General features: G+C 45.6%; 2 protein-coding genes across 2 annotated transcripts; one reads left to right on the top strand and one right to left on the bottom strand.

Moving 5' to 3' along the window:
* The first annotated feature begins 32459 nt into the window (after positions 1-32459).
* LOC125118758 (A-kinase anchor protein 17B-like) lies at positions 32460-56972 on the top strand. Its single transcript, XM_047765573.1, has 5 exons — positions 32460-32557; positions 45687-46655; positions 48614-48744; positions 50820-51048; positions 52652-56972. Exons 2-5 carry the CDS (start codon positions 45813-45815, stop codon positions 54281-54283), a joined length of 2835 nt encoding a protein of 944 aa, XP_047621529.1. The 5' UTR covers positions 32460-32557; positions 45687-45812; the 3' UTR covers positions 54284-56972.
* A 2731-nt stretch (positions 56973-59703) lies between these two features.
* On the bottom strand, positions 59704-67730 carry PGRMC1 (progesterone receptor membrane component 1). The gene is made up of 3 exons (XM_047764854.1): positions 67313-67730; positions 63784-63939; positions 59704-61028 (listed from the first exon to the last, which is right to left on the bottom strand). Exons 1-3 carry the CDS (start codon positions 67635-67637, stop codon positions 60925-60927), a joined length of 585 nt encoding a protein of 194 aa, XP_047620810.1. The 5' UTR covers positions 67638-67730; the 3' UTR covers positions 59704-60924.
* Between the last annotated feature and the right edge of the window lie 3466 nt (positions 67731-71196).

Genomic DNA, 71196 nt, shown 5'->3' with positions numbered 1-71196 from the left:
CCCTCTTCAGGTGTGAAAGGAGGTCCGGGGTAACCTGGACCCTCGCCACCACCTGGCAGTAGCTGGCAGCATCTCCTTTTCCCTGGAAAGAACAGTGTCACAGGAAGCCAGCTAAGACAGAAGGTTTATTTTATTTTACTTTTCACAATATATTTTATTGAAGTATAGTTGATTTACAATGTTGTGTTAACTTCTGCTGTACGGCAAAGTGACTCTGTTCATTATACATATGTGTGTGTACATATATATATACACACATACTTTTTCGTATTCTTTTCCATTATGGTTTACCATAGGATATTGCACATGATTCCCTGTGCTATACAGTAAGACTTGTTGTTTATCCATTCTATATATAATAGTTTGCATCTGCTACCCCCAAACTCCTAATCCTTCCCTCCCCCACCCCACTCCACCTTGGCCATCACAAGTCTGTTCTCTATGTCTGTGAGTCTGTTTCTGTTTTGTAGATACGTTCATTTGTGTCATAGATTAGATTCCATATATAAGTCATATCATATAATATTTATCATTTTCTGTTTGGCTTAACTTCACTCAGTATGATAATCTCTAGGTCCATCCATGTTGCTACAGATGGCATTATATCATTTTTTTGATGGCCGAGTAGTATTCCATTGTATGTATGTACCACATCTTCTTTATCCATTTATCTGTTGATGGATATTTAGGTCGTTTCCATGTCTTGACTATTGTGAATAGTGTTACTATGAACATAGGGCTTCGTGTATCTTTTTGAATGAAAGTTTTCTTCAGATGTATGCCCAGGAATGGGATTGCAGGACCATATGGTAACCCACTCTATATCTATCTATCTATCTATCTATCTATCTATCTATCTATCTATCTATCTATCTATCTATCACTTTTTTAGGGCCACACCTATAGCATATGAAAGTTCCCAGCCTAGGGTCGAATTGGACCTGCAGCTGCTGGCTGACACCACAGCCGAAGCAATGCAGAATCTAAGCTGTGTCTGTGACCTACACCACAGCTCATGGCAACACTGGATCCTTAACCCACTGGTGCAAGGCCAGGCATTGAATGTGAATCCTTATGGATACTAGTCAGGTTTGTTAACTCCGGCTAACTCTACTTTTAGTTTTTCGAGGAGCCTCCAGACTGCTTTCCATAGTAGCTGCCCTAATTTACATTCCCACTTATTGGAGAACCATGAAGATCTCAGATTCATGAATTGAAAAAAGAGAATCAATAGATGCTGTATTACTTTCCCAGGGCGGCCACAGTACTACAAACTGAGTGGCTTAAAAACAACAGACATTTCTTTTCTTACAGTTTTGAAATGTAGAAATCCAAAATCAAGCTGTTGGCAGGGCCATGCTCCCTCTCAAACCCACAGGATTATTTGAATAACCGTGTAACTATTAAAGAAATCGAATTTATCCTTTAAAAACACCTCAGAAAGAAATCTCCAGGCCCAGATAGCTGCACTGGAGAACTACACAAAGCACGCAGAGAAGGAGCTATACTAGTTCTACCAATAACTTCCAGAAAATAAGGGGGCATACTTTCCAATTTGTTTTATGAAGCTGGTATTAACCTGATATTAAAACCAGAGAAAGGTATCACACAATAAACAAAAAACTATACACCAATAACCCTCACAAATGTAGATGCAAAAATCCTTAGCAAGCTATTATTAAATAGATTTCAGCAACGTATAGAAAGAATCATACACCATGACCCAATGGGGTTTATTCCATGGATACAAGATTAATTCCATATTCAACAATTAATGAATGGAATTCACCATATTCACAGAAGAAAATTTGCATGACCATCTCCACTGATGCAGAAAAAACCTTTTGACAAAATGCAACACTCATTCAGAATAAAAACTCTCGGTTCACTAGGAATAGAGGAGAACTTCCTCAACTCAGGAGAGAGCATCTATGAGAATCTCTGGAACCTTTTATCTTATATGGCAAAAGAGACTTTGTAGATGCCATTATGTCAAGGATCCTGAGATGGGAAGATTATCCCGGATTATCCAACATAATCACTGAGGTCCTTATAAGCGGGAGATGAGGAATTCCCATTATGGTTCAGCCAGTTACGAACCTGACTAGTATCCATGAGGATGCAGGTTTGATCCCTGGCCTCGCTCAGTGGGTTAAGGATCCGGCGTTGCCGTGACCTGTGGCGTAGGTCGCAAACACAGCTTGGATCTGGCGTTGCTGTGGCTCTGCTGGAGGCCGGGCAGCTGCAGCTCCCATTCGACCCCGAGCCTGGGAACCTCCATAGGCCGCGGGTGTGGCCTTAAAAAAAAGCAAAAGACAAAAACAAACCAAAAAACCAAATACAACAACAACAACGAAAAAGAGGGAGATGAGAGGGTCACTCAGAAGAGATGTGATGATGGAAGCAGAGGTTGCAGTGATGTCCTCTGAAAACAGAGTAAGGGGTCGTAAGCCAAGAAGCCAAGAATGGCTTCTGGAAGATTGAAAAGGCAAAGAATTAGATTCTCCCCTAGAGGATCCAGAAGGAATGCTGCCCTGCTGGTGTTCTGATTGTAGGACTTCTGATCTCCAGAACTGTAAGATAATACATCTATGTTGCTTGAAGCCATGAAAGTTGCGGTAATTTGTCAGAGGAGCCGTAGGAAATGCGGGCAGAAGTGATGACGATGGTAGGGAGGTTTGAAAGGCTCTCTGGAGCCCTTGGCTTCCTGCTTCCGTCCTTGCCTCCCTTCAATTTATTTCCAACACAGCTGGCACAGTGACTCGTGTGAGCCTGGGCTGCTGATTCCCGGAAGACAGGAGTGATGCAGATCTGAATTCCTAAGGTATTTTTCTATCTTGTTCTCGTGGCTCTTAGCATGTGTTTCTCTGGGTAACGTTAATTATACTCCTATTAGATGTATGCTGCTGGGAGGCAAGTTGAGTCAGCACATCGCATAAGACCTTGTCTGCTTAACAGGCAGGCGGTGCTAACGCTCTGTGATCTACAATATGTTGGAATCTCTAACAGGTTTTCGAGTATGACTCAAGCATCACCATAAATTGAAAATCTGAGAGCCTGAATCATAGGAAGTCTCCAGAGGAGGCTGGAAAGGTGACACTGAGGAAAGAAGAGAAAATCCTCCCCAATTCGGGAAGGGCCGACTCTCAGGGAAAGGAAATGAGCTCTCCTTCCCTTGGAAAAATTGAAGGCTCACAGCTTTTATTATTATTATTACTATTACTGTTATTATATTATTATTATTTGCTTTTTAGGGCTGCACCTGTGGCACATGGAGGTTCCCAGGCTAGGAGTCGAATCGGAGCTGTTGCTGCCAATCTACGCCACAGCCACAGCAATACCAGATCCAGGCTGCATCTGCAACCTACACCACAGCTCATGGCAACGCCGGATCCTTAACCCACTGAGCAAGGCCAGGGATCAAAACTGCATCCTCATGGATACTAGTTGGATTGGTTTCTGCTGAGCCAGGACGGGAACGCCAAGGCTCACGGCCTTTAAGTTTTATCTTGAAAGCAAGCCACTGAGGCTTAAGATTTGGATATTTTGGGGGAGGGCATTATTCCGCCTACCATGACTTCCCATCTCTCTCCTCTGAAGAGGCCATTTCTCCCCATCATCCCCAGACACCTTTCCCTACGGCATCTCCCATAATGCCTGGCGCCGGGCTGTTTATATTCACTGTACAGATATATAAGAACCTTCTGGCTTTTGCGTTTGTTACTTTTGGGTCTGGCTTTTAGTCAGCTGCCCCTCGGGATGAAAAGGACGCCCACATTCCTTACGGGCAGGGAATCCCTGAGTGTAAACCAGCAGACCCTGGGAGGGCTTCTTTCAGTCCTGAGGGAGCTGGGGCTCGTTCACAACAGAGTTTAAGGACTGAAGCCGGTGTCCCTCTGAGCTCACACGAGTCAATGAGGCCCTTGGTCTGTACCACCCTCGGCCTGCCCCTCCCAAAGCAGCCCCCCATCTCAGTAAATAGCAAGTCCAGTTTTCCAGCTTCTCATGCAAGCACTTTCCTCGCACAGCCGACATCTCCATCATCAGCAAATCCCGCTGACTCGACCTGCCACACATATGCAGACTCTAACCTCTGCTTATACTTCTCCCGCTCACACCCTGGCCTAAGCCGCCATCCCCTTTCTCCTTCACCCTTGCGTTAGCCTTCTGCGTGGTCTTCCTGCTTCCGTCCTTGCCTCCCTTCAATTTATTTCCAACACAGCTGGCACAGTGACCCTCTCAAATGTTAGTCAGATCACGTCACTCCTTCTTATAACTCCAGTGGTTCCCCATCTTGTTCCAAGGATAAGGTAAAGTCGTGGCCCGCAAGCCTCTGTACAGTTGGGCTTCCGGGTCCCTCCCTGCCCGTGGCATCTATCCCAGGGCCTCCTTGCTGCTGCTTGAACTTAATAGATAGATGCTTATTGCAGGTCCTTTGCATTTACTGTTCCTTCTGCTAGAACGCTTTTCCCTCAGGTGTCTGCATGGCTCTTCTCTTACATCCTTCAGAACTTTGCTTACATATTTCCTTTTCAATGAGTCCTTCTCGGGCCACCATTTCTAAAATCACAATGCCCCTTCAACACCCCTATCCCCTTACTGCCCCCCCCCATTTTCCTTCATAGCTGTGTTCATCATCTCATGTATTATCTCTATTAATCTATCTGTAGTTCTGTTATATAATTATATATTAAGTATATTTTGTTACAGGAAGTATAATTTGGTTTAAAAAATTTTTCTGGGGAGTTGCCGTCGTGGCGCAGTGGTTAACGAATCCGACTAGGAACCATGAGGTTGCAGGTTAGATCCCCGACCTTGCTCAGTGGGTTAAGGATCCGGTGTTGCCGTGTGTTGTGGTGTAGGTTGCAGACTCAGCTTGGATCCCGTGTTGCTGTGGCTGTGGTGTAGGCCGGCGGCTACAGCTCCGATTCGACCCCTAGCCTGGAAACCTCCATATGCTGTGGGAGTGGCCCTAGAAAAGGCAAAAAGACAAAAAAAAATTTATGAAATTAAATTTTGTTTTTTTCTTTATAAGACCACACATGTGGCATATGGAAGTTCCCAGATTAGGGGTCAAATTGGAGCCGCATCTGCAACCTACGCCACAGTCACAGCAACACCGGATTCCTAACCCACTGAGTGAGGCCAAGGGTCGAACCCACATCTTCGTGGATACTAGTCAGGTTCTTAACCTGCTGAGCCACAATGGGAACTCCTAGAAAGTATAATTCGTTGATAGTCTGCCTCATCCCCACTGAATGTAAATTCTCAAGGGCAGAGGCTTTTTTCTGTTTTGTTCATTGACACATACTCCAGTGCTTTAAACGCTGCCTGTCACATAGTAAAAGCTACTAAACACTTGTGGCATGGATAAATAAATGAATTTTTCATGTTCTCCCCACAATCCAGCCCTCCACTTACTGGTCTCTTATCCAATTCCAACATCACAAATTTCTACCCTCGTCACCGAGACAGGAGCTCACTTTGCTTCTCAATAACCGCCCCCCATGTCCCAAAAGATTAGCTCCACCCCCACTGAGGGAGTTTCAGGTATTCTAACCAGAAAATTATCGTTTTTGACAAGAAATCTTGGTTTGAGAGTCTCAGGCTAAGTGAAGTCGGAAAGAGAAAGGCAAATACATATGATATCACTCACATGTGGAATCTAAACTATGGCACAAACGAGCCTATCTACAAAACAGAAACAGACTCAACAAGACATGGAGAGCAGACTTATGGTTGCCCAGGGTGATGGGGGAGGGAATGGGATGGACTGGAAGTTCAGGGTCAGTCGATGCCAACGAATACATTTGGAATGAATACGAAATGAGGGCCCGCTGTATAGCACAGGGGACTAAATCCAATCTCTGGGGATAGACCGTGGTGGCGGATAATATGAGAAAATGAATGTATATATATATGTATGATTGAGTCACTGCTGTACAGCAGAAATTGGCACGTGGTGAATCAACTATACTTTGATAAAAAAGAATACAGAAAAGTAAATGAATGGTGCCGGATTACTTTCCAAAAACAGTTGTTAGCAATTCATACTCCTGCCAGCTGTGTGTGCGAATGCCTTTGCCCCACACCTCTGCTAATACCAGACGTTATGGATCTTTTCCATTTTTGCCCATCTCACTGGGGGGAAATGGTGTCGCAAGTTATTTCCATTTCCTTTATCACTTGCAAAGCTGAACTTCTTTTCATGTGTGTATTATTCATGTGTGTCCTCTGTTGTGACTGCCTTTCCTTTGTCCAGGGTCTTTTGAGTTATTTGTATTTTTCTTATCAATTTATAAGTCGAGGATATGAAGAGTGACTGCTAATAGGTACAAGTTTCTCTTTGGGGTGATGAAAATCTTCTAAAATTAGATTACAGTGATAGTTCCACAGCTCTGTAACTACACTGAAAAGCTTCGAATTTACATTTTAAACCAGTGAGGTTCCCCCCCCCCCCCCCCCCGCTTTTTACGGCTGCACCTGCTCTGAGCTGCGTCTGCAACCTACACCACAGCTCACGGCAACGCCAGATCCCTGACCCACTAAGCGAGGCCAGGGATGGAAGCTGCATCCTCATAGGTAATAGTTGGATTCATTTCTGCTGTACCACAATGGGACCTCCCTAAGCCAGTAAGTTTTATGGTATATAAATTATATCTCGGTAAAGCTGTTAAAAATGAAAAAAGTATTTGAAAGAGTAATCTTAATGACTGCCTAAAGTTCTTTTTAATGGAATTATATTTTATTTAATTACTTCTAATTATTTCCAAGATTTCAGTCATAAAAAATTGTGATGAGGACTTCCCTTGCGGTGCAGCAGGTTGAGGATCTGGTGGTGTCACTGCAGCGGCTTGGGTTGCTACCATGGCTCCAGTTCGATCCCTAGCCCCGGAAGTTCCACATGCCACAGGCATGGCCCCCCCAAAAAAAAAAATTGTGATGCGTATTTTTGTACATAAATATCTGCTTTTTCTTAGGATCCATCCTTAGATGGAAATTATCAGGGGAAAAGATCTGATTTCTGATTTAAAAAAATAGGAAAATAGTTGACAGAGATTCCATGTCAGTCTGAATACTTTAGAGTTTTCTTCTTAAGTTCAGAGTGCCATATTCAACCCTTCCAAAGTGTTGCTGACCTGGTCCTTCCTACTATGGTGACCCCAAGTGCTACTGTAATTGATGCTAGAGAACAATTTCCGTTTTGGTCACATGAAAATATAAAGCATAGTTCTTGGTTTATCTCCAGTTGTTTAATTGTTACAAACTGATTGCTAGAAAAACAAGAGGAGAAGCGAAATTGCTTTCCCTGGCTCAAATCTGTGGGGAATAGAAGCTAATTTTAGCGTAATTTTTGGCAAAAGCAGGAAGCAGTGCCTGTGTGGTTTCATTTGCTACTGTTTCAGTCCACCTTCTTGTCTTGCTAACATATGCTGGAGAAAATGCAGTAATAATAATAATAATAATAATAATAATAATAATAATAATAATAATAGATACTATTGACTGGTAACCTAAAGTCCTTCCCTGGGCAGAAAGAACCTGTCTTCTTGGTTAATTGTGCTAAACACTAGGAAAGCAATCCACCCAGAAGGATGGAGTTGAGTTGAAGGATGAAGGAAAGAGCTTATATTTCCTACTTGTTCTCTAGACCCCACCCTCAACCCAAGCCATTCCTCCATCATCAAATCTTTAGATTTAGCTGGACAAATTGATTGATGGTGGTTGATGTATTGATTTCCAGGACATAAGCAATACTTAAGAGGTTCTGTGTTGTAATGGGAAGTTTACTGGGCAAGGAACAAGAGTCCTGGTTTTTAGTCCTAACTGCCACTTGCCTGTGATATGCTTCAGACAAATCACATGCTCTATGTGGATCTTAGTTTCCCATCTCTAGTGTACTTATAAGGGCCCTTCCATCTTTGCCATGCTGTGGTTTTAAGGAACAATAGAATTAAATATCTTCCATTAAGGAGTAGAGCAGGAAACAAATTTGGGAGGTGAAGTCAGAAGAAAGAAATTGAGTCATGTCGGAAACCTAATAAAATCTTGGATATTTTAAATTAGGTTCGTAAGATCATCATTAAAAACACATAAAAAAATACATCATTAAGGATTTCTCTTGTGGTGCAGTAGGTTATGGATCCGGCACTGTCACTGCAGCAGCTGTGGCGTGGGTTTGATCCCTGGCCCGGGAACTTCCACATGCCACAGGAGCAACCAAAAAAAAAAAAAAAAGTCGTTAAAAAATACAACTCTGTACATTTACTAAAGATCACAGAACCAGAAGCATATAATGCTGGTTTTGTAATATGTAAACTATCCCTCGATAAAGCCTTAAAAATATACATTTGATTGCAATTTTCTCTTGAAATAATCATGGATAGGGTGTATAAAATCCTGTGAATTTCGAATCTGCTCGTTTACTTGCATGCATGAAAATGAGTGAGAGCAAAGGAACATGCTAATAATCTTGGGAGTTTCGTTGGCTCAGAGAAGCTACTGGGCTCCGGGGAGATTGATGAAGCTAAAATGTCATCGTCGCAAGGGAGGCAACTATTGATTTCACTGACAAACTCTGTAATTATGGAACACAATGCCTAGTTACATTAATTAGAAAGGAGTGAGCGAGTGGAGCTGGAGGCTTTGCTGGCAGGAGCAAGAAGGCGGAGATGAGTCTTCTCTAAGGTGTGGCTGGGACGTGCAGGGAGCAGAGAGCGGGGAAACGGGCAATAGGTTGAAGCAGAAGCCAGTTTGAAGGTCTCTGTGAGAAAGGTGTAAGATTTACTACCTTAATTGGATGTATATTAAATAAAGTCATATATTGAAAAATATAAAGCGCCATGTAATAACTAAACATACTTTTAACAGGTAATACAGCACATGGTAAAAATTCAGGCAGTATAAAGAAATGGTATAAAGAGATAGTGAAAAATCTCCATCCTACCCTTGTCACCCATTTGTCCTTCCCAGGACCATCTGCTACTTCAAATTTTTTGTGTATCCGTCTGGAGAGATTCTATTATTTTATACACACACACGTACGTGCGCACGCACACACACACCTCACAAATGATAGGACACTATTCACATTGTTTTTTTGTCTATATTTGTCTTCGCTTAACAATATAGCTCAGAAATCACTCCTTATATTGATTTACCTTCTTCTATTTTTTTTAACATCTATATAATATCTCCTTGGACTGCAATTCATTTAACCAGAACCTTTTGAAGGACATTTAATTTGTTTCAATGGCATCTGGTTTCTTTTCTTTTCTTTTCTTTTCTTTCCTTCCTTCCTTCCTCCCTCCCTCCCTCTCTTTCTTTCTTTCTTTCTTTCTTCCTTTCTTCCTTTTTCTCTCTTTCTCTCCCTCTCTTTCTGTTTTCTTAAAGTTCACTGCTGGACAACAAAACCAGTCCCGAGCATAATGTTACTGATGGACATTTTTTTTTTTTTTGCTTAATATACCACTTTTTATTTGTATTTTTTCCAGTAAGTAGTAATCTTAGTATCCCCAGGACATTTTTTAAAAACTGTATTTTAATGATGCAATAAAGAGCTGCAGTTAAGTCCCAAGACAAATCACTTCTAAAGAACTGATTTAGCCTGGCCAAATTGAGTCTGCCAGGTTGGGCAGAGGTTCCTAGAGATTCAGGCTCCAGTTTGGAAGGGGCGTTCAGGCCTTCAAGCCCACGTCTTTGAAAGAGAAGAATCCAGAGAGGCAGGACAGTGGAGTGGAACAATCTCAGAGTCTGGAGACAGAAGATGAATTCTGGTCCCAGATTTTGCCGCTAACTAGCTGTGTGATCTTGGGCAAGTCATACCCTGAGAGGTTCAGTTTTTCCCTATGTGTTAAATAGGGGCAGAAATATCAAACTCATAATACTGTTGTAAGGATGGGATGAAATAACAGCCTCTCATAAGGTGCTTTATAAATATTAATTATTTGCATTACCTTAAAGGATAGTGATATAAAACCAGAATAGTTAGAGCTCCAGGTAGAGAAAATAAACATATGTGCAGAAATTGCCGCTTGAAAACTAAAAGATGGGCTAAGAAAGAAATAGCCCCTTCTTGCCTCAATATGTATTACTTCAGAACTTAACAAAGGGCAAAGTGACCACTTATGAAAATGTTCCTGTAGTCCTACAATTTTTTTAAAATTTTAATTTAATTTAATTTTTGCATTTTAGAGCTGCACCTGCAGCATATGGAAGGTCCCAGGCTAGGGGTCGAATCGGAGCTGCAGCTGCTGGCCTACACCAGAGCCACAGCAATACCAGATCCAAGTCACGTCTGTGACCTACACCAGAGCTCACTGCAATGCTGGGTCCTTAACCCACTGACCGAGGCCAGGTATCAAACCCGCATCCTCATGGATCCTCATTGGGCTCTTTAGCTGCTGAGCCACAAAGGGAACTCCTGCAGGCCTACAGTTTAAATGTCTATTTTTGTCACAAAGTGTTGGAAAGCATACTGGTCTTCTTTATAAACACTTTCCTTGGGGGTTTGGGATGGAAATGCTATAAAATTGGGTTGTGATGATCATTGTACAGCTATAAATGTAATAAATTCATTGAGTAATAGAAAAAAATAAAATAGAATTGTTAAAAAAAATAAAAGAAAGCGTAAAAAAAAAAAAACCCAAATACTTTCTTTTTCCTCCTTTATACTTCTTGCATTACAACCCATTGACCAAGGGTGGAAGCCCATGAGTGTCAGTGAGAGGAAAAGAAAGGATTTACATTTTAAGAGGAAAATGCTCTTTAGTTAGACGTGCCAGTACAGAGAACTCCAGCAGAGGGTTTTAAAAGGAAGTGAATCATTTAACATTTCACTGGGATGAGACCTAGAAACAGTCCTAGAAAGGAAAAAGCAACCAGCATCCTGTGAGACAAGGAAAGGACAGGGTGAGGGAGAGATACTAGAGTGTAAGTTGATGTAAGCTTTTTGGAGGGCAATTTGACAGTGTATGTGTTAAAATCAAAATGCACGTACCCTGTCCTTCTGCCTCAGCTTCCTAAGAAATCCAGTCCTAAGACCATTGGGTGAGGAAGAGCAAGGCAGGCATCCATGGTGGGGAGTATGGGGGTGCAGATGGGTGTGTCAAAGTGGGATGAGGCAGTGTCCCTGCCAAGGACAGATCGGAGTCCAAAGAGGTGGATGCAGGTATCTTCATGGGAGGACAGCCTCGCATGGGGAGTCAGAGCCTGAGAGGGATGAGGAGGAAACCTCTGTAGGGGGGCAGGTGGTGATGGAGAATGAGAGGCCCCAAGCAAGGAGAGCAGACACAGTGTCAGGGAGGGTGGCAATGGAAAGGGGAGATTGGTTTCTGTGTAACAGTTTGCCCCCAAACTCAGCAGCTTAGAGCAACAAACATTTATTATTTCAGTTTTTGTGTGTCAGGAATCGGTCTCTCACAAAGCTGCCATCTGAAGGCTCAACTGAGGGAGGAGGTGCTTCTAAGCACATTCATGGGGTTGTCAGTGGGATCTCGTTCCTCACAGGCTGTTGACTGAGGGTCTAAGTTCCTCTTGGCTGTTGGCTAGAAGCCTCCCTCAACTCCTTGCAACAGGGGCTTCTCCATAGGGCAGCTTGAGAAGACAAGAAGGGGCGGGGGGAGAGAGAGAACATGAGTCAATGTGCCTGAGAGAAAGAGGTCAGAGTCTTCTTGCAACCCAATCTTGAAGTGGCACCCCATAGTTTTTGCCGTATTCTCTCATTAGAATTGATTAACTAGCTCCAGCTCACACTCTAGGGAAGACGATTACACGAGTGGATGAATACCACTAGGCAGGGACTGTTGAAGGCCACCTTAGAAGAAAATGTCTTTACTACTCAAACTGATCTATACATTCAGTGCAATCCCTATCAATATCCTGATGACTTTTTTTTTACAGAAATAGAAAAAAAAATCCTAAAATTCACATGGAACCACAAAGGACTCCAAATAGCCAAAACAATCTTGGGAAAGAAGGAAAAAGCTGGAAGCATCACACTCTCTGATTTCAAAACATAACTATAAAGTGACAGTAATCAAAACAGTATGAGAGTTCCCTTCGTGGCTCGAGTTCCCTTTGTGGCTCAGGGGTTAACAAATCCGACTAGGATCCATGAGGATGGGGGTTTGATCCCCGGCTTTGCTCAGTGGGTTAAGGATCCGGCGTTGCCATGCGCTGTGGTGTAGGTCGAAGATGCTGCTCCGATTCCTTGTTGCTGTGGTTGTGGTGTAGGCCGGCAGCTGCAGCTCTGATTTGACCCCTAGCCTGGGAACCTCCGTATGCTGCAGGTGTGGCCCTAAAAGGAAAAAACAAAAAACAAAACAAAACAAAACAAAATAAAACAAAAAAAACCCAGTATGGTACTGGCATAAAAATAGACATATAGACCAGTGAAACAGAATTGAAAGCCCAGAAAGAATCCCACACATGTGTAGTCAACAAGGGTGCCAAGAATACAAAATGAGCAAAGAATAGTCTCTTTAACAAATGGTGTTGGGACATGGGGAATATAGGCAATATTTTGTAGTAGCTTAAGGAAAAGAAAAAAGAAAAAATCTTACAAATGTCAAAAATATAAAGCAGTAAAAAACAAAAATAAGTAAATAAAAACAAACCAAAAAAAAATCCAAATGATGTTGGGAAAACTAGACATCCATATACAAAAGAATGAAATTGGACCCTTATCTTACAGCATATACAAAAATCAACTCAGAATGGATTAGAGATTTAGATGTAAGACCAGACATAGTAACTCTTGGAAGAGAGTATAGGGGAAAAGCTTCATGGCACAGGTCTTGGCAATGATTTCATGGATATGACACTGAAAGCACAAGCAACAAAAGCAAAAATAGACAAATGGGACCACATCAAATGAAAAAGCTTCAGCGTCTCAAATGAAACGACAGAGTAAAAAGGCAACCAATGTGATGGGAGCAAACCATATATCTGATAAGCAGTTAATATCCAAAATATGCAAGAAACTCTTACAACTCAGCAGCAAAAAATCAAATAATCAGATTATGAAGTGGGCAAAGGACTTAGACATTTCTTCAAAGACAATATACGAATGGCCAATGAGTATATGCAAAACTGTTGAACATAACTCATCACGATGGAAATGCAAATCAAAAATCACTTCACCTCTGGAATTTTCACTGTGGCTCAGTGGATTAAGAATCTGATGGTAGCAGCTTGGGTCACTGCAGAGGCTCTGGTTCAATCCCTGGCCCAGTGAAGTGGGTTAAAGGATCCATCATTGCTGCAGCTGCCTTGTTCGTAGGTCTCAGCTGCAGCACGGATTCAGTCTGTGGCCTGGGAACTTCCATATGCTATGGATACAGCCAAAAATAAGAAGGGGAAAAAGGAGTAAATCTGGATGTTCGGCTATAGAAAGATCTCCAAAAGAGATCATTAAGTGAAAAACCAAGGTGACAAATAGCATGTATGCTGTGATTCTGCATGTGCCTGCTCGTGTGTGTGTGTGTGTGTGTGTGTGTGTGTGTGTGTGTGTTTAAAAGAGGATGTATGTTTACCTTTGCTCTTAAGAATTCTGGAAGGATACCTAAGAAGCTGTTAATAGTGGTTACTTCTAGGAGCGAGGCTGGGGGTTAAAGAGGGGAAAACTATTTCTATTTTTTCATTAAAAAAATTTTTTTAAGGGCTGAACCGGCATATGGAAATTCCCAGGCTAAGGGTTGAAATAGGAGCTACAGCTGCCAGCCTACACCAACAGCCACAGCAACATGGGATCTGAGCCTCATCTGTGCCCTACACCACAGCTCACAACAATGCTGAATCCTTAACCCACTGAGCGAGGCCGGGGATCGAACCCACGTTCTCATGGATACTAGTCAGATTTGTTTCCCCTGCGCCACAACAGGACCTCCTCATTTTACTTTTTATTTTCTTCTGTTCTATTTTTTTTTTTGCCACGTGCACACATTACATTTACGAAAAAATGTTTTAACTTTTTTAATAGTGGTAATATTGGGTGCCAGGCATTACTCTAAGCATTTATATGAAGCAGCTTATTTGATCCGGAAAGTAACTCTATGAGGTAGGTACCTTTTTTTTGGATTATTGCCATCTTATAGAGGGGAAGCTGAGTCTCAGTGGGGTTGAATAACTTGGACTCTAAATCCTACCATTTTAACCACAGCTCTATGCCTCTATCCTGCCTTTAAAAATGAGTCACTCTTCTTCCTTTTGTTAAATACAAATTGTATATATCCCTATATAACATATAATTATATATGTATATAATATAGAGAGAAATCTTTTTTTTTGGCTGCACCTGTGGAATGTGGAAGTTCCTGGGCCAGGGATTGAACCTGAGTCATAGCAGTGACCAGAGCCACTGCAATGACAATGCCAGATCCTTAGCCCTCTGTACCACAAGGGAACTCCAAGAGGAATAATCTTAACAAGCACAATACATGCTCATTAAGTGTAGGGGAAAAAAAGCAAAAATGAAGGGGAAAATCTAACCCTGGATCCTGCCAACTAAAGACCAGCCTGTTAACTTTTTGGTACGTGGCCATTCAGTCTTCAGTGTATGCACTGTTTTCTAGCCTAGTTGAGATCATATTGTACATACAATTTTATATTCTGCCTTTCTTCCTCTCCATGTAATGTCATTTTCCTTTTTTTTTTTTTTTGTCTTTTTGCCATTTCTTGGGCCACTCCCTCGGCATATGGAGGTTCCCAGGCTAGGGGTCGAATCGTAGCCGTGGCTGCCGGTCTACGCCAGAGCCACAGCAACTCGGGATCCGAGCCGAGTCTGCGACCTATACCACAGCTCACGGCAACGCTGGATCGTTAACCCACTGAGCAAGGGCAGGGACCTGAACCCGCAACCTCATGGTTCTCAGTCGGACTCGTTAACCACTGTGCCACGACGGGAACTCCCTCCCCCCCTTTTTTTTCGTCTTTTTGTTTTTTTCTAGGGCTGCACCCACAGCATATGGAGGTTTCCAGGCTAGGGGTCCAATGGGCGCTATAGCCACCAGCCTACACCACAGCCACAGCAACGCGGGATCCGAGCCGAGTCTGCAACCTACACCACAGCTCACGGCAATGCCAGATCCTCAACCCACTGAGCAAGGCCAGGGACCGAACCTGCAACCTCATGGTTCCTAGTCGGATTCATTAACCACTGTGCCACGACGGGAACTCCTCATTTTCCTTTTAAAACGTCTCTTCTCAGGTCCTCTTATTAATAGTTGCAGCGTTTTTAGAGCTGGTAATGAGGGCCCCAGATTCATTTTAGAGAAGAGGAAGAGTAATAAAATCTTTGGAAAAGAAAAGCATGGAAAAAAGTTGGGAAGAAAAAAGTGTGGGTCTGTAGTTGCTAAGAAATGGTTTTTGTTTACTTGTTCACAAACGTAAAAGTCCAGATTCTATTTTTTTCCTTCTTTTGTATTTTTATTATATTCTTCCTCTGTTCAGATTTGGACAGTTTTGTTGGGATCAATATGCCTAATTGTCTGTGTCTGGGGAACAGGCAGTTATTTTGGAAAAATTTCCAGGAATCCAATTTTAGGAAAACCAGATAACCAAAAGTAGATTATTGCTGTTTTAAGTTACTAAAAAGAAAAAGGCGATGGTGAGTCCTAGAATATTACAATGTTAGAGTCAAAGTAGAGGAGTTCCCATTGTGGCTCAGCGGAAACGTGGCTCAGCGGAAATGAATCCGACTAGGAACCATGAGGTTGCAGGTTCGATCCCTGGCCTCGATCAGTGGGATAAGGATCTGGCGTTGTTGTGAGCTGTGGTGTGGGTCACAGATGCAGCTCAGATCCTGGGTTGCTTCAGCTGTGGTGTAGTCCGGCAGCTGTAGCTCTGATTCGACCCCTAGCCTGGGAACCTCCATATGCCATGGGTTTGGCCCTAAAAAAAAAAAAGAAACCCCAAAACCCCCACGAAGTATAGAGGTTATCTAGCCCAATTCCCCCTCACTTTATAGATGGAGAAACCGAGCCCCAGAGTAATGAAATCAATCACTCTAGGCTACAGAGCTATTAAAGCCAGAGTCTGGACTAAATGTAGGTCCCCTGATTCCTAGGCCACTGTTTTATAAAACTTCTGACACCCTTTAAAATCAATTAATTAATCCTTGTAAGAACTCAGTGAAGTAGGTTAGTGTTATTTATTCTGACTTGAGAGCCATTTACAAAAAAGTGATTAGATGTCTGTAAGCCAAAACGGATTCTACTGTAATTAAACATAGTTTTTAATCACTCCACAAAGAACAGACTGTTAAGTAGGCTTATCATCCAATTAGCGTTCAGTTTCTTGCACGTCCAGTTTAAAGATCACTTCTCACCTGGCAATGCCTTTTATATTAGGCGCAAAGCCTGTGTTTGCGTGGTAAGATTAAGCAAACGCAGAGCCATTCAATTAGCAGTGTCTCAGCGCTCCTGCAGTCCTCAGCAATGAATGGGGGGGGGGGGAGGGGAGTGTGTCACCACTGGACTTGCATCAGTGATTAGAATGCATCCAAGCCCGTTGGTTTTCCTTCCCAATGACTTCCTTCGGCTGAGATTTCTTATTGCCCTTTTACGATATGAAAGAAGCAGGGGACACACAATAGATTTCCTTATGTAGTTTATTGCGATAATTGTTGTCTGAATGTGATAAAAAAGTTTGCAAAGCAGACTAACTAAGGTCTGCATAGAAGATTCTTTAATCACTAAAGCAAAGGAGTTCAAATGTTTAGCTCACCGTTGCAATTGCAGTGGTTGTGTTAGAGAGTGACAGAGTAGGTGAGTTTGGAGTTCAGGGCCCCCTGTCTCGCCCTTTCTCAGATTGTCCTCCTCCTTATGTTCACTGCTTTCATGCTGTCTGCTTGTGCTCTCCAAAATGTACCTCTAGTGCCAAAATTATTTCCTGCCACCATGAAAGTGCCCAGGCCCCCAGTGCCCTGATCTCAACCAGCGGGAGAGGAGGGATTAGAGACAGAGCTGAAAGGAACCTGGGAAAGCATCTCATCTGATTTGATCGACGGGGAAGCTGAAGCCTAGAGTGGCATGGCCACTGGCCCAAGGTTACTAGCAGGACTGGAATTCGAATACCAGGAGGAATGATTTAACCTCAGTGAGTCTTAGCTTCCTCCCCTGTAAAGAGAAAGCAAGATATTTACTCAAATTACTGTGAGGATCAAATAGGACAAAAGAAGTGAAAGCACTTTGAAAATTGCTATTTGGTATAGGTACCTTAGAGTGTTTTTTTTTTTTTTCAAATTAAGCTATGCTGCTTTTTTTATGCAAAGGATCGTTAATTAATAAATGTTAGCATGTGGATCTTCCGAGTGGGATTTGCATTTTAAAAGAGGAGGTCCCGAAGACACATCTAACCCTAGAGGGAAGAAATGGATAGAGAGGCATTCTGGATGTCCCTCAAAGCACTTAGCCAGGCAAAGCCATATATTTTAGCGGTAAGAACAAAGCCTGCTTTCAGAAGCTAGGAAGCTAAGAACTTTGTAAAGAACCTGAAAAACTGCCCACACAGTAGTTCTAGCATCCAGGATGGAGTTTCATTACATTAACTTAAAAGCTGCTTTTAACACTGAAGTTCTGTAATTGTTCGATTCCAGTCGGTTCATTTTTGCAACATGCAGTCCTGTTCATGGGCTTTCTCTTGGGAAACACGAACACCTCTAGCATGTTACCAGTTGCTATCCCGATCTTATTGTATCTACATCTTTGAGATAGAATTGACATGTAATGGAGGTGTACATTGTGGTTTAATTTCTCCCGTTCTTAAAAAAGAGGAGTTCCCATCATGGTGCAGCGGAAACGAATCCAACTAGGAACCATGAGGTTTTGGGTTTGATCCCTGGCCTCGCTCAGCGGGTCGAGAATCTGGTGTTGCCGTGAGCTGGGGTGTAGGTCACAGACGCCACTTGGATCCTGTGATGCTGTGGCTGTGGTGGAGGCCGGCAGCTACAGCTCCGATTCCACCCCTAGCCTGGGAACCTCCATATGTGGCGGGTGTGGCCCTAAAAAGACAAAAAAATAAAAAAGAAAAATAAAAAAAGAAAAATGGAGTTCCCGTCGTGGCGCAGTGGTTAACGAATCTGACTAGGAACCATGAGGTTGCAGGTTCGATCCCTGGCCTTGCTCAGTGAGTTAAGGATCCGGCGTTGCCGTGAGCTGTGGTGTAGGTTGCAGACTCGGCTTGGATCCCGAGTTGCTGTGGCTATGGTGTAGGCCGGCGGCTACATCTCCGATTAGACCCCTAGCCTGGGAACCTCCATATGCCGTGGGAGTGGCCCAAGAAATGGCAAAAAAGACAAAAAAAAAAAAAAGAAGAAAGAAAGAAAGAAAAAGAGAAAAAAGGACCCACATACTTACACAGTAGTATGTGTTCACGCATGTGCAGAACGAGTTGGGTTTTTGTAAGTTAATGTAAACATGAAGGAAAAAGGCCGCAACCTCTGGCCTTCAAACTGCCAACCTTAATGGAACGAATTTGAATATTAATTAATGATACTCAGCAAGGAAGGAAATCCCAGTCTCAGTTTTCCCCAACCCTTCAGTTATTTGGATGAAATGAAGTCCAAACCAGTCATTCCAATCCGTGGCCTGACATCTGTGTAGCAGTGTGACTGGAAGCAGAATTGTTACACTCGACTCTGTAGCACCTGATGGAGGCATCAAATCAAAAAAAATTTTTTTGTTTGATTTTTTTAAGGCTTTACCTGCAGCAATGCCGGATCCTTAACCTGTTGAGCAAGGCCAGGGATCAAACCTGAGTTCTCATGGATACTAGTTGGGCATGTAACCAGCTGAGCCACAATGGGAACTCCCCAAATTTAAAAAAAATCACATGTTTATCCCCCCAGTACTTGACATGTAGTAGGTGCTCAGGATATGTTTTCAACGAAGGAAAAAAGTGTATCAGTGTGACTTACAATAGCCAAGACATGGAAGCAACCTAAATGTCCATCAACAGATGAATGGATAAAGATGTGCTACATATATACAATGGAATACTACTCAGCCATAAAATGATGAAATACTGGCATTTTTTTTTTTTAAATGACCGCACCTGTGGCATATAGAAGTTTCCTGGGCCAGTGATGGAATCCGAGCTGCAGCTTTGATCTGAACTGCAGCTGTGGCAATGCCAGGTCCTTTAACCTAACTGTACCTGGCTGGGGAGCAAACCTGCACCTCCACGGGGACCTGAGCTGCTGCAGTCGGACCCATAACCCACTGTGCCATGGCAGGAACTCAAAATATTGCCGTTCTTAAGGACCTATTGTAATAACCTATCCATTACAGGTTATTACATGGTACTGAATATTGTTCCCTGTTTCAGATTTGATTCCATTATAGATGATTACAAGATATTGAATATTGTTCCCTGTGCTATTCAGTAGGTATACAGACACACATATAACTGAATCACTATGCTGTACCCCTGAAACTAACACAATATTGTAAATCTACTTCAATTTAAAAAAAAAAGTACATCAGTGTGTTGTAGGTCAGGATTAGGAGGGCAGGATGTAGGTTATTTCAGACTTTATATCAAAGACATAGAAGTATTGGAGATCATGGCTAATTTGAGAAACAACAGGGAGTTTGTGACCTGGAGTGTAGAGTGCTCTGGGGTGGAGGTGAACCCTCGGAAATCAGGCTGCGCAGGTGAGAACAGATCCCCAAGGATTTCATATACTTTGACATGGATTTCGGATCTTATCTTAAAAGCAAAGGAGGGCAGAAAGGAAGTCGAAAAGGATTCAAAACTGGGATGTGCTTTGAAGCTGGAGTGTAGTGGCATGATTATATTTGTGTTTTAGCAACAACTCTAGATTCTGCTGTACAATGGATGAGGAGAGGAGCTTTGTAAGGCCAGCCAGGAGGGTGCACGTCTAGAGGCAAAGGGCCTGGTTAGGAGGCTCTTTGGCAGTTGTCCAAACAGGATGGGGGCCAGAACAAGGCAGTGATAGCATGCAAGAGATGGAGAGATATTTAGGACAGAATGAGTGGGCAAAGTGGTCTTTTTTTGTTTTGTTTTCTAGGGCTGCACCCTCGGGCATATGGAAGGTCCCAGGCTGGGGGTCTGGAATTGGAGCTGTAGCTCCTGGCCTATGCCACAGCCACAGCAACTCGGGATCAGAGCCGCATCTGCAAACTACACTGCAGCTCACGGCAACACCAGATCCTTAACCCACTGAACAAGGCCAGGGATCGAACCCGAATCCTCTTGACTACTCGTTGGTTTGTTACCACTGAGAACCCAGTGACATTTACCAGCTAATCAAGTAGAAAACAGAGCCTTGTGATAGGGGCGGCAATGAGAAATAGCCCTGAGTGAGGTGACAGTAAATCTAATATGCATCAGCCATGTGATATCACAGTCAAGAAAGCAGATGCCAGCCTTGGGGAGCTCAAGTAAAAGAGTCTGGACAAGGGATGTGATGGTCCAGAAGGATCTGGGGTTAGAGGGATGGAGGGGAGTTTAGACTTAGTTCCCAGGCTTCCACTTTTTTTTTTTTTGTCTTTTTGCCATTTCTTGGGCTGCTCCTGCAGCATATGGAGGTTCCCAGGCTAGGGGTCTAATCGGAGATGTAGCTGCCGGCCTACGCCAGAGCACAGCAACGCAGGATCCAAGCCGTGTCTGCGATCTACACCACAGGTCACAGAAACTCCAGATCCTTAATCCACTGAGCAAGGCCAGGGATCGAACCCACAACCTCATGGTTCCTAGTCAGATTCATTAACCACTGCGCCATGACAGGAACTCCCCCAGGCTTCCACTTTTGAAAGAAAAAAAGAAGTTGGCTTAAAGAAGAGACTTGAACCCAAATCTCCGGAGCAATAGAATCTGGAAGAATTGTGCGACCAGAAGACTTGTCCTCCAATTATCGATCCACCATGGGGAAGAGGGGCAAAGCTGGCTTTATGCGAAGGTACCAGGGGGTCGGTTTCACTCAGCCTCAAGCCATGAGGCAGAGACCCAAGTGGCTGTCCCTGGAGCCAGTGAGTCCTTGACACTGGAAGTTGTCCAGACTAGAGGGCGGGGACACTGTGCATGGGAAAACAAAACCAAAAACCCCAAGCAAAAACAACCAGTGCGGGGATAGGGTCAGTCGATGACCTTCGAGATTCCTGCTGACCCTGTGATGTGTAAGTTCTGACCAGTGGGGTGTACGTTTCTCTGCAGTCCTGCCTCTGAGATGAGGTGCACAACAGCACTTCTCTCGTTCGCTTTTTTATACTCGTTTATCGCAAGCACATAGGTCGCGTGGAGGTCGGCAGACCAGGTGAGTTGTAGCCTCTAAATTACCGTAACTTCGTGCAGGGGTGGAGGGCGAGGGGAGCCTGGGCAAGGCCTTCCAATTGTCAGGAGCAACCGCGCCGTGGGATAAACTTTGGCTCGGGCTTTGCCGCACGAGAGGGGCGGGGTTACTTGAACGGTCCTCGGGAGAAGGTGATTGGCCCCGGGGGACTCGAAGGGGGCGGGACTAGTCCATTGTTGCCGTTGGTCCTGCGGGCAAGTTGAGGGATGGCAGCGAGGGGGGCGGAGCCCGCGAGGGGAGGCAGTTAGCTTTGGTGGGAGCCCACCGAGGGGAGCGGGACGGCCGGCGAGCCCGCAGCTGGAAGCCGGGAGTCGGGAGCTCGGGCCCGGGAGGCGGCTGCGCGGGCTCGCCAGGGCCGCAGCGGGGCGAGGGGCGCACGGGGCGTTGGCACCCGGACGCGCGCCTGCGTCGCCGACTTGGATGCGGCGGGGACGCTTCTGCGCCCCGTGCGCTCGAGGCGAGCCGTTCAACAGCTGGCCTCGTGGGCCACAGTCGCAGGGAGCGACTGGGAGCTTTGCCGGTTGAGACTGCGGCGACTGAAGAGGCGGTGGCAGCGGCAGTCCGGCTACCTCAACGGAGACCCGCGTGGAGACGCAGCGGCTCCCCAGGCTCCCGGTAAATGCCCTGCGCTCGGCTTGCAGAGCAGCAACCACGTCCCGCTGCGTCTCGGCCGGTTGGCCGCCCTGGCCTAGGGGCGCTGGGTGCCAGCAAACAAGGCCACGCCGAACCCCCGGCAGGGATAGGGGAGGGGATTCACTGGAGACCCGAGACGACTCGCCTAGCTCCCGCAGAGTCAGGGTTTCCAGAGATGTGCCCGGGTTCTTCCCCTGGCCCTCTCCCTTCACCCTAGACCTTGCCGCACCTCCCCTGTCCCTGGCGCCGCACTAGGGGGCGCTCTGGCACCCACGCAAGGGCTTGCTCTGGCCACGGCTCCAGCTGAGGTCACTCGAAGCGTTCCCCAGAGGTAGGTTGGTAGTGGCATCCCGCTAATGCGAACCGAAGGTGCCCTCTCCTGTTCAGTCCACGGGCCAAGGGCCTGGCGCTCTGCTTCCCTCCCCCTCCCTCCCCGCTCCAGTGCACTCATCCAGTTAATCAGCAGCAGGGCGCCGCCGCCTCCGCCCCTCTGTGACCTGGTCCTTGGCTTCAGGGATTTGTCAAGAGTCTCACTTGAGGCTTCCAGCGCGGGTGGAATAAAACTGTTCCCAATGTGACTGAGACAGCAGGGCTCACCCACGGGCACGGAGTCCTGAGCTTGGGTTGGAGGGCAGGGGGGCTGGGGAAGAAGCATGTTGGAGAGCCCTGTGCTGTAGGAGAAACGCCCGTCCTGGACCGCGGGGTAGTCTTGGTCCTTGGGACTTGCATCTTGCTTACATTTGGTCTCCTGCTTTTTGCAATGTTATTTAAAGCCAACCACCACCGGAGAACTTTCAAATGCTGCTAACTCGGAGGAGGGAGTTTTATTGGAACACTGGGTTCCAGCACGAGGGGTGGTTGGTTACTCTTTGGACTTTTTCATTGTCTCTGTGTCTTTTCTAGGTTGAGAATAAGGTCTCAAAGGTTATGCTCATTTTGCACTGTTCTCCTACCTGCCGATGAGCTAACTTTGGAACTTGGTGCTGTTGAGAGTGTGAACTTGTGCAGTACGATGGATAGGGTTCAGTCTTCATGCTGAGAGAACCACTCTTTGGGGGTAATATAGTTGGAATCTCTCCAGTTCTGTTTGTGTGTGTGTGTGTGTGTGTTTGCTTTTAGAAAAGTGTAGCATTTTAGAAGTCACATTTTTCTGTGCCCTGTTTCTTTGTTTGGGAGGGAGTCACTCCAAGCATGGAGTAACTCGAAGCATAGAGTAACGAGCATGAAGATATATTTCCTTTGGCTCTTGCTCTGTACAGAGAAAAGTGGCAAGCGGAATAGGCCTGTCCGGTACCCAGGGGATGCCAGCTGTCGTGTGCACCAGAGGATGGGTGGGGCTGACTGGAGGTGGAGTAAGATGGGGGGTGGGGCTGAACCAGCAGAGACCATCTTGGCTCTTGCGGTGGGGCTTGACACCTGCAGTGGGGCTCATTTGTCTGGGTTCCTCGTCACACACTCATGTGAAGAGAGTGGCCTCTGGCTGGTTTCATGTGTCAACTATAGCGTGAGAAGGAAAGATGAGGTGCAGAGATTGGAGAATGTGAAGGTGATGGTGGCAGGGGTGTGTGTGTGTGTGTGTGAGAGGAAGACTTGTCTCAGATGCCGAAGCAGCTCTCTGCCATGGAGACTGGCTACATGTTTGTTTTCCCAGCATGCATTGCTGCCTTTGCTAGAGAGAGGGACTTCTGCTGAATGGTTTTGCAGCCAGGGTAGTGTTATTTGTGCAACTCCCTGACTTAGGGTCCACTAGGGCCTGTATCTGTGTTATAGCCCACTTGCGCCTCGAACTTTAAGAAGCTTTAAACCAAGCTGGAGGCTGAGGTAGACTAATGCCTGGGGCTCAGTCTGAGCAGCCGAGGAGTGGAATCCAGTGGGCCTTGCTCAGAAGAGACAGTGTAAGGGCCCGACCAGGTATAGGAGAAGGCCAGCCGTAATAATAATAAGAGCTCACATTTTTATTTCTTGTATTTAATTAATTAACTTCTTTATTTTGCTTCTTCTTTTTTTTTTTTTTTGTCTTTTTAGGGCCACACATGCAGCATATGGAAGTTCCCAGGCTAAGGGTTGAATCAGAGCTACAGCTGCCGGCCTCCACCACAGCGCACAGCAACGCCGGATCCTTAACCCACTGAGCGAGGCCAGGGATGGAACCTGCATCCTCATGGATACTAGTCGGGTTTGTTTCCACTGAGTCATGAGGGGACCTCCAGAGCTCACATTAAAAAAAAAATAGTTTTATGGTCGTAGAGTTGATTTACAAGGTTGCGATAATTTCTGCTGTACCACAAGGTGTCCATTCTCTTTCAGATTCTTCGCCCACATAGATGATCACAGAATGCAGGGTAGCGTTCTCTCTGCTATACAGCAGGTCCCCATTGGCCAGTCATTCCACATACCTCCGTGTGCACATGCCAGTCCCAAACCCCCAGTCCACCCCCCCACACACACCTGTCCCCTTCGGTAACCCTAACCCTTTTCAAAGTCTGAGTCTGTTTCTGTTCTGCAAATAAGTTCATCCTTATTTTGTATCCCTTTTTTATAGATTCCACGTATAAGTGATATCATATAATGTTTGTCTTTCACTGTCTAAGAGCTCACTTTAATTGAGCACTAATGAGAGTTAAATACTTTAGTCGCATCATTTTACTTAAACCTTCAAAAATCCTGTAAGCTAGGTGCTCTTAGCATCTTCTGAAGCTCACAGAGGTTATGTAAATCAGCCAGCTGGTCCGTGGCCGAGGTGGGATTTGAACCCCACGTCTGGTTGACACCAGCCCTTGAGTTCAAAAGCATCGTACTGTTCAGTGTCACGGAGGAGGTTTCATAAATGAGGTGGGATGTGAGTAAGGCTTTGAAGGGTGGGTGGGACTCACCTAGGGAGAGAGGACATTTGGAAAGAAGGGATCAACATGTTTGAAGGGACTCAAGGGAGACTGGGGGATGGACCCAGGGGATGATGAAATATAAGGCTGGTGAGCTGGGGTGGGGTCATGTTTTGAAAGGAACTCATGACTTGATGCAGTAAGAATTAGGGAGATGTCGGGAAGTTTGTTTGTTTGTTTTTGCTTTTTAGGGCTGCCCCCACAGCACATGGAGGTTCCCAGGCCAGGGGTCAAATCCGAGCCACAGCTGTTGGCCTTTGCCACAGCCACAGCCACGCAGGATCTGAGCCTTGTCTGTGACCCACACCACAGCTCACGGCAACGCCGGATCCTTAACCCACTGAGCAAGTCCAGGGATCGAGCCTGCATCCTCATGGATGCTAGTCAGATTTGTTTCCACTGTGCCACGATGGGAACTCCAGGAAGCTCTGAACAAAGAAGAACATGGCAGAGCCTGTACTCATCTCCTGGTGTGCCCTACCTGGGTCCTTGAGCCAGTCCCCATCTCACTTGTTCTTGCTTGTCCCCTTGTCCAGCTTTCAGCATATTTAATTTTTTTCCTGCACTCACGGCACATGGAAGTTCCCAGGCCAGGGGTGGAATCTGAGCCACAGCTCTGCACAGCTGTGGCAATGCTGGATCCTTAACCCACTGCACCCAGCCAGGGATCAAACCCATGCCTCCACGGTGACCTGAGTCACCTGAGCCACTGCAGTTGTATTCTTTCTTTCTTTCTTTCTTTCTTTTTTTTATTTTTTATGTCTTTTGTCTTTTTAGGGCCGCACCCGAGGCACATGGAGGTTCCCAGGCTAGGGGTTGAATCGGAACTACAGCAGCTGGCCTACACCACAGCCACAGCAATGCCAGATCTGAGCCACATCTGCGACCTATACCATAGCTCACGGCAATGCCAGATCCTTAACCCACTGAGCCAGGTCAGGGATCAAACCCGCAACCTCATGGTTCCTAGTCGGGTTTGTTAACCACTGAGCCATGACGGGAACTCCTTTTTTTCATTTTTTGTTTTTTTTTTTGCAGTCATATTCTTAACTAGCCACAGTGGGAACCCCATACTTAACTATTTTTTTAAACTTTAAAGAAATTTTATTGAAGTATAGTTGATTTTCAATGTTGTATTAATTTCCTTTTCATGTTACTTTCCATTATGTTTTATCATAGGATATTGAATATGGTTCCCTGTGCTCTGCAGTAGGCCCAAGTTGTTTATCTGTTCTATATGTACTAGTTTGCATTTTGCTAATCCCAAATTTCCAACCCATCCCTCCCCTACCCCCCTTGGCAACCACAGGTCTATTCTCTGTGTCCCTGGGTTTGTTTCTTTTCTATGGAAAGGTTCATTTTGTGCCATATTTTAGATTCCAGATAGAAGTGACATCATATGGTATTTGTCTTTCTCTTTCTGACTTCATTTAGTATGAGAATCTCTAGTTGCATCCATATTGCTGCAAATGGCATTGTTTCATTTTTATGGCTAAGTAATATGCCATTGCGTGTGTGTGTGTGTGTGTGTGTGTGTGTGTGTGTGTGTGTGTGTGTATACCACAGTACACCACATCTTTATCCTTTCCTCTGTTGATGGACATTTAGGTTGTTTCCATGTCCTGGCTATTTATTTTAAATAGTGCTGTGATGAATACAGGGGTGCATGTATCTTTTCCAATTAGAGTTTTGTCCGGATATAGCATATCTAACTCTTGTTTTAAAATTTTCTGAATCTTGGAGTTCCTGTTGTGGCTCAGTGGTTAATGAATCTGACTAGGAACCATGAGGTTGCGGGTTTGATCCCTGGCCTTGCTCAGTGGGTTAAAGATACGGCATTGCCGTGAGCTGTGGTGTAGGTCACAGACACGGCTTGGATCCCAAATTGCTGTGGTTCTGGTGTAGGCTGGTGGCTACAGCTCCAATTAGGCCCCTAACCTGGGAACCTCCATATGCCACGGATGCAGCCCAAGAAATGGCAAAAAGACAAAAATAACTAACTAACTAAAATTTTCTGACTCTTTGGAGAACACTGGGTACGTGCAGCCAAGCAGAAGGAGAAAGCCAGGGGTCCTGAGTCATGTTCAGCCCTAGATGGGTGTGCTTCAGCCTGTACCATAGTTTAAAAAGCAATCAAATTAGGGGCCAACATTGAAAACCAAAGCGCTCAATAAAAGTCAGGATTTCCAGCTTCTCTTGAAATGTCAGAAGGTGTGGTCTGAGTTTTGCCAATAGAGGGCAGAGCTGTGCGGTGCTGACTGCTTTAGCTGGGGTCGCATCCCCCATGTCCTGGGCTGTAACCTGACCCTGTGGGCCCCAGACCCCTGCTCTAGGGAAACTAGCCCCCAATCAGGAAGATTCTGATTTAGGATTAACTTCCTGTCTTACTGTGTAAATAGGGAATTATCGCACCTGCTGTAGAACGGACTCTGCAACGCGAATAATCGTAACCTACAGGAATGCTGTGGCCATCGTGGGGAGGGCCTCCTGGCCGGGAACTGAGCATTATCTGTACGTGGTGGCTTTCTTCTGGGCTAGGGTTTCGAAGCCCGCTCTGCTAGGGTCCCCAAAAGAACATCTGGTGCGCGCCTTGCTTGGATTCAGGTTTTCTTTCTGCTGAATGCTTAGTGTGAATAGGACCTGAGTCCAAATGATGAAAAGAGTTCAGGGGGGAAAACCAACTCAGAAATGATGACCTAGGAAATCCCTGTGTGGCACAGTGGGTTAGGGAGCTGGCATTGCCACAGCTGTGCCATAGGTTGTAACTGCGGTGTGGGTTCCATCCATGGCCGGGGAACTTTCACATGCCACGGGTGCGGCCAAACAAAGAAATGAAGACCAAAAAACCAACATGTTAGAAAGGTTAAGCTGGAAGGCACTGAAGGCAACTCCTTATGTTCTAGAGGGACAGGTATGAGCCATTTCCGTGCTGGCGTTTGGGGTGAGCAGTCTTCATTGTGCAAGTCTGTTCAGGCACTTCGGGACATTTAGCAGCTCTGGCCCCCTGCTCAGCAGTGACAGTGGTGCCTGTCGCTGTGTGCCACTCACTGTGACAACTACTGTCAACTGTAGCTATGTGCAACCCACCGCTCTTAAAGGGTCCAGCGCCAGAGCGCATTTGAAAACCACTGAGGTCTATTCCCAGGGATTCTAACACGCGTTTCATGTGGAAGAGGGTTAAACCCAGTCTCACTTCTCTGTGGCCCAAAGCATCCTGCGTTTCTCATGGCATTCACTGTTTTCTTCCTCAGATGGCAGGTCACTGTCTTAATTCTGTTCTCTTTCTAGACTCAGTTCTCTGAGGGTAAGTCATCACTGTAGCCCATGAAGTGCCTTAAATGGAGGTGCACTTGGCTGATCTCTGTGCTCACTGATTAAAGGTAGAAGCTCTAGGAACCTTCAAAGGACCAGCAAGTCTGTATAAGCATTTCACTAGTCATCTCCAGGTGCTATTTACTATTAGTATTTTCAATGTGGAAATAACACATTTTTTAAAATATTGAAGTATAGTTGATTTACAGGGTCATATTAGTTTCAGGTGTACAGCAAAGTGATTCAATTATATATATATATACACAGTCAGTTATACACATATATACATATATATACATTCAGTTATACATATATATACACACACATATTCTTTTTCATATTCTTTTCAATTATGGTTTATTACAAGATATTGAATATACTTCCCTGTGCTATACAGTAGGACCTTGTCGTTTATATTATATGTAGTGTCGTGAAGAATGTCTGCATGTATATGTGTAACTGGGTCACCTTGCTGTACAGTAGAAAATTGACAAAACACTGTAAACCAGCTATAATGGAAAAAATAAAAATCAGTATATGTAGTGGTGTGTATCTGTTAATCCCAAACTCCTAATTTATCCTTCCTCCTGCCATAAATGTCTTCTATGTCTGTGAGTCTATTTTTTTAATTTAAATATAGTTGATTTACGGAGCTCCCCTCCTGGCTCAGTGGTTAATGAATCCGACTAGGAACCATGAGGTTGTGGGTTTGAACCCTGGCCTTGCTCAGTGGGTTAAGAATCCGGCGTTGCCATGAGCTGTGGTGTAGGTCACAGACGCGGCTTGGATCTTGCATTGCTGTGGCTGTGGCTGTGGCTGGCACCTACAGCTCCGATTAGACCCCTAGCCTGGGAATCTCCATATGCTGTGGGTGCAGCTCCAGAAAAGACAAAAAGACAAAAAAAAAAAAAATATATATATAGTTTATTTACGTTTCTTCAGTTTCTGTTGTACAGCAAAGTGAGTCTGTTTTATTTTTTAATTTTTTTTATTCAATGAGTTTATCACATCTGTAGTTGCATAATGATCATAATCTGATTTCACAGGCTTTCCATCCCACAGCCCAAGCACATCCCCCCACCCCCCAAACTGTCTCCTCCGGAGACCATAAGTTTTTCAATGTCTGTGAGTCAGCATCTGTTCTGCAAAGAAGTTCAGTCTGTCCTTTTTTCGGATTCCACATGTCAGTGAAAGCATTTGATGTTGGTGTCTCATTGTATGGCTGACTTCACTTAGCATGATAATTTATTTCTGGGTCCATCCATGTTGCTAAAAATGCCAGTATTTCGTTCCTTTTAATGGCTGAGTCATATTCCATTGTGTATATGTACCACATCTTCTGGATCCACTCCTCTGTCAATGGACATTTAGGTTGTTTCCATGTCTTGGCTATTGCAAAGAGTGCTGCAATGAACATTGGAGTACATGTGTCTTTGGGAGTCGTTGGTTTTCTCTGGATAGATGCCCAGGAGTGGGATTGCTGGATCAAATGGTAATTCTGTTTTTAGTTTCCTGAGGAATCACAGTGGTTGCACCAATTTACAAACCCACCAAGAGTGTACTAGGGTTCCTTTTTCTCCACCCCCTCTCCAGCACTTCTTGTTTGTAGACTTTTGGGTGACGGCCATTCTGGCCGGTGGAAGGTGGTACCTCAGAGGGGTTTCGATTTGCATGTCTCTAATAATGAGTGACGGTGAACATCTTTTCCTGTGTTTTTTGTCCATCTGCATGTCTTCTTTGGAGAACTGTCTGTTTAGATCTTCTGCCCGTTTTTTGCTGGGGTGGTTTGGTTTTTCTTTTTTGGGTATGGAGCGGCAGGAGGTATTTATAAATTTTGGAGATTAATCCCTAAAGTGAGTCTGTTTTAAATGTAGTTGATGAGCAGTTTCTGTTTCAGAAATTCTGAAATTCAGAAATTCAGCAACATTGTTGAGTTCCCATGATGTGCCAGGCCCTGTTCTAGGCTCTGAAGATAAAATAGTGAACCAGACAAACACAGCCCTACCTACTCTCAAGGAACTGACAGACTAAGGGGTGGAGTGGGGCAGATAAAAAAAGCAGGTTGATGGATCCACATGATAATTTGAGCATTTCGGTGTTACAGTGAAAAGATGGGCTGATACGCTGCAAAGTGACAGGGGTGGGAGGAGCGCTATTTAAGACCGTGTTCTGGGAAGGCTTCTCTGAGCCGTGTTCTGGGAAGGAGGCGGCCACGAGAAGGGCAGAGGCTCTGAAGAGTGGACTGCGATGTGTTCAAGGAATAGTCAGGGCCAGTGTGACTGGGATGGAGAGGACAAGGGTAGTAGGGAGAAGGGCACAGGATGGGAAGGAAGAGGTGGCCAGGCGTTGTATTGGAGGGGAAGTAGTTTGGATTTGGTTCAAAGTGTGATGGGGAGCCACAGAGGATTTTGAACAGAGGAGCAGCAGCGCCATCAGAGTTAAGGTATAAAAAAAAAAAAAAATCACCTTGGAGTTCCCGTTGTGGCACAGCGGAAATGAATCTGACTAGGAACCATGAGGTTGCGGGTTCGATCCCTGGCCTTGCTCAGTGGGGTAAGGATCCGGCGTTGCCTTGAGCTGTGGTGTAGGTCGCAGATATGGCTCAAATCTGGTGCTGATGTGGCTGTGGTGTGGGCCGGCAGCTACAGCTCCGATTAGAGCCTTGGCCTGGGGACTTCCATATGCTGCGGGTGTGGACCTAAAAAGACAAAAAAAAAAAAAGTCACCTTGACCATTGTGTAGCTTGGACTTTACGGGGGGCAACGATGGGAGGAGAGAGCGGGGCGGTGTAATAATCCAGGTGGGAGATGATGGCGACTTGGACCCAGGGAGTAGCTGCGAAGACAGAGATAAATTTGGAACATCTGGTAAAGGCAGGCTCAGAAGGACTTGCTGAAGGACTGGATCCGAGAGGAGGGGAGGAAGAATGCCTGGTTCTGAGCCTGAGCACCTTAGTGGGTGCCACTATTTAGGGAGGTAGGAGTCACTGGGTTGAGGGGCAGGTTTGTGGCGGGGTGGGGGGATGGGAATTGGGGTAGAGATGCAGATGGAACATTCAGCTTGGAGACATTGTCTAGGCGGTTGAATATCAATGTCAGGGTTGACGGGAGCTTCAGCCCACAGAAAAATGAAATGCAAATTAGAGCCACTGTAAGTTGCCTTTATATACTAACAAAGGTAGCAGAAATCAGAATGATAAGGATCCTATGTGAACAGGGCTGCAAGGAAAGTAGGCACATTAATCCTGCTGATGGCACAATAAGCTGATTTTATCTTTTAGGAGAACAACTTGACAATATGTAATGAGCCGTATAAACATACTCCTATCCTTTGACATGGGACTATATTTTGAGGAAATAGTTTTTTTTTTTTTTTTTTTTGTCTTTTTGCTATTTCTTGGGCCGCTCCCGTGGCATATGGAGATTCCCAGGCTAGGGGTCCAATCGGAGCTGTAGCCACTGGCCTACACCAGAGCCACAGCAATGCGGGATCCGAGCCGCGGCTGCAACCTACACCACAGCTCACGACAACGCTGGATCCTTAACCCACTGAGCAAGGGCAGGGACCGAACCCGCAACCTCATGGTTCCTAGTCAGATTTGTTAACCACTGCGCCATGACGGGAATTCCGGAAATAGTTTTTTTTAAAGATCTGTACAAAGATTTCTGTTAGTGGTGCCCTTTCTCATACTAGTAGTACAATTTTAGAAAGAGTAGTGCTCTTTCAAAAAAAAACTGGAAGGCATAACACTAACTAAATATATAGTAACTCTGTAGAGTTTCTATAGACTTTCTTTCTGTATAGAATTTCTACAGAAGTTTGCTGTAGGCATGAAAAGTGAGAAATGGGTTGGCCACACTGATATCTGTAATTGTTATTAAATAGGTGCAAAACCCAGGTCATGGGAGTTCCCGTTGTGGCTCAGTGGTTAACGAGCCGGACTAGCATCCGTGAGGATGTGGGTTTGATCCCTGGCCTCGATCAGTGGGTTACGGATCTGGCGTTGCCGTGAGCTGGGGTGTAGGTCACAGACACGGCTCGGATCCTGTGTTGCTGTGGCTGTGGTATAGGCCGGCAGCTGCTCCTAGCCTGGAAACCTCCATATGCCTCTGGTGCGGCCCTAAAAAAAAAGACCAAAAAAAAAAAAAAGACACACACACAAAAAAAACCCAGGTCATGATGGATACTTCACAGGTGCCACTGTGCAAACCTCACAGAGTTCATGCTGAAAATTGTAAATGTAAATGTACAATGCTTTTTTTTTTTAACCCACTTAATTGGCTTTTGACTTTGTGACTCTTTCTCCCTGGCAGTGTTCCGTGGTCAGGATGCTACGACACCGTGGTCCACCCTGAAGAGTTCACAAGAATTGTGGCTTCTCCAGTGTTTCTTCGCTTGATCACATTCTCACCAGAAGGTATTGAGTAATATCCTATTCTGGTGGGACTTGTATTCAAATAAGTTTACCTTGGGATTTTAAGAAGGTTGAGATATAGTACAGCTCTCAGAAACTGCTTAGGAGTGCAAAGCACCGTCCCATGTAAAGGCTGCTTTCCCCCTGTAGGTGGCGACTGTGGGCAGGAATTTTGCTGGTAATTTTCAGGCTGTAAAGATAAAACCAAGACGGAAAACACTGGTGGCTTGATGATAAGCATTTCCCACAAATAATGCTCTGACTGTTCAGTGAATGAGGCCAAAGTGCAGAAGATACTCAGCGACATTCCTTTAAATCCTTGATAGCGGGAAGTTCCCATCGTGGCACAGTGGTTAATGAATCCGACTAGGAACCATGAGGTTGCGTGTTCGATCCCTGGCCTCGCTCGGTGGGTTAAGGATCTGGTGTTGCCGTGAGTTGTGATGTAGGGTGCAGTTGCGGCTCGGATCCCGCGTTGCTATGGCTGTGGCTTAGGCCGGCGGCTACAGCTCGGATGAGACCCCTAGCCTGGAAACCTCTGTATGCCGCGGGAGCAGCCCTAGGAAAAAACAAATCCCTGATAGCTTTTTTTTTTTTAATATGAAGAAAAAAAAGCAATGAGTCTACATAATAGCGTTGTAGTAAAGGAATCCAGTGTTTAAAGCTGTACTCCTCCCTGCACGTGACTAGAGAGGGGTGTTCTGCAACAGAACTGTTCGCAGCGCTAAAAGGGGGGTGAGGCGCAAAAGACTAAACGATGGGTCAGACAGGTCTGCCGACTGCCCTGTGCATATTTAAAAACAGGGCTCCCTCCCTTGCAACCCTAGAGTGACTCTTGTACTCACTAACAGAGAGGGTCATGTAAGTGCATTTGCATAGAAAAGCCGAACACGAACCTTTATTTAGGCAAATTTATTTCTTTTTATTTTTTAATTGACATAGAGCCAATTAACAATATTGTGTTGGTTTCAGGTGTACAGCATAGTGATTCAGTATTTATTTTCTTTTTAGGGCTACACCCATGGCGTATGGGGGTTCCCAGACTAGGGGTCCAGTCGGAGCTGTGGCTGCCGGCCTACGCTAGAGCCGCAGCAACGCCGCATCCGAGCTGTGTCTGCGACGTACACCACAGCTCGCGGCAACGCCGGACCCTTAACCCACTGAGTGAGGCCAGGGATTGAACCTGAAACCTCATGGATGCTAGTCAGATTCGTTTCCACTAAGCCCCGATGGGAAATCCGATTCAGTATTTTTGCAGATTATCTTCCATTATAGGCTGTCACAAAATATTGTGCATAATTCTCTGTGCTCTACGGGAAATCCTTGCTGCTTATCTATTTTATGTATAGTAGTTTGTATATGTTAAGCTCATACCTCTAATTTGTCCCCCCACCCCCCTTTCCCCTTTGGTAACCATAAGTTTGTTTTCTGTGAGTCTGCTTCTGTTTTGTATATAGATTCACTTGTATTATTTGTTAGATTCCACATATAAGTGATATTTGTCTTTCTCTGTCTTATTTCACTAAGCATAATATTCTCTAGGTCCCAACGCAGTACTGCAAATGGCCATGTTTCACTCTTTTTTATGGCTGAGTAATTGGGTTAATTTATTTTTATTAGCCTCAGAAATACTTTGCTTTCACCAACATTATCACATAAAGGAAACATTTGTATGATCTTTTAAAATGGGGAAACAGGGAGTACCTGTCGTGGTGCAGCGGAAACGAATCTGACGAGGAACCATGAGGTTGCGGGTTCAATCCTGGTCTCACACAGTGGGTCAAGGATCTGGCGTTGCCGTGAGCTGTGCTGTAGGTCGCAGATGTGGCTCAGATCTGGCGTGGCTGTGGCTGCAGCGTGGGCCAGCAACTATGGCTCCAATTCGACCCCTAGCCTGGAAAGTTCCATATGCTGCAGGTGCGGCCCTAAAAAGGACCAAAGACATAAATAAATAAATAAACAAAATAAAATGGGGAAACAAAACCAAGAAATTAAGTTGCCCAAAGCGATGAATTAACATGAGTCCAGTTTGCTTCAGCTGCAGCTCTGATTCGACCTCTAGCCTGGGAACCTCCATATGCCGTGGGTGTGGCCCTTAAAAGACAAAAGACAAAAAACAACCAAAATCAAGATTTCCCAAACTAAATTCTACCTCTGAGCAGATTTTCTTTGAGTGCAGGTAGAAGAGATCCTCTCTCAGTAGGACTCCAGTATTTCATGGTCACAAATTTATCATTGCTACATGGCTGCGGGTCTCCAAAAGTCACTTCCTTTCTGTCCTGAAAGCCTCCAGTGCCCCAGTGAGCGCTTTAGGACCATCTTAATTTGAGAATTTAGTCATTTGATGGGTCCTATATTGGATATGTTCCTATTATTGCAACACTGTATGCTGCTCATTTTAATGATGCGATTTAAAAATTCTTCAGGGAGTTCCCGTCGTGGCACAGTGGTTAACGAATCTGACTAGGAACCATGAGGTTGCGGGTTCAATCCCTGGCCTTGCTCAGTGGGTTAAGGATCTAGCGCTGCCGTGAGCTGTGCTGTAGGTCACAAACGAGGCTCGGATCCCGAGTTGCTGTGGCTCCAGCGTAGGCCATGTGGCTACAGCTCTGATTAGACCCCTAACCTGGGAACCTTCATGTGCAGCGGGAGCGGCCCTAGAAAAGGCAAAAAGACAAAAATAAATAAACAAATAAATAAAAATAAAAATAAAAATTTTCAAGATCAGAGCATATGGTCAGCCTCAGTTGAAAATGGTTGTTTGGGTTAATGATGTGTCAAAACACTTCTGTGTTGTCAGTGACCTCTTGACTGAAAAACCAGGGAATATTTCTATTTGGTCAAGACTTACTGGGATTCTGTACTGGTTAGGAAGTTGGAAATGGGCCAGGTTGATTTGAACCGAATACATTTTGGCTGCTCTGCTGACAATAAATATGTTGATGTAACTATCATCTTAAGTGCTTTCAAAATGCCTTTAAGTTTCAAAAGCCCAAAGAAAAAAGAAAGGGAGCAAAGAACTACCTTGGTTTTTTTAAAAAATGTTTTTTATTATATAGTTGATTTACAGTGTTCTGTCAATTTCTTTTTTAAGAAATTTTTATTATAGTTGATTTACAATGTTGTGTTAATTTCTGCCATACAGTAAAGTGACCCGGTCATTCACACATACACATTCTTGTTCTCATGTTATCCTCTATCCTGTAGGAAAGAACTGTTTTGAAAGAGAATACCGAGTTGTACAGATGGTCGTATTTTTTTTCCCCACTGTTTTTAAAAGAAACATGCCTCAATCCAAATGGCCTTGCTTGCACTCTGACAGAAAATATTTATAAGAGTGAGAAAAAAGGGAGAGAAAATGAATGAGGGATACTTTGCTCACAACTCAAGTGCTTTTTTTTTTTTTTTTTTTGGTCTTTTCAGGGGTCGCACCCCTGGCATATGGAGGTTCCCGGGCTAGGGGTCCAATTCTACATAGTCTCAAATACCCTGTGTTCACCCTCAGCTAGGAAATCCTTATAACTTGCATTAACGTTACTAGATTCCTTGTCTCTCTAATCCGTGGAGATCAAGCCTCATGTCTTGTGCACCAATATGGCCTAATATAAAATAAGCACAAAAGACTATTGAATATGTATTCAATACATAAAAGAGGGTAGCTATATAATTATCAAGGAAGGTAAGAGCCCAAGCTGTGGAATTAGCCTACACCACTGCCACAGCCACGCCAGATCCGAGCTGCGTCCTCAACCTACACCACAGCTCACGGCAACACTGGATCCTTAACCCACTGAGTGAGGCCAGGGATTGAATCCATATCTTCATGGATACTAGTTGGGTTCGTTACTGCTGAGCCACGACAGGAACTCCCACGCCTCAAGTGCTTTTAACGTTTTGGAGTCGTATTTCTGATCTAAAGCCCCTGAAGTGTAACAGAGGCGTCTCTCTAGTGTCTTCTGAAACGAGAGAAGGTATTAGAGGAGCTTCAGATGCAGATCCTTGTAGAATTTATTTAATGTCCACCGCAAGTTCAAACAACCATTTTAGGCCTGTGGAAATATCTCAAAACCGTTTCCTTTTCTCTAATCTTTTATTCCACTGCTGCTTAGTCAGCTTTGCTACTAGGTATAGAAGCAAGGACAGTAAGGGGGTGCATGCCTAGAGAAAGCAGCTCTGTTTCTCTGAGAATCTGCTAGAAATGTTCTGGCATTGGCAACACGTTGGGTGAAAAGCTATGTACACAAGATACTGCTGGAATGCACACTGTGTCAACATCCCTGGATAACTCTAATTTTTTTTTTAAGGTTGGAGGAGCTCTCACTTGCCTCTGCAAAAGCGTTAAAGAACAAGTGATCTCCATAGTGCTGCTTTTTTAACCACAGGGGTAGAAGAAAAATGTGTGTATGTGTGGGGCCACTGGGGAGGTCATCGTGGTGGAACATACTAGAACATGGGACGAGTTAAAAATATTGATTAAAATTCAGGTTTTTGATAATTTATGGAAGCCATACCTATGCCTTTCCTTGCCATCAGGACTCTTTTTTTTTTTTTTCGATTTTTTTTTTTTTTTTGGTCTTTTTAGGGCTGCACTTGCAGCATATGGAGGTTCCCAGGCTAGGGGTCAAACTGGAGCTGCAGCTGCTGGCCTACACCACAGCCACAGCAACGCTAGATCTGAGCTGTGCCTGTAACCTACACCACAGCTTATGGCAACGCCAGATTCTTATCCCACTGAGCGAGGCCAGGGATTGAACCCACATGGATCCTAGTCAGGTTTGTTAACCACTGAGCCACGAAGGGTACTCCCCCTCAATTTTTAAAAAAGGATATTTAGAGGGCAAATTATGTTGTTCTAAAGAATCAATTTTAAATCATTCCCTAATAATTGGGTAGATATATTTTTATTAATACATAAAAATACACATAAAATGCATAACCGTATCTACTAAATAATATATCTAATTTAAAATAAATTACTTTTTTATTGAAGTATAGTTGATCATTTTGCATTAGTTTCGGGTATATAGCAAAGTGATTCAGTTATACATATATATGTATGTGTGTATATATATATTCTTTTTCGGATTCTTTTACATTATAGGTTATTATAAGACATTAAATATATTTCCCTGTGCTATACAGTAGATACTTGTTGTTTATTTATTTATTTATTTTTGTCTTTTTGCCATTTTCTTGGGCTGCTCCCACAGCATATGGAGGTTCCCAGGCCAGGGGTCTAATCAGAGCTGTAGCTGCCGGCCTATACCATAGCCTCAGCAATGTGGGATCCAAGCCACATCTGTGACCTACACCACAGCTCAGGGCAACGCCGGATCCTTAACCCACTGAGCAAGGCCAGGGATCAAACCCGCAACCTTATGGTTCCTAGTCGGATTCGTTAACCACTGCGCCACGATGGGAGCTCCGTGTTTATGTTTTATATATAGTAATATGTATATGTTATTCCCAAACTTCTAACTTATCCCTCCTCTACCTTTCCCCTTTGGTAATCATACTTTTTTCCCCTATGTCCATGAGTCAGATTCTATTTTGTAAATAAGTTCATTTGTATCATTTTTTTAGTTTCCACATATAAGTGATATCATATGGTGTTTGTCTTTCTCTTTCTGACTTACTTCACTTAGTGTTATAATCTCTAGGTCCATCCATGTTGCTGCAAATGACATTATTTCATTCTTTTTTATGGCTGAGTAATATTCCATTGTATATATGCACAACTTCCTTATCTATTCATCTGTTGCTAGACATTTAGTTTGCTTCCATGTCTTGGCTATTGTATATAGTGCTACTGTGAACACTGGGCATATATCTTTTTCAGTGAAAGTTTTGTCCAGATATATGCCCAGGAGTGGGATTGCTGGATCATCTCGTAGTGCTATTTTTGGTTTTTTAAGGAACCTCCATACTGTTCTCCATAGTGGTTGCACCAATTTACATTCCTACCAACAGTGTGCAAGCATTCCCTTTTCTCCACACCCTCTCCAACATTTATATGTAGAATTTTTGATGATGGTCATTCTGACTGGTGTGAGGTGATACCTCATTATAGTTTTGATTTGCATTTCTCTAATAATTAGTAAGGTCGAGCAATAGATTACTTTTTGAACATGTTTAAACAGGGTTAAAAACAAGGACTGTATGGGTAGAAAAGCACAAACTTTTTCAAACCTATTTTCAAGAGCAAGGCAGAGCCCTATATAGCTTTAACTAGATTCAAGAGTTGGCATATTTAAGCTTAGAGTCAAGAAAGTATCTTGATTTAGGAGTTCCTGTCATGGCGCAGTGGTTAACGAATCCGACTAGGAGCTATGAGGTTGCGGGTTCAGTCCCTGGCCTCTCTCAGTGGGTTAAGGATCCGGCATTGCCGTGAGCTGTGATGTAGGTTGCAGATGCGGCTCGGATCTGGTATTAATGTGGCTGTGGTGTAGCCCAGCAGCTGCAGCTCTGATTCAACCCCTAGCCTGGGAACTTTCATATGCTGTGGGTGTGACCCTAAAAAGCAAAAAAAAAAAAAAAGAAAAAAAAAGAAAAAAAGAAAAGAAAGTATCCTGATTTAGAAGAAAGCACCTGTTCAAGTTGAATATTGTATGTAACTATGAGTATTTTCCAGAAATGTCAGTCTGCTTTTGCTCTAAAATGAATCAGTGAAGACTTAAACATTCTGCGCTCAGATCCGTGTTTGCCGGGGCAGGGGAAAGATTACAAAGGGGCACGAAGAAGCTGGTGGGGTGATGGGCATTTTCACTCTCTTGATTGCAGTGATGGTTTCATAAGTATGTGAATATATGTCAAAACTCATCAAAATTTATACTTTTGATACATGTGCAGTTTATTATTTTATGAAACATAGTTTATCATATATTGATTATGCTCCAACAAAGTAGTTTTGGAAAATAACTTTTGCGGCTTATGATGTAGCTAGTATTGAAGTAGCCACGTGCTCCTTTATTACCCAAAGTCCTATTCTCATCTCCCAGGCTTCAGGCAGGTCTCACACAAACTTGGGTTGGACATTCACAGTGATGGCAGACAGAGGGGTGTTTTTGGAGTCTTTGACAGGGGAAAAGCGTTGTTGTTGTATTGCTCTGCTTTGGTTCTTTTCTGGGGGACTTTCTATCAGCAGCTATAAACTGCTACCTTTTTTTTTTTTAAATTTTTATTTTTTGGCCGTGCCTGTGGCATGCGGATGTTCCAGTGCCAGGGTTTGAGTCCGCACTACAGTAGTGACCTGAGCCACAGCAGTGACAATGCCACATCCTCTAATCACTAGGCCAACCAGCGAACTCCCGAACTGCTTCCTTCTATTTATTTTTATTCATTTATTTATTTTTTTTACTCCTGCAACTGCGGCATATGGAAGTTCCTGGGCTAGGGGTCCAATCAGAACTGCAGCTGAGATCTGTGCCACAGCCACGGCAACACCAGATCTGAGCCGCATCTGCGAGCTGTGCCGCAGCTGGCGGCACCACCGGATCCTTAACCCACTGAAGGAGGCCAGGAGTTGAACCCACATCCTTACAGAGACTACATTGGGTCCTTAACCCACTGAGCTACAACAGAAACTCCCTGAATGGCTTCATTTTAATGGTTTATTATCATGTGAGTTTCCTCTTTTTAACTAAAAATTTAATAGAAAATACCACGTTTATTGTAAATATTCAAAAATTGAAACAATAAGAATACTCTCAATCCATTTCCTAGACAAAATATTTTTGATAGTTTGATGTACATCCTTCTAGACTTTATACAGAGGTCTGTGTGTATGTGTGTGTGCACGCGCGTGCATGTGCCCACTGTGCATGTGTATTTCTTTTACTTGTATTACTTTATTACTGTCTTCCTGGCAGTAATCCTCTTCCTTCCCCGCCGCTTTTGTGTTAGTGTTGGCTTGAGGCTTAGTTAAGGAAAAAGCATCACACTGAGAAGTCGTCATTACTAGGCACCGGGCACTGACTGGTCAATTTTCAGTTGATCTGGCAGAAGTTGCTGGTGACATTGCAGTAGTATCGAAGCCATGACCTACGTAATAAAGCTTACTTCTTGGTACACATTAGGTCCTCTATATTAAAAAAAATTATTATAGTTAATTTAGAGTTTATAATTTATCGTTATTTATAGTTAGTTTACAAAGTTCTATCAATTTCTGCTGTACAGCAAAGTGACGCAGTCATGTCATATATACGTATGTATACTCATTCTTTTTCTCATATTATCTGCCATCATGTTCCATCACAAATGATTGGATATAGTTCCCCATATTAAAAAAAAATAGATCCTCTATATTTAAAAAAATAGGATTGGAAGATTAGCTTCCTATTGTGGGAGAGGATTTGAAGATGAAATCTTCATCAACATTGCATTTTAAAGCCTGTGACCAACAGGGCCAGAGAGAAGGGGTATCTAATTTGCTGCTGTTGCTGTGGTTGGGAAACACATTGAATCGGAGTTGAGGATTTTAAAGAAGGCCAGTTTTTTTTTTTTCTTCAGCTTTTGAAAACAATTGAAAAAAATAAAATAAAAGGATCTGGCGTTTCCTCACCTGTGGCATAGGTCACAGCTGTGGCTTGGATTTGATCCCTGGCCTGGGAACTTCCATATGCCATGGGTGTGGCCATTAAAAAACCCCACCCACTGGGTTCTCTTGGGAAAGTCAGAAAATAAATGCCTCTGAATCGAGGCATAGAGCCCTGTCACCAGTGGGCTGGCTGAACAAAGATAAACTCTAGAGCACAGGCCGTCTCAGGTGTGCTTATATGCACTTTGCAGTGCTTGTAAATTATTCCCATTGACTGCCAACTTCTGAAAATCCGATTTCTCATAAGGGCCTAGATGCCTGGCCTCTGGATGAATAGGAGGACGTGGCCACGCTAGGCCCTCCCTCACGGAGGCTGCTGTGCCTTCAGATGGGGCATCTGCCTCTGCCCCTGCTCAGTGGTCTCTGCTCACTGAGACCACCTTGTTGTCCACTGTGGTCACCTGAGTTGTGACCTCTGGTATAGAATTTACTGCTTGGTTTTGCTTTGGTGTGAGATGAAAGTGATAGCCTTTTTTTTTTTTTTTTTTTGTCAAAAATATAGCACCTAGGACTTCCTGGTGCCTCAGTTAAGGATCCAGCATTGTTGCTTCTGTGGCTTGGGCTGCTGCTGTGGCGCAGGTTCAATCCCTGGTCCAGGAACTTCCACATGCTGCAGGCACGGCCAAAAAAAAAAAAAAAAGCACATTAAACACTGTAAAATACCATTTGACTCATTTCCCTCCAATTTTGATGAGATCCTTTGTTACACCTCAGGAAAGTGGAGATCTGGCTAAAAACAAACTGTTTCTTTGTGTAGAAGTCATTTTTGGTAAGGATATGAGGATATATCTAATCTCAAGGGGTTGATGATTTTTAGTCATCTTCATGAATTTACTTTTAAGTGGAAGGGAAAATGGTAGTTTTAAATAAAATCCATTTACTTTCAAATGAGTGGTTAAAAATTCATCTGTTAACAGTGTAAGTCAGCAAGAAGTTTTATGAAAACCACTTTGCAAAAAAAAAAAAAAAACAGAACTCAGAGTTCCTGTCATGGCTCAGTAGTTAATGAATCCGACTAGGAGGTTGTGGGTTCGATCCCTGGCCTTGCTCAGTGGGTTAAGGATCCGGTGTTGCCGTGAGCTGTGGTGTAGGTCGCAGACGTGGCTCAGATCTGGCATTGCTGTGGCTCTGGCGTAGGCCAGCAGCTACAGCTCTGATTCGACCCCTAGCCTGGGAACCTCCATAGGCCACAGGAGCAGCCCTAGAAAAGGCAAAAAGACAAAAACAAACAAACAAACAAAAACCCAAAAAACAAAAACAGAACTCAATTTCTAAACTTCATTCCTATGTAATACATAGTTTTGACAAAATTGTATCTAAAATGACACTGCAATAAGCAGCTTTGAGCATGTTCTTTTCTTATTTTTAATTATGTCCTTAGGATGATTTTCTAGATGAGGTTACTGGATCAAAGGGGATGAGCATTTTTATGGTTCTTGGATTGTTATTCTAAAAAAGATGTAATCAATTTTCACTATCCCTAGCAAGATATGAAGGTGCCTAGTTTTTCTTTCTTCCCAAAACTCTCCCAGGAATGAGTTTTTATAATTTTTATTTATTTGTATAAGAACTAGTAAATGGATTGTATATCTTGAGACTAAAATTTAGACATTTGTATCTGTTAGCTCTTGTTGTATAATAAACCATCCCCAAACTCAGTGGCTTAAACAAAAACCATTTATTTTTTTAATTAAAAAAATGATTGCAGAACAGTGGATTTATTTACCATGTTGTGTTAATTTCTGCTGTACAGAAAAGCGATCCAGTTATACATATACATATTATTTTCTGTATTCTTTTCCATTATGGTTTATTATAAGATATTGAGTGTGGTTCCCTGTGTGACATAGTAGGACCTTATTGTTTATCCATCCTATACATAGTAGTTTGCCTCTGCTAGTCCCCAAATCCCAATTACAAAACACATTTGTTATTTCTCACAAGTCTATATTCTGCTGATCTGTGCTGGCTGCAGCTGATCTTGACGGGGTTTGCTTATGTGGCAGCTGTCAGTTGGTGGGTTGGCCGAGGGCTGGCTGGTGGCTCATCTGTCACTGGTGGGCTCTTCTTCATGTGACCTTTCATCCTCAAGCAGGCTAGCCCAGGATTGCCCTCATGGCAAGGCAGGGTTCCGAGAGAGAGGGCCACTTGACACCTTGTCTTAGAACTGGCATTTGGTCACTTCTGCCACATTCTATTAGGGGAAAAAAAGCTCAGTCACATTCAAGGGCTGGGGAAAAATAGACTCAACCACTCAAAGTCACGTTACAAAGGGTGTGGGTACAGGGATGGTGGAAAATCAGGATCATTTGTGCAACTACAAAAACATTTTGCAACTGCAGAAATGTTTGTTATACTACAACATCCACTCTTGTCCTTCAAACTTGCCCTCTTTCAAAGCACTCTACCCAGTCCAGTGATGTACCCACTAATGGAAAAAAAATAGAGTTCCCTAATGGCTCAGTGGATTAAGGATCTGGCCTTGTCACTGCTGTGGCCTGGGTCACTGCTGTGGCTTGGGTTCAATCCCTGACCTAGGAACTTCTGCATGCCGCAGGCATGGCCAAAATAAATAAATAAATAAATAAAAAAGTAGAGCCTTTCTCAGAATCTCCTTGTGGGTGGTGTGGGTTATAAGCCAATTAAGAAAATCAGTTTGTCTGTTAGTCATCCATTTTATCCAACATTCTTGGTTCTAGATAATTTTTGAGGATTTCAAAATACCCAATCCATGATAAAAGAATTTCAAAATTGACCTCCATCAAGAATATTGAAAAGAATGTAGCCAGACTTTGAAATCAACCCAAGCGAAGCATTCTAAAATGTTTAAAACAAAGGCAGTATCACTGGACTAAATGGAGAGAGCATGACACATCAGTTACTTTGAAGCGATTAACTATTTTATGTGTGTTTTTTTCTGGAACATTTTTTAAAGCCTTACTTTAGGTGGTATAAATAAATACCTATGGACTACAGAAATGTTTGGGGGTTCAGTATATCCTAATTGAATTCCAAATTAATTGAAAGGAGTTAAGTGTTGACTCTTATTTCTGTTGCAAATTACAGCAAACGAACTGGATTTTGTCTTCATTTTGCTCTTTACATAATGTTTTTGGAGAAAGAGCACATGTTTATTCTAACACCATCCCAGTTCAGTGTTGGCTGTCATGAGGATTTCTAGAACGTAATATCTTAGATACTGCTTTTGGCAGCCATTTCAGAACCAGTTTATACAAACTTAGTCACCTGAAGGGAGTTGACTTGGGTTGTCCTTCAGGGTCAGTTACGAAAGAAATATGTACCTATAAAGTTAACCAAGACTTAGTAGTAAGTAAGTAAGACTAAGTAGTAAGACTTAGTGTTAGAATGTCCATCATTTGGCCATATACGTTTGGGTCTAAATCGCCTCCACGTTGGCATTAATGAGAAACTCAGGTGATACAGATTCTGAATATATCCACTTTTTGGCAAAAAATAAAAACCCCTTCATGACTAAGTGCTGTCTTGTTGTGAGCCACACGGCAAGTCCATGAGTAAGTGCTATGGGAAGTCAGAAAATAGGAGCAGAGGGAGTTCCCATCGTGGTGCAGTGGTTGACAAATCCGACTAGGAACCATGAGGTTGCGGGTTCGATCCCTGCCCTTGCTCAGTGGGTTAAGGATCCGGCGTTGCCGTGAGCTGAGGTGTAGGTCGCAGACGCGGCTCGGATCCCACGTTGCTGTAGCTGTGGTGTAGGCCAGTGGCTACAGCTCCGATTCAACCCCTAGCCTGGGAACCTCCATATGCTGCAGGAGTGGCCCTAGAAAAGGCAAAAAGACATAAAAATAAAAATAAATAAATAAAAATAAAAAGAAAAGAAAATAGGAGCAGAAATTCCTATTCCCAGTATTAGTGATCTTACTCACCTTGGGACAGCTTAAGAGCACTTGTTCATGTGAAATGCTACCAAGCACTCAGGTTTGGAGGGTTTTCCAGTCCCAAAATAGAGGGCAGGTTCACTTTGTCACTCATTAGGAGAGGCTGTCTCCTCTTCCCTTGACCTTAGAGTTCGGTTTAGTGAAGGTCGGTGGACCGGAGGAATGAGAGTAGATAGGCCACATCAGGCTTGGGAACCAACCTGGAAAAAGGATGCTCGATCGGGTGCCTGGGTTGGAACTGTCGGCTGGCTGTGCGTTCATGAACGTGCCACATGTCTTTCTCGCTGGCCCTGTTTCTGTGCCCCCACCCCAGCAGGTTTCTTTGAGACTTTACATTTGAGCTCAATGGTGCAAAAGATTGGAGATTTGGAATCTGGGAGTCCCAGTGTACGGGCCAGTCATTTCATTTGCCTGAATCCATCTGAATCTCCCCATCTATAAAACAGGCATGAAAAGACCTCCCGGGTTGCTTCATGAATCAAATGAGATAAAGCCGTATAAGAAAGAGTCATAGCTTGTGTCGATGGAGAGCTTCCTGTGGGCCAGGCACGATACTGAGGGTTTCGGCTGTACTCACTCATTTCCTCCTTCCTGAAATCCTATTGTTTCTGTCTTACAGTTGAGAAAACTGAGAGGCACAGTCTGTGGAAACTGCACCCTCTAAAAACCCTCAACAAATGTAAGCTATTGTCTTAATTCTCCTGATAGTGTATGTTCCTCTGACCGTCGGACCTGGGTCCGGCCAATGCTAGCCCCGGGCAAGATTCCAGGCTGTGTTTTGCTCCACTTCTGGCAAAATCTTCCCTTTCGCCCTCGAAGGTTTCCTGCGGATACCATGACGGTCACGGTGGTGTATGATAACTCCGAGGCCACCGAGCTCTGTGCGGCTCAGCACCTCTACCTCAAGCCCATAGCAAAGCTGATGATCAGCGTCCTGCTCCCGGAGAGCACGGAACCCACGAGGCCCTTCTCCAACTGGGAGGTCCTTGACCAGCTGAAGAGCCTGATTTGCCCCGACCAGTTCACCACCGTCCGGCTCTCCAAGAGCACCAAGGACTTCATCCGCTTTGAGGGGGAGGCCGAAACACGAAGTTTGGTTCAGATCCTGAAGGCCAAGTTACACGGGAAGCTCATCAAGCTAAACGGGCTGAAAACAGACCTGAGAGTCGTGGCCACAGATGCCCAGGGAGAGTGGGAACACTTCCCCAAGGAAAGGGGGGCCCTGTCGGCTGATGGGCCCGAGGAGCAGGACCAGGATAAGAGCCCAGATTCCATATACTTTGAAGGCCTACCCTGCAAGTGGTTTGCACCTAAAGGTTCCAGCGGGGAGAAGCCATGCGAGGAGATCCTTCGGGTGGTCTTTGAAAGTTTTGGGAAGATCAAGAATGTGGACATTCCGATGCTCGACCCCTACCGAGAAGTCATGACCGGTGGGAGCTTTGGGGGGCTCAGCTTCGGCTTGCAGACGTTCGAGGCCTTTATACAGTACCAGGAGTCCACGGACTTCGTAAAGGCCATGGAGTCCCTGCGAGGGATGAAGCTGATGCTTAAAGGGGATGATGGGAAGGCTCTGGCGTGTAACATCAAGGTAAGGAGCAGCCAGAGGTATTAAAAAAGAGGCTCCCCGTTCAGGTGGCCCTGCGTAAAGGCTAGAAGGCAGCATCCGGAACACATTTCCTTAGACCCCGCTAGCCTCTGATCCATAGCCGTGGTAAAGATTTGTGTTTTCACTAACAAGGGGCTGTTTCGGGGGGAAAACGCTATCCTCCCGATTTGAACATTCTGCTCTCAGCCTTGCTGCCAGCTGTAGTTTGCAAGCGACACTTGTTAGAGTCTGGGGGCTCTGTGCCAGCTGCTCGAGGGCATGAAAGGATTCTTCGTGGTCCTTATGGAAGCATCTCATGTGCTTATTCCATCTGACAAGTTGCTGGGAGAGAGGGCAGCCCGCGGCCTGAAACCACGAGGAGAGCGGTTTACTCCCATTTTACTGTCAGGGTCTCAATTTGCTTTTGTGATGCCTGTCAGGCAAGTTGCTCAAACAGAATCCCAGCAAACCTGGATCCTTTTCTCTCAAAGCCAGCCCGTCTGTCTAGGCATGTCGCGTCATCCCTGTCCGAGGACCTGGTCACCTCCTCGGAGCCTTAATTCAGCAGAAGAAAAAAGTGCAGCCAAACTCTCTTTTTCTCCACATCAGTCTTTAGCATGAGTTTAGACTTTCCGCTTCCACAGCTTCCTGTGTATGAGTGAGTGAGTGAGTGAGCATGGGTGCTTTAGGAGTGAAGCTCCTTAGGTTAGAATGTATATTTGAAAATTAGGAGGGATGTGGTCACAAGACATACGATACAGCACGTACGCTGCTGACCACCCGCATGCCACACCCAGCTTACACAAGAACGCATCACCAGTCCTATGAGAACGTGCTCCCCTCTTGTGCCGTCCTCAGTCTCAGGCCCCCTCCCTCCCCTCAGAGGTAACTGTGATTTCGGTGTTTATCATTCATGCATATTTCTTTTTTTGTCTTTTTAGGGCCACACCCACAGCCTATGGAGGTTCCCAGGCTAGGGGGGTTGAGTTGGAGCTGTAGCTGCCAGCCTACAGCATATCCACAGCAAGGCCTGATCCGAGCCGAGTCTGTGACCTGTGCCACAGCTCACAGCTGTGTCGGATCCTTAACCCACCGAGCGAGGCCAGGGATCAAACCTGTGTCCTCATGGATACAGGTCGGGTTCGTAACCGCTGAGTCATGATGGGAACTCCAGGCATATTTAACTACCTACTTCTGCCTCCTTTTCTTTCTTTCTTTTTTTTCTTTTTTTTTTTTTTTTTTTTTTTTTGCTTTTTAGGGCCGCGCCCACAGCATGTGGAAGTTCCCAGGCTAGGGGTTGAATTGGAGCTGTAGCTGCCACCCTACAGCACAGCCACAGCAAGGCCTGATCCGAGCCACATCTGCTACCTGCACCACAGCTCACAGCAATGCCGGATCCTTAACCCACTGAGCAAGGCCAGGGATCAAACCTGCAACCTCATGGATACTAGGCGGATTCGTTTCTGCTGCGTCACGACGGGAACTCCTGCCTCCTTTTACTTTTTAAGCAAATTTACTTGTAGTGCCTCCATCTGACTTTCACTTTATTTAAAGATTTTCAAAGTTGTTTAATAATCACTGTAGTCAGATCTTCTATCTCATTTGGTCAGTCTTCTTACATCTTTGCTCCCCCACCTGTTTTGGGGTTGTTTTTGTCTCCCAGGATTAAAAAATATATATGTTAAGTCAGTTAATGAGCATAACAGACCAGAGGTAATATACTCATTTCCTTTAAAACCCGTGCCCCTAATGGCACTGTGATGCCACCTATGGCTGTCAAGTGAGCTCTTCAAGGGTTCTGCCAAAGAAAATTCTGGAGCCCCACAAGGACAGTCTGGCAGGTGACTGAGAAGCAATGGAATAGTCTAGGTCCTGGGATGCAGAGAAGGCATTTTTCATTCCTTTAGTTTGGCATCAACTCCATACAAATGAGGACACACTTTTCTGTTGTTTGGGGGCAGGTTATGTTCGATACAACCAAACACTTCAGCGAAGGCGCTATAAGAAGGCGGAATCAAGAAAGGCTGAAATTACAGGAGCTAGAGGAAGAAAGGAAAAAAGAAAAGAAGAGAGAAGAGGAAGAGGCTGAAAGGTGAGGAGACGGACGTCAACGCCGAGGGTCTTTTTTCTTTTTTCCTTTGCATTTATAGATTTATCCCTTCAGGGGACTGGCTACGCTTGATAGCCCGGCGGCGGGGAGCAGGAATGGGTGCAGCTTGGACAACTGCGTGGAAGCCTGCGGTCTTTCTGCTGTGCCGTTTGTTACATAACCCAAATCGGAAAACGGTTCAAAACAAGAGACCTGAAAAGTAGGCTTGTCGGGAGGAACAAGTAATGAGAAATAGTGGGACCAGCCAGATTAAGATGTCTGGGAGGAAATGGTGATTTAAAAAAAAAAGACCAGGAACCTTTTTTTTTTTTTTTTTGTCTTTTCTGGGGCCACACCCATGGCATATGCAGGTTCCCAGGCTAGGGGTCGAATCAGAGCTGTAGCCTCTGGCCTGCGCCACAGCCACAGCCACAGCCACGGGGGATCCGAGCCTCGTCTGCAACCCGCACCACAGCTCCCGGAAACGCCGGATCCTTGACCCACCGAGCGAGGTGGCGGAGGGGGTCAAACCCTCATCCTTGTGGTTATTGGTTGGGTTCTTAACCCGCTGCTGAGCCACAACAGGAACTCCCAAGACCAGGAACTTTTAGAGTGAACATGCTAGCCTACCACCTTAAAAGTGTCACCAATTTACCTAAAGTGTACCAAATTTTACCTCACCTCTCAGTTGAAATTTGGGGGAAGAAGTCTTTTTAGGTCTGGAGAAGATTTTCTTCCTAAAAATGGTCAGTAACCCAACTAACCCACAGGCCAGAAGGCATGGATTTGTTGAGACTATTTTTTCTTGTTGGCCCAAGTGCTCTCTGTGAATTGCAGGAGCCTCCATATTTCTTTCTCTGAGCGGCTCATTGCCGGGTGTAGGAGCTCGTGTCTGGACAGGCTACTGGCCTGCCAGAGCTTTGCCAGGAGGGGACACACAGGCCAGAACTACAGGGCTGCCGAAAGCAGTTGGACCTCCCGGCTCCTCCCCTTTGCATGTTGCTTCTTCCATCGTTTATGCAAATGCTAGGCGTTCAAAGGAGGAGTTAAAGGATCCCCTTCCAGTGCCTCGCACTTTTTTTGGCTGGCCGGAGTGCCAGGAGTTACTTGAGGTCATGTCTGTGACACTTGGCCAGAAGCTGAGCACAGTCAAGCTAATGATCCCCCCCATTTTCCAGATCAAGCGTGCCGTTTAGATCATCCTCCAATTTTTGGCCAAGTCCTCCCTCGGCTACTCGTCCTTTTGCGCCGCCCCCCCCCCCCCCGCCCCCTTTTCCATGGTTCCATGAGGGCCTAACCCAAACAGCTCACTTTGTCAGAAATCGGCTGAAAAATAAGCCCATTTTCTTCGAAACCGGGATGTTCTCGTGACAGTGCACTAAGCAGTCTGTACGAAACCCCCCTTCTCCCCTTAAGGTTTTCTGAGTGCCCTGGCTTACCTTTATTTGCCTCCGCGAAAGCAACTCATGGAAAGTTTTGATTTCAAGAGCAGTGAAAGCAGGATCCACGGCTGCCTGCTTGCGGTCTGAGAAGGTGGGGGCTGGAGGCCCCTCCTTTGAATTTAGTAGCCTTTGTTAAAATTTTTGTCTTTTGTCTTTTTTAGGGCCGCACCCATGGTGTATGGAGGTTCCCAGGCTAGGAGTCAGATCGGAGCTGAAGCTGCTGGCCTACACCACAGCCACAGCAACACGGGATCCAAGCCGCGTCTGTGACCTACACCATGGCTCACGGCAACGCCGGATCCTCAACCCACTGAGCGAGGCCAAGGATAGAACCCACATCCCCATGGATGCTAGTCGGGTTCCTTAACCTCTGAGCCACGACAGGAACTCCCTTTTCTTTTGTTCTTTTTTTTCTTTTTGGATACTCTCTCGACATAAGGTCTCCATGTTTCTAACTGCTCAACTTAATCATGCGTCTTTCCCCTGGACCGAAGTGTCCCTGTGTCTCCTATCATCAGTTGTCTAATGTCCGGCCCTGGGGTTTCGCAGTGAGGGATTTCTGGAGGCCGGGGGGCGGGGGGAGCAAATGCCTGGTACACACCTGCTGAATGGCCCACTCTCCTGATCATTGTCCAGAAAAAGAAGAGAGGAGGAGAGGAAAGCCCAGGAAAAGAGGAAAAAGGCCAGGGTCAGGAGGCGCGCCCTGAAGGAGAGACACCGGCAAAGGAAACAGAAGGACCCCACCAGAGGCGAGGCACCTCTGGAGGCCGCCCCGGCGGAGCACTGGGAGGAGAGGAAGGACCTGCTGGCTTGGAGGCGGGTGGAGGCCCTCCGGCTGCTGCGGGCGCTCCTGAGGAAGATTGCAGCGATGCTCTGTCCGGGTTCTCCGGTTTGGGTAGGTACTGACCTTCCCGAGCCCCACGCTTTCCTTTTAAACAGCGGCCTATTTCACATCCCCTGCATAGAAGACTCCCCGCATTCACGGGGGTTCGTTTTCAGCAGGCGGATCTCTAAGACCCCCGGGGGCGCCTTTCCCCCGGCCGTCTGGCACACATGCTCTGTGCTCCTAAACCTCAGCACGCTTTCACCCAGGGCGAGGCAGCTTGTGTATCTACTCGCCTCAATTCCCAATGGATGTGACAGCAAATGCCAGGGGGAAGAAGTGGATGGAGTGGGCGTTTGGTTGGTGGTCCTCCCTGAACTCGCCTCGGCCATTCATCAGCCACAGGCTTGGATGAGAAGGGAGATCCTTGAACAGAGACCTTTATGGAGCAAGCTCACGTTGGTCGAACCTTAAACTATTTGCTAAGGAATGTCTTACATCACAGGCCAATTGTTTAGTTTGGAGCGTTTCCATTTTGGAAGGTTTTTCCCCTCCCACTCAGGGTCGTCCTAAAGAGCCAGACTCGGCAGATGTGCCAGAGGGAAGGCCAGAAAGGCCTCCCAAAGTGTTCATTTGAAAATCCACATTCAGGAGTTCCCGTCGTGGCGCAGCGGAAATGAATCCAACTAGCTACTGTGCGGTTGCGGGGGTCCATCCCTGGCCTTGCTCAGTGGGTTAAGGATCTGGTGTTGCCGGGAGACGTGGTGTAGGTTGCAGACGCAGCTTGGATCTGGTATGGCTGTGACCATGGTATAGGCTGGCGGCTCCAGCTCTGATTAGACCCCTGGCCTGGGAACCTCCATATGCTGCGGGTGCGGCCCTAAAAGAACAAAAAGACCAAAAAAAAAAAAAAAAAGACAACCTACTTATGGGTGAAAATGTTGCAACTAACAAGGGCTTAATCTCCAAAAAAAAAAAAAAAAAAATTCCACATTCAGCATTCTTAAGGATGAAGAGTGAATGGCATTCGTTTTATAGAGTTCATTTTTTTTTTTCTTTTTAGGGCCGCACCTGCAGCATGTGGAAGTTCCCAGGCTAGGGGTCGAGTCAGAGCTGCAGCTGCCGGCCTACACCACAGCCACAGCCACTCCGGATCCGAGCCTCATCCGCAACCTACACCACAGTTCATGGCAATGCCAGATCTTTAACTCACTGAGTGGGGCCAGGGATCCAACCAACGTCTTCCTGGATACTAGCTGGGTCCTTAATCTGCTGAGCCACAATGGGAACTCCTGTAGAGCATTTCTTATTCCTCTTCATGTCCCCAGCCCCTAGCACAGTACCGGGAACAGTTAGGTAGACTCATCCTTTGGGAACAAAGGCAAAAGGGTCCTGTGCTTTGAAGGGAGGTAAACCGTGGTGCCTTCTGACATAAGGATGGCCCCAGACCTAGTAAAAACAGCTCATTTTAGACATGAATTTTTTGTTCCTCCTGTTGCTTCAGTGCAGTGTTTTTCCTAATTTGGACCTAGTCTAGGCATAATTAGAGACCTCTTCAGAACCATGTGAGAGAAGCCCCATTTTTCTTGGAAATGTTTAATCTGTTTAGTTTTTCATGTGAAATGATGAACCTTTTTCTTTGAAGGAGCCCATGTGGTTTCATCCACAGGTGGTAGATGTTGCAGGCTCCGGAGCTGATCGTGCTGCAGGGACCACATCGGGAGGTGCGACGAAAGAAGAGTTAAACACACAGTATCTTCAAAACCAGGAGGAGGTGCCAGGATACCAGGTTTCCAAGTCCGACACCAAACGAAGACAAAAAATGAAGAAAAGAGGAAGGGCTCACCAGCGTAAATCTTCCCCCCATCATGGGGGGAAAAAGTTAAGATATTCAGTTAGAAAAGAGAGACCTGGAAAGTTATTATCCAATGACCACAACCACAGTTTGGTCCCCGACCCGAAGGCCTCACCAATTGCAATGATTCAGGGTCCGTCTCTTGAGAAAGAAGACCCCCATGGTTCTGATAAGTCCTGTTCTCCCGGATTATCCGAGAGAGACCGTGGCAGGAAACAGAAGATCTATGAAACCGACGAATTTATTGATTATCTTCTAAACTATTATCAAACTCCAAAATATGCCCGTATCTGCCTAGAGCCCTGTCACACAACAAGCACGTGTCAGTGGCAGAGGGCTGTCCGTGTTAAAGGAAATGGCTTTCAAATCAGTCTGAGAAAACGGAAGTGTCCCTCAACCAGTGTGAGCCAAAGGCAAAGCCTGGGCAGCAGCGAACAGGTGCAAGAAGATGATCCCTGGCCAAAGACGTGGCTTCCGGATCCTGGGCAGAGACCCCAAGAGAGAGGGCACGTGGATTACGCTGCGGAACGGACTCAGGACTTTCAGTATCTCTGCAAGGACACGGCCAGGGAAGCTGGTGATCAGCTGTCCCCACCAGACGGAAGGAGCCATCTGTTGGAAAAGACGCACGCTCACCAGGTCAGAGAGTCCAGATCCCCAAGTCCGAGCCAGGTTTCTTCGCCTAGCGGGTCGGCAGACTTGGATTTGGAGCTGACAGATTTCTTAGAGGAAATCAGCAGTGATTCTGAATGCTTCAGCGAAATCCTTAGCGAAAACCAAGAGGAGAAGGAGAAGTCTGTGGCCACGGAGGATAGCTCCCCGGAGCAGGGGTCGCTTGACGCAGATGAAGGCACCCCTTGTGATCCAGAAACGAGGTCAAGTCCGCAGCCCTTGTACGCACAGTGGAAAGATGATGGGGAGAAAAGACACTCTCCGTACAAGCTCAGGAAACCGGGCAAGAGGTCTCAGTATGAACCGAGATGTTCATGGCTTGAGGATGAAAACGAGTCCATGACCGATGAGAAGGGCAACAGCAGAAGGAGGGAAGTACCAGCCCCCAGGTACTTGTTTGATAAAGGCTACTGCCACGAATCCCGTCCCGGCGCGCAATTCGACAACATGGCCAGAAAGAGGAGGCGGTTGACTGACGGTACCTTTGACTATAGGCCCTTTCGTGTGCCAATGACATCATCCAAAAGGGCTAATGCTTCCTACCTGATGGATTTTCCCAAAAGAAGAGAGACTCTGCGGCAGTCAGAATATACCCAGGAAGCAAGAAGGTTTGAGAGACACGACAATTCCAAAGAGGTCACGCTGAATTCTGTCAATTATTATGTTCGACAGAACAGTCAGGAGCACATGGACTATGGAAGCTGCTTTGGAAACAACTACACTAGTTCTTTCTACTTTCCAATGTTTTGAGGGTCTCTTAGGCCACGATACCCTTATTCACGGTGAAAAGATTTGCAAGAAGAAAATGTAAAACCAAACGTAGCCATGTAGATAGCAGCCACAGAGCAAGAGAGCAACTCTTAGGAGCTTTGCGCAAGGTCAAATGCAAAACCCTGTTGGTCTTGCCAAAGGATAGATCAAAGCGACTGCAGGTGTGTTGGCAGGCTTTGGAAACGCACAACATCCCGATCCTGAAGCTTGGTAAAACAATGTGCTTACAAAACCTCTTTATTCAAGAACAGGCATTTCTATAGTTCGAGGGCAACTCTAATTGGGTGCCGGCAAAGGAGCAACTTAACATGGAGAGGAGTTAAGATAGCCTTCTGTGGCTCTGTAGCTATCATAACGTTATCATTTAGTATCATTTATCTTCCAAGGGGATGGCAATGAAACAATAAGAGTCTTTTCGCTTGTTCTTTGATTTGGTCAGAGCGCCATGTTCAGCAACCAACTTTTCCTGACTTTGGTCTGTCTAAAAATTCTTATAGATAAAAGAAGAGAGACGACAGCTAGAACATTAAACGGACTTCTTCATGACATTAGAGGGTTTCATGAGCACCCACCCAAAGGACATTAATCTTGTGAATATGTTCATAGGACTCAAAGGGTTGTCCTTTTAGAAACAAAGCCTTAGAAGGAGAATCTGAAAGGGGCTCCGATTGCCCTGTGAGGCTGAAATAGGTAGTGAACCATCTGCAGAGTTGTTTTTTGGGGAGAACCCCCCTGTCATTCCATCCTAGAAAAGCAACAGGATTGAGGTGATACAGCATGGGATTTGCAAAAGGAAATATCGAACCATGCTGGGGCACCCATAATGGCACTCGCTTGGGAAGAGAGGGCGTGACAGTATTCCATTTCAGGTTATGTAATCCTTTCACTCAGGGTTGGGTGACATCAGTTTGTAAAAAGCCACTGAATATCCCCAAACTGACTTTTATAAAACAGTAACAAGTGCCTCATCAATCCTCAATGCCATGGAGTTAGGAAGAGTCAAGGGCAAAGCCCATACTTTTCTAGCTGGGGAAAAATTGTATGTGTGCAGGATTTGTAAACTCTTAACATAAGCAATTTATCTTTTTACCTACCGGTTTTGGACCTCTTGAATATGTTTTTAAATTGAGATATTTTATAGATTCGTAGAGACTCACGTCTTAATGCAGCGCACGTTCCGTGGAAAGCTCGGCTGATTTCATTCTGCCTTATGTTGGATTTCGGACTTCAGGGGGCAGTAGATGGCTTTTCTCTTCCAACCAAGCGTTAGCTGACGTGGCAATTGATGACATCAGTAAGATCAGACCGCCTGCAGCAGGGAAAGGTGATTTTAATCCACCGAAGTAGTGGAAGGCAGCATTTTCACATGACATGAGTCATTTCAAACAGTCTTGATGGTCTGGAAAAGTACCAGCTGATAAAGCCAAGGCAAGCGCAGAATGACGAGGCGACCTGGTATCTGAAGCGGCTATAAAATCTTCAAATTAATCTCAAGTAAGAGTTGTTTCGTTGATCTCTTCTAATCACACCGGCTAGAGGTCCGCCAGCACAGGCAAAAGTTCGGAAATGAATGTTACATAGCAGATAAAGTTTATTATTCACATGATGATAACCAATGACTGATCTTCATTCGGTTCTACTTGCAAGCCAGTGACTCTGCCATCCAAACCAGGATGGGCTTCTGTCAAATCTGAAAAAATCGCTCCTAGGATGAGTGCCTTTTCTCCTCTGAGGACTAGTAATGACTCTTAATGTTCAGCGTACTGTTGTCCGGAGTAGCCTTTTAAACTACCAACAGCTTGTATTTTTGTCAGATAACTTTTGGTAACCAGGTATTATTCTCCTCCAATGAGACCCCACCTCCTTATTTTTTCGTGTTTTTGTGCCCTTGAAACAAAGAACGTAATGGGTTTGTAATGGAAAGCAGCTATGCTTGCTTTGGGGGAAAAAAAAAAATCTCAATCTCTTCTGTCACTTCATTTTTCTTTGCAGAGATGTTAGGCATGAAAACGGTTTGCTGCTCAGTAACCAGACCTTAAAAAAAGAAATTGCAGAATACAGCATGTATAATTAAAAGTTATTTTGTATAATAGAACTGGTGCTAAGTCACTTCCATATAATATTTTTGTCTTGTTTGGTTTGCTAAACACCATCCTGTGACCTAGAAGAAAGCGAAAATACTGGTTTTATGTTTACTTTCCGTACAACCTTGGATGTTTATGTCTTGTGGTAAATGCATTCTAGATTTGAGTAAACCTCTTTTTTTTTTTTTGGTGTGTGTAAGCCTTGAACGAAGAAGAGAACAACTTATGCCGAACTTTTCGAATAAACGGCTTGGTAAGGGACGAGATAGAATGGAAGATGCTGTAATCCCTTTCTGATAACATTGTTATTCTTCGTTGTGCTGTTATTTAAGTGGTGCAGAAGTATTTTCTCCCATCGTTTTTTGATGTCCAACTAAGTAAGGGCCTGAACTTTAAACTGCGTCTTTTTCAATAGATGTTTTCATGTTTCCCCTTGTATGTGCTGCAATAGTGCTCTAAGAAAGCTAAAAAAATCTGTCAATGTGTTTTTGTTCAATTTGCTTGAATTTCTCAGGTAGAAAGCCATATCACCTGGTCATTTTGAAAATAAGAACCAAATAAATGTATTTGTATTTGTTGCAAGACCATGCGAAATGTTAACTTTTAAATAAATGCTGATAATTCCACTTTGGTGGGGGGGGGGGCGTTTCTACCCGCAGTATATGCTGCTTTGCTCTAACGTTGCTGATCCTTTTTCTCGTTTGCATTGTTAGGGAAATAATACATATTTGATTTTCAAATATATTAAAAATAAAATTGTCATAGTGAAGAGTCTTTGTTCATTTACCTCATGTATTGGCTAGGATGTGGCACATCTACAATGACGTTTTTTCTATGATGGTATCCGTGTCTAGTTTCAATTTCTTTTTTTTTTTGTCTTTTTAGGGCCGCAACTGCAGCATATGGAAGTTTCCAGGCTAGAGGTCCAATCAGAGCTACAGCTGCCAGCCTACACCACAGCCACAGCCATGTCAGATCCGAGCCGCATCTGCAACCTACACCACAGCTCATGGCAACACTGGATCCTTAACCCACAGAGCAAGGCCAGGGATCGAACCTGCATCCTCATGGATACGAGTCAGGTTTGTTACCCCAAAGCCACGACAGGAACACCATCAATATTGTTTTGATGCAACTTTCCCCTTCATGGTGTGAGTTCATGGGAATCAACTGTCAGGGCTCCTGGAAACCACTGGTGTATTTTCATTTGGGATAAATTAAAATCCCGAATTTGGATTTAAGACTGCCCTCCCCTCGGGAGAGGTTTTAAAGTTAAGGTAGCAAAATGGACGCCAGGGAATTTCATCTCAGCCCTTCAGGCCCGCATGCAAGTGTTCAAGGTGTGCAGTGTCCCAAAACGAGTGTGGGTGTGGGGTAGGCTCTAGTCACAGAAGCGAGGGTCTTTAGTCAGTCAGCCTTTGAGCCCTTAAGAGTGAACTGTATTTTCACGTGACACGTAAAGCAGCCGCCTCTAAGGATTCACTAAGGCAGTCTGCACACTCGGGGCACTTTGGAGCTGAAAGGGTTCTCGTTGGATTCAAACAGCTCATTCAAGATAACGAGGGCTATTCTTGCCTGTTCTGGATCAAGGATTTGCATGCAGTTTGGCCCCCTGAGGTAAGTAAAGAACAGGACAATATGTGACATTATGTAGAGAAGCCAGAGAAAGTGTAAATTCGGAGTTAAAGCTGCTGGACCCATAGATGCTGGGGCTGAGAACAAAGTGCCTGGGCAGGGGCTGGAAAAAGGCAGGGGGGTGGGGGTGGGCCAAGGGCTGTTCACCTGACCCCTCTCCTGCCCTGCGGGGAGGGGGTGTGGGGGTGGTGGTAACCTCTAGCTCATCTTTTTTTTTTTTTTTGTCTTTGTGCCATTTCTTGAGCTGCTCCCGCAGCATATGGAGGTTCCCAGGCCAGGGGTCGAATTGGAGCTGTAGCCACCGGCCTACACCAGAGCCACAGCAACGCTGGATCCGAGCCCTGTCTGCGACCTACACCACAGCTCACGGCAATGCCGGATCCTTAACCCACTGAGCAAGGCCAGGGATCGAACCCGCAACCTCATGGTTCCTTGTCGGATTCATTAACCACTGCACCACGACAGGAACTCCCTAGCTCATCTTCTTAAATGGCGCCTTTTACATTATACAGCTTGTGAAGCTGGACTTGGGAAGTTTTTTTCTTTTTTGGTCTTTGTGCCTTTTCTTGAACCGCTCCCACTAAGCCTGTGCCACAGCCACAGCCACGCGGGATCCAAGCCACATCTGCAACCCACACCACAGCTCATGGCCTAACCCACTGAGCAAGGTCAGGGATCGAACCCGCAACCTCGTGGTTCCTAGTCGGATTCGTCAACCACTGCGCCACGACAGGAACTCCTGGACTTGCGAAGTTTTTTAGATCAAAGTCCTGCCTCATAATACTATCCCTTTGCAATCTATACAACGTTGATTTAGTTCTAAATGGAGGGGACTCGGCTTTGGGACTGACGCTTTTAACCAGGCTCTGGATGTTTTCCCCTTGGCATCAGACAAACCTGTTTCACTCAGTAAAGGGAGGAGTGTAATTTTCACATCGAAATGAGATTTCAGGCTGCAGAGGTGGCCAAGTTTCTCTCTGCCTCCCCTCCCCTGCCCCCCTCCTGCCCAAGCATACGGCCTAACAGGTTGCTTGGCACAAACAAGGCAAGGCGGCTATTTGTTGAGTGAAAACTAGTGAGGGGGAAAGGACACATTTAAAAACAACAAAAACAGGCAATATGGTTTGAGAACATAAAAGCTGGAAAGCTGTGAGCCCTCTTTGGTTCAGGGAGTACCTCCCTTCTAAGAGGAGTCTGCCTGTCTTAACATGAAAATGGCCAAACACTAACGTTCAGAGGAACAGCTGTCTGTTCATACAACCTCCGGCATGGACAGATGTGCTATCCTTCTGACATGAGGCCCATCAACTTTGCTACTGTAAGGATTCTGGAACATTCTCCCCATCAGATGATACAGTAAAGCAAAAACAAAACCCGCTTGGCACTTGTTCACAGTCTGAGTAGAGATACTCCTTAATAACCTTGCTCTAGACCTGCCTCTGAGAGTTCATGACATTCTGACTTAGGCAGAATTTGACAAGTCACGAGAAATAAATTCAATTCACTAATTTTTGAACAGGACAAGCTGGTATTATTTGGGTTACGGTTGAGGCCCCTTTGCTTGTCTCTTTCAGAACACACACACACACACACACACACAAAAACACCTCTCCAGAGAGAAACTCTTGAATCTGGTTCCTTAGATTATGGTTTAAAAAAACAGAGCAAGCCACTGCACTGTACCGGGTAAAACCACTTTATTAACTGACCAAAGCACTTCATTTTGTTTTCTGATTTGAGGTAAAACCATTAAACACGGTTCACAAGAAAAATACAATGACTATTCAACTACAATTACAAGAGTTTGAAACCTCACTAGTTGTTCATATAATACTTTTACAAATTCAAACAACTGTACAGTCTACTTCAGCTAAGTTTATTGTTAACCAAAAGACGACCAATATCAAAGACCAAGACGCTTGACTACTACTCTTGCAGTGGCTACAAGTTTTGTAACAGAAGAGTAACTGTTCACTTTATGAATACGCTTTACTTTAAAAACCGCCTGGCTGGTAATGTGTACTGTTCCCTCGTGCTTTAGGGGTGTGGGGGGAGGCTCTTAGGAGAGCCACCGCCCGGTCCTACTCTGCGGGCCCCTCTCCGTCCAGTCCAATCGTGTGAAAGAACCACTGCCCCGCCGTGAACACAGGGAACAGGAAGATAGGACTGCAATCTTCCTCGTATATTTCGGTTTCTAGGCAAGCCGGCTGATTTTGTCCCCAGGGCTCGCCTCTGGGTGCTCAGGTCCCGCTTTAGTCCTCACCGTGGATGACTACGTTGGTGAGGGCCTCTGAGTGTCCCAGGGTGGACAAGGACAGCGATGCAGTATGAAAATACGGCAAGGAAACTGCTTCCGACGGAGCCCCAGCTTTGAGATTTCACTTTGTTTCTGGAGAGCTCTCTTTAATCGATACCAAAGCCTTTGGAACACTGCAGATTTGCTTTAGAGGTAGATCAAACAGAAATCATGCAGTTGGGTCAATTGAGAAATAAGGGATTTGCTGTCTCATTTAGAGAACCTCCCCTGTTCCTTGGTGCTTGAAGGACTTTGCACGTTTAACATTTTTACCTGTTTGGGGGGAAATACCCACGTCTTACCTGTCTCTCAAGCAAAAAATGAATCCAAATTCAGCCTGTACTAACTATGGATAGAAGAAAAAACAGTAATGACGTCTGTATTACAGCACTGCAGTTCACGTTCTGGATTTGTGACACACAAACACATCATGCAGTCTAAGACAGAGGTTAGCTTTATCACTGTCACTAGTGATGTTAATTAAAAAAATGTACAGCAAGTTCAAAACTCTTCTAAATATTGAAATCACCATGTTTTAGAGACAGACTGGAATGTTACAAATGATTCTGCAAAATACAAAAATAGATATGCTTCCACCGAAGGCTTTAATCATTTTTCCGAGCGCTCTCATCTTTGGGCTCTTCCTCATCTGAGTACACGGTGGGCTCCTCCCCCTCCTTCAGCAGTTTGCCCACGTGATGGTACTTGACTGCAAGGAGAGAAGGCGACACACATGGTCACTGTCACGCTCGAGAAAAATCACAACCACGTCCCACCTGAAAGCACTTATTAGAGGCCTACGACGGACAGGCTCACGCCGTGCCGGGCTTCCCGAAGGGCGCCAAGGTGGCTTACACCACAGTCCCTGCCGACCAGGAGCTAAGAGTTTGGCGCAGCAGACAGAAATACACAGCAGATGGCGATGTCTGACAATGAGCGGGCAAGGCAATGGCAAAGTGCGTTGTGTTTGTGTGTAGGAGTGTCGAGCAGAGCAAGGGCTCCTTGTGAGTGCGAAGGGTTTCATCACGCATAGAGGAAGAAGGCCATGCTTTGGAAAATGTGTAGGATTTGGGGAGAGAGGGGTTTCCAGACAATGCCAACACCACACAGAGAGGCATGCAGGTGACACTGGACGTATCTGGGCAGCAGCAGAGAGACCAAGCTGGCAGGAGGAGAGCAGCAGTGGCGCTGCCCAACAGGATGGGGAAATATCAGGAAAGATGGGGAAAGCCAGCCTGAGGAGTCCGGACTTACCCTATGGGTGGCAAAGGGCACTGAAAGTTTATGACAAAGCAATGACAGGGCAAAGCGGTGTTTGGGCAACAACGGTATCACGATACACAGGGGGCAGGGCAGGTTGTGGGAAGGAGAGACCCGGGCAAGGTCACCGGGAGGCCAGGGGGCAGATCCGCATGTGGAGGAACAAGAGCCAGGAGGAGGGGGAGATGGAATGAAAAGAGAAGGCCAGGAGATACTTTGAAGGAAAACTGGGAACAGGACATAATGAACTGGAGACGAGATTCTGTGGACCGAAACGGGGACTCTGGGGAGGCAGCCCCTTCGGAGGGGCGCGGGGCTGGAGACTTAGAACAAGGACAGGCCACGTGAAATGAGCACTGGCCACAAGCAGGCCTCGGGAAATGTTTGAGAAAGTTCCACGAATTGTGGGGCTAGAAAACCCCATTGTAGGGAGCCAGGAGGGACGGAGAGGCAATGAAGCAGTGGTTGGGGACGACCACGAATGACTAGATGGTTCTTTGACAGCGAAGGGAAGGAATGTAATAGTCCAGCGGATGAAGAGGATAAAAGCAGGAGAGAGAACTTGCTCCCCACGTGGGGGAAAAGCTACAGGTAGTTCAAGGAAGTGGTAAAGGAGGCAGGACAAGCCCTGGCGAGGCTGGAGAAAACAGATTTCAGAGGGTAAGCAGAAAGGAAGAGGCCCGAGAAGGGGCAGGGTCAGCAAAGAGCACCACACTGGCGAGGGTCGGGGCCAGGCTCGCGTAGGGCTGATCATCTCAACGTCAGAGGCCAAGACTCCTCTTTCTGAACGTGGGTACGAAGGAGAGGCGGAACCAACCTGTTTAACCAGGGAACTGGAGCTGCTTTTGTGTGAAATAACCGTCAGGAACAATTGGAACTTCCCTATTTGAACCTAATATAAAGGTCCCTAGGGTGCTTGGGACTGTGGCAAGACAAATAAAAGCTGGGCGGTGCCTGAGAAACCTGCTTTAAGGGGAACCCACGCCAGCTCGGAGTGCAGCTCAAGTGTCACAACAGTATTTGGGACTAGCCTTAGTTTAAGGGGGAAGGGGAAGCCATGTTTTTTACCCCACTGATGAGGGCAAGCGCTAGAAAATAGAGCTTTGTAAATTATGCATCACAACTCATGGGTTTCATAGAGAAGAATCTATTGTTATGAAGGCACCCTGAAGATGCAAAAAAAATGAGGGACTGGGTTAGATAGCCAGATTTTGTTTTCAAAGTCAAAAGCCCTGCCTCTAGACTTGGCGAGCTATAGCCGGTCTGCTTGGGATCCAAACTCTAAGGGTAGAGCCATATCTGGCTAATTATTAACCCAGAACTCTCTCTGAAGTCAGCATTATTTTCAAAGAAAATGGTTGGATTTATCCCCCCCTCCCAAGCCAGTAATATTTAACTGATTATTTGAGAACAGAAAGTAGAAAACACCTGCAATGAAAAAATCCCCCCCTGAAGGATATGGTCACTGTCCTTACATACGGTTTCAAAGCTGGGAAAGATTAGTATTCAAGTTCTTAGCAGTGAACTAGTGCTATAGTGATCATTAAACACTTAGGGTGGACAGAAGCCCATTCCACAATTCTCAAAATTTGAACTTAACCCCATCCTTACCCCCCCACCCCCCGCCCAAGACCTCAGCCCATAGTGTAAGCTAGGAAACAAATGTCTCCTTTTTGCTTTCTTCTTAAAAAACGCAGACACCATTGTTGCTGGGCAGATTATAAGCATCATTTGTAGATGAGGCCTATAGTTAGGCTCAATTAGATTCAAAGAGAAGCTGTTTTGTAGAAAACAAGTCTCTCATTCTTTAACAGAAAATGTGGGCTGCTTTGAAACAGCAAGTTCTACAAGCGAGGGCTTATGAAAATCCCTTTCGGTAGCAGAGATGGCCACTCTCTTTTCCCCTGCATACCAAATCCTTGTGTGAAATCTATGCAACCCTCCCCAAATTAAAAAAAAAAAAATCCAAACCCCAGAAACCCAGGTTTCCATAGAGAACTAGCTAGGACGTGGTATGCAATCACGGCAAGTGACTCAGCACTGCTGCACTTACTTCAAGCCATGAACTTGATCTGTCTTAAGATTCAGGAGCCTATCAAAATGCTCCCCAGTTGCACGGTGCCCAGTAATAACTATTGTACTGCCTTGAACCCCATTACTGGTAGAAATCTGATCCAGGCACAATAAAAAAAAAAAATGCTTACAAGTGAACTGAGAGTCCCAGTCATTCAGGGTCTCCTGCTGGGCAGGAGTGAGGTCAGAAAGGTCATCGTACTCGTCCTTCAGGGCTTCCTTATCCAGGCAAAATGTGGCCAGGCCCCTGGATGCGTCTCTTCCAGCAAAGACCCCGTACGGCCCCTCTTTAAAAACAAAACAAAACAAAACCAGACCAAAGACCGGTTCTTTATCAGACATGCAATTGCTCTGTAGTTCTCATACAGAAAATGGCTTCCTTACCACAGCGAGAGCCTGCTTCTTGACTATCAAGTTCCATCTGGAAATCGTAAGGGATGTTGCTACTTGGATCATTACGTGGTGGATAAAGACGGGTGGTCATGAAACTTTTAACTAACACTAAATCAAAATGCTATATATATTAGCACCCATTTCCTGGGATGTTTTCAAATACCTAATCAAAAAGCCATAAACGATTATCTCCTGGCCGGGGGTGGCGGGGTTAGCAGAGAATGATGCAAGATAATACTGAGTTCATGGGTCAGAATTCAACTTCTGGACACTGAGCCGGGGGCCTGGCTCTGCTTTAGGCACCTGGGCTACACCAGTGAAAGTTCTGGCTTCTGCAGATAAGAAACAACTCGTTTAAATGCCAACATCGTCTCACACGTACTCTAATATAATTTAATGAGTCAAAATGATAGAGCTCTTGGGTGGCAAAGGTCCAGAGATCTGTGTTCAACGTCAACACGTGGCATCTGCAGGAGACATCATGTTATGAGGGTCGGTGGTTCAGAAATCTACATAATCTTCCCTGTCAACAGAGACATGGCATGGAGGCCATCAGGTCCGTCACCCTGGTTCTGGGGGGGCTGAAGAGAAGACTGGAAATTCTATAAAATATCTCAATGCCATTATACATAATGTTATGCTATTACATAGAATGTGATACTAAACGTCAGTCTCGGAGAGCAGTGAATCATGCTGCAGGTCCTTCGAGTGGATTTTTAGACTTATTTAAATATTGCACAAGTAAATGAAAAGAATCCAGTGTACTTTAAACAGTGTTCTTTCCCCAAAGGCGGACTGAGCAGCACCTTTGACAGGAAAGGCTGAGCTCATGACTCGGGTAACCACCACGCCAAGTATAAGAACAGACTGAGTCTCAATACGGCCTGGTCACCTGAAACCTCAATCCGTCGGGATTTTTTCTTTTTTATTATTTTTACAAGTTAGATGAAATTTATGATCAACTTTTAAAAGCACATAGGTTTCCCAAGAAAAACGGCTGTTTCTAATCAGCATTACGTAGTACCATCTCCACTAGGGAAGGAAAATAGGCCAAGGGCACGGGTTGGGACCTCGCTGTTTCAGAAGCCATGGTCACAGGATACTAAAAGGATCTGAGGGGAGCACTGCAAGTCGTTGGAGAATAATATATATTATTCAGCAGAACGTACATTCACTAGCGTGTAAGCTCCATGAGCTGAGCTCTGTGCCTGTTCTGTTCACTGCTATGTTCCCAGAGGCCACAAAAGTGCCCTGCGTACAACAACGTCATGAAACATGATGACCTTTGGGAATCCTTTATAACATGAAGTATCATTTCCCCGTGACAGTCTCACATAGGCATGGCCTCACTGGATGACAGTGCAGGTGGAGACTCAAGAGCTCACAACGGGCCATCCTTATCATTTTGAAGAGGGACCACGAAGGCCCAGAGAGAAGAGCGCTTTGCCCCAGGCCACACGGCTGGTCAGTGATCCAACCGGGCGGGAGAACCCAGGCGGCCTCACTCCCAGCGTCGTGCTCTGTACACAGGCCTAGGTTCTTCTCGATGACTCTGCAAACCACCATCATATGCTGCTGCTCCAGGCATCAGGTCATTTATGGTGTAGCTCCGTAATGGCAGGTATTTACACTCGCATGTTTACTGACAATGCCTCCAGGTGTGCCACTTCAGGGACAAATAATATAGGTGTGGTTTTTTCAAATGATTTGGACAGTTACATGCCTACAAAGTAGGTCTTCTGAATCTCCTCCCCAAGGAAAAACTGCTAAGTGGGAGATTTCCTTCAGAACCTTAACACATCTGATTTTGATGAGTTGGACTGGGAGAGAATAACAAAGTCTGAGTGGGGCCAAAGGAAAGATGGCTGCCTTCTACACGCTTCCCCTGTGCCCAGACCAGTGGACACACTCCCTGGGCCCCCTTGTTTTTAGAGGTGTCCATATCGGAGGAGCTAAAAAATCTCTTCTTCCTCCGGTCCAAACAGTGTATAAAGCAGGACCTTCCAAACCTGGATGCTTGTGGCATTGGTCTAGGGGGTGGGAGTGTTGAAATGCAGACTCCTGGACCTCCCCCGCCGCCCACCAGAGCCCACCAGACTCTTCCGCGGCGGTGGAGATCAGGCCGGGAATCTGTATTGTACCTCAAGCGCATCAGGTGATTCTGATCCGCAACCAAGCTTGGCAAAGCCTCATCTCCAAGGCCCCTTCCAGCCTGCCCCCCTCCAACAGCTCAGCCGTCATCCACCCCTCATTTCCCCTAGGGTTGGCTTTTCCTGAAATCCCCACACCCCGCAGCCTTCAGAGCCCTACCCCTTTTGTTTCTCAGGATCCTCCCACTTCTCCCTCCCTCCATTTTAAATTTTTTTTTTTTTTTTTGGCTTCTAGTCCTTTCTCTCCTGCTATGGACTGTAACACTGTATTACCTTCTCGCCTTGCCACATTCCTCTCGGCCGCTATATTCAGCCTTCCTCATCCAGCTCCCTTCCCCCATGGAGCCTCCCTTGTTCACCTCCCAGCTCTCCCCGTTTGCCACACACAGCACGCGCACACATATCAAACACACGCCACACACATACCTGACACACGCCATGCCTCGTTCTCAGCAGACGCGCGCGCGCGCGCACACACACGCCTGACAAGCCACGGACACTCAACACGCACACACACATCACTCATCGGCCACGCACAATGCTCCTACCTGCTGCCAATCCCATCTCCGCGTTCTCTCCCCCACACCCTCACATTCCACCAAGGCTACTCCAGGCGTCATCCGGCCTTCGAGTCCCCTTCGACGCTGGACCTCCCGACCTCCTCCCGCCTCCCCGCCCCCCACGTCTCCCTCGAGACACCCTCATTTCCTTTCTCCAGCCCGACACCCGCCCCTCCTTTCAGGAACCCCCAAACCCGATACCTTCGAAACTCCCCGAACACTGCGCTCTGCTGTGCTCCCCCGCCTTCCCAGCGCTGCGATCTCACCCACCCACTACCGGCTTAAGCGCTTCAACCTTCTTCCTCCCGGTCCGACTGGCGGCACAGACCGGGAATCTGCGTCCCCCACTCGCCCCGCAGCCCTTCTAGGGCGCCTCTGGCCCCCCTCCCGCCCCGGGAGCCGCCCTGCCCCGCCCTCCCCGGCTCGCCGCCATTCCGCCCCCAGCCCCGGGGCACTCGCTCCCCCCCTCGCCTCTCCGGGACTCAGCTCCGTGCCGGGGCCCCTTCTTTTGTCTCTGCGGCCGCCCCCCCCACCCCGCCGGCGGCCAGCCGCCGTACCGGGCCCGTAGAACTTGCGGCCTTTGGTCACGTCGAACACCTTGCCGTTGATGGCCATGAGTATACGCGGGTCCTGGACGCCGTCGAAGCGACGCAGCTCGGCAGGGGTGAAGTCGCGCCGCTTAAGGCGGGGCAGCGGGGGCGGCTCGTCGTCGTCGCTATCGCTGGCCGCCGGCTGGTCCCCGCGCACGATCTTGTAGAGCAGGAAGATGCAGAGGCCGAGCAGCAGCAGGTTGAGCGGCGACGTGAAAATCTCATGCAGCAGCCCGCCGCCCTCTAGCTCGCTTGGGTCGGCGCCGGTAGCCGCCACATCCTCGGCAGCCATGATCGCTGGAGCAAAGGTTGGAGGGCTCCGGAACTCGTTTCCTCCACCCTCTCCGCGAGCTAGTGGCGCGCGAGGCCAGGCGGATGAGGACTAGCCAGCGGAGGAGGCGGAGCCAGGCGGGGCGGGGGGCGGGGCTGGACGGGCGGGACCTCTCAGCCCCGCCTCCCCGCGGCGGCCGAAGCTCACGGCGCCGCTCAGTGGAGCGCAGCCCAGCTCGGAACCCCCCCCCTCCTCACGTTGCCTCTGGATGGTGGCTGCTCTCCCCCAGCCAGATCCTGCCTCCTCCTAGATTGCGGAGCACACCCCTCAGCTCTACCTGCTAGGCCGGGCCCCAGCCTCACGCCAGCCTCTAGTTAACCGCGACGCAGCGCGCAACCCTCCTCCGCACCTCCAGTTTGCTCATGCAGAGCTTTGCGCGGCTCTGCATGAGGCCCCCTCTGCCACCTGATGCGAGCCAAACACCGACTCCATTTCGCCTGCTTCAGGCCTCTCTCCGCCTTCCATTACGAAGCCTCATCTTTCCCAGGCCAGCCCTAGGGACCACGAGGCTTTCTTGGGAGACAAGGAAACTCACTCCTTGAGTTCTTTTCCCATCCTAGAGCCCCAGACCACCCATTTCCACCTTGGGAACCCCCGTTCACCCTCTTTGACGACCTTTCTCCAATCCCCCACTCCCCTCCAGATGCTGTGGGGATAGCTAAAGTCAGTGCACAGGGCTCATCTGACAACTCTCCTAATATCTGGGGAAACAGATCAACAGATCTCCCGATTTGCTTTGGGTTCGTTCTTGGAAGACTAAAGCCTTTTGCAATCACTGATTTGCTCAATAATCCCACATCAACAATGTTCTATTATGCTGGGTTTTTGGTTTTTTTTTGGCTCAGAATAATGACCAAAGTTTCTCTGTTTGGCAGTGTTCTTCTATTTGAACTCGGTCGAGCTACCCTTGGCAGTCGCAACAGCCCAAAGGAAGGTGGGAGTTTGTAAGGAACCTTGGTTTGGTCTTTTCGTTTCCTCAGTATTTCATCCGGCCTTTGATGTACTAACCGGCTGTACAGGAGCGGCCTTAAGGAGAAAGGACTGTCTATATACCCTTCAGAGTCCTAATCTGGTCGCCCTCTTTATTGTGGCAGGGGGAGCGGAGCTGAAGAAAGGATAGAGAGAGGGGGAAAAATAATTAAAACCAACCCATGTACACATCTGCAGCCCAGAGCGGGTACTTTTCCATCAGGAGTTCTATCTGCTTGCACATAATTTACTCCCCCTCCCAACACGCAGGAGACTGGAGAGAATCGGCTTCTTACCTCAGAATTCTAAAAATTTCTGGCACAAGCTGCTTCCATCCCTGCCCCTTACCCCACCTTCTTAAATCATTTCAAAGTGCATATGAGCTGAACAATCTTTAAGTGGGGCCCACACACTTTTTTTTTTTAAGGATCTAAATTTAGGATTAGCTGAAATGGCCTTTCCAGATCTTTTGTCAAACCTCTTCACTTTAATCACGGGGGAAGAGGCTCAAACTGAGGGCACGCGGCTGCAATTAGAATCTAATAATTTTGAAAAACGACAACCACCACCACCACATTCGACAAACCAACAAACTTGTGAAAAAATATTTACATTTGCAACTAATAATGACAAGGGGTTAATCTCTTATAGGAGTTTGGTCTCATTTTGATTGACAAGAAAATCCATGAGTCTAGTCAATCAGTGGGCAAAGAAAGAAATAGGGAGTTCACGGAAGAAGGGATACCTATGGTGAATAAGCATACGGAATATGTTCTGTCTCAATAGCAATGAAAAAATGGAGCTAACACTGTCACTTAGCACCTTCCTATAGAAGAGATAAAAAGGAAAAAAGGATGGGAGTTCCCGTCATGGCTCAGTGGTTAACGAATCCGACTAGGAGCCATGAGATTTCGGGTTCGAGCCCTGGCCTTGCTCAGTGGGTTAGGGGTCCGGCATTGCCTTGAGCTGTGGTGTAGGCCAGCGGCTACAGCTCCGATTTGACCCCTAGCCTGGGAACCTCCATATGCTGTAGAAACTGCCCTAGGAAAAGACCAAAAAAAAAAAAAAAAGGATGATTGACAAATCTACAACGCTGGCAAGAGACCTGGGAGACTCTTCACACGCCTGTTGAGGAGAGTAGGAGTTGGTATAACCTTCTTTTTCCCCTTATTTCCCCACACCTACAGCATAGGGAAGTTCCCTGGGCCAGGGATCAAATCTAAGCTGCCTGTGCCACAGCTGTGGCAACACCAGATCCTTAACCCACTGCTCCAAGCTGGGGATCAACCCTCACCTCCGCAGTGACCCGAACTGACTCAGAGGCAAGGCTGGATCCTTAACCCGCTGCACCATGGCAGGAAATCCCGGTATAACCTTTCGTTGTCCATGAAAATATTTTCTATCCATTGATCCTACTTCTGGAAACGTACTCTTTGGTCCAGTAATGCCACCGCTAAGAATCTCTCCCAAGGCAATGCTTAGAGATGCAAGTGAAGATTTCATTACTAAAATGCTCACCAGAGAATCATTTGTAATATGGAAAAACTATAAGCAACCTAAATGTTCAACTTTAAGAAATCCGCTTGGATTTTGACAAAACCATAAAATGGTGTATGGTTAGCCTTCCAAATAGTATTGTGACACAGGAAAATGCTTGTGTTTTAATCTTGAGAGAAAAACAGGATACAAAACTATATACAGTATGAACACAACGATGTTAAAAAAAATGCATAAAAGGAAGCCTGAAAGGAAACATGCTAAAATGTTAACTGTTGTGATTGTTAAGCTTTTCATTATACTATTCTACATTTTCCAGAATGAGCACGTCCCTTTTTAGCCTCAGGAGGGAAGTGGTTTATTATTTCTTTTCTGAAAAAAATGCGGAATGTAATATATGCTCACTACAACAAACTTAACGAGTATGTAAGTGTATAAAGTAAAAAAACGAAACTCATTTCTCCCTCTCCCAGCTCCCCAAACAGTCTTCACATCCAGCCCACACATTAGCAGTCTGGTTTACATTCCTGCAGACATATGAAACACACACACATGCACATACACATAGATTTTGTTTTGCAAAACTAGAGAAATTTAAAAATTATGAATGATCCTTCAGGGTTTTTTTTTCCCCTAATAAACAGAGATACAAAGTAAAAAAAATAAGAACAAGCCATTAGCTCTCACCCAGATAAACCATGTTGGAAAATTTTAAAAGTCATATTTGTTTAAGGTTATAAAATTCAAACTATGGAAAGGTACAAAAGGTAAATTAAATCCCCTCTCCATCCCCCAGGGTTCTCTCGCTTCAAAGGCAACCACTATTAAAAGTGAGGAAAATGTCAGCCAGAGAAAGACAAATACTGTGTGATATTGCGTGTATGTGGAATTTAAAAAAAAATACATAAAACTGAACTTAAAAAAACAGATTGTGGAATGATGGTTCCTAAGGGCTGGCGGAATATATATATATATATATATATATATATATATATATATATATACTTTTTAAAAAATATTCTTTTCCATTATGGGTATCACAGGATATTGCATA

This window comes from Phacochoerus africanus, chromosome X (genome assembly GCF_016906955.1).
Source record: "Phacochoerus africanus isolate WHEZ1 chromosome X, ROS_Pafr_v1, whole genome shotgun sequence".
In the NCBI taxonomy this organism is placed as follows: domain Eukaryota; kingdom Metazoa; phylum Chordata; class Mammalia; order Artiodactyla; family Suidae; genus Phacochoerus; species Phacochoerus africanus.
This window is presented reverse-complemented; position numbering and strand designations above follow the sequence as displayed.

What these genes read in the sequence shown, in the direction of transcription:
- LOC125118758 (XM_047765573.1), top strand. Translation starts at nt 45,813, where the DNA reads ATGCTAGCCCCGGGCAAGATTCCAGGCTGTGTTTTGCTCCACTTCTGG. An exon ending in CTCTGGCGTGTAACATCAAG is followed by an intron (nt 46,656 to 48,613) that starts GTAAGGAGCAGC and finishes GTTTGGGGGCAG; the next exon opens with GTTATGTTCGATACAACCAA. An exon ending in GAAGAGGAAGAGGCTGAAAG is followed by an intron (nt 48,745 to 50,819) that starts GTGAGGAGACGG and finishes ATCATTGTCCAG; the next exon opens with AAAAAGAAGAGAGGAGGAGA.
- PGRMC1 (XM_047764854.1), bottom strand. Translation starts at nt 67,637, where the DNA reads ATGGCTGCCGAGGATGTGGCGGCTACCGGCGCCGACCCAAGCGAGCTA. An exon ending in CCGCAAGTTCTACGGGCCCG is followed by an intron (nt 63,940 to 67,312) that starts GTACGGCGGCTG and finishes TTGTTTTTAAAG; the next exon opens with AGGGGCCGTACGGGGTCTTT. An exon ending in CTGGGACTCTCAGTTCACTT is followed by an intron (nt 61,029 to 63,783) that starts GTAAGCATTTTT and finishes CTCTCCTTGCAG; the next exon opens with TCAAGTACCATCACGTGGGC.